Raw genomic sequence first — 72089 nt, forward strand, 5'->3', positions numbered from 1 at the left:
GGTTATCATCTCCAGATTTTCTAGAAGATTCCCGTGCCAGATGGAGCAGTAAGTTTGCGAGGGAGCTCCATAAAGCTCCGAGTAGATGAAGGCTGCAACCATACACAGTGTGAAGAGCGTATCCATGGATGACTGTGTCAATGACTAATTTTACTAGGCGAATAATCATGAAGATTCCGACGAGTCCTGCAGTTGCTGATCCAAAATTTATGAATCCCTTCCAGATTCGCGAGGCTGTGCTTTCGACAATTTTATTTAAAGAATTTTCATCCAGCAAGTTGTACACTGAGATTCCTTCAGTGTTCATGGAATGGCCAGTTAGTCCTCTAGCAACGGCATTGAGTAAAGCTGGCTTTTCGGCTGGGAACATTATGTGATTTCGTAATTTCTCCAGATCTGTATCAGAATATATTCCGCTTACGGCCAAAGGTCCCGGTGTGAGATATCTCCAGGTTAAGGCAGTCATGGGTTTTAGCTGTTGAGGTGGCAGTTGTCTAACTTGAATGTTAGGTGTAAGTTGCACCCATGTATCTTCGATTCGATACAAAGTAGGAAGTTCTAAACTGCATTCTCGTTCGTTGCCAATTTTGGTGATAATTCTTGACTTTGGTGTAAGGAAAAAGGAATGATTTCGTACAGAAATGGGAAGTTCGGTATAACACTCTCCAGTTTTTCTTACCATCACTTCAACAGGGATACATTTAATTATTTGTACTGCTTCTCCTGTTGTAACGGCCATGTATCCTGGCCCTTTCATGAGCTGATAGGCAAATTCGTCTGGTTGGAGTGTAGCAAAAGATAAGGCATTAGTAATTACTTGTCTTTCTAACTCGCATTTTTGCGAAATGACGTTGTTATAGAGAGACGTCATCTGTTGTTTGACATGTTTTTCTATATACACGAACTTGGAGTTCATGTATGTAAAGATGTCAAGATTATTGACAGGAATAGTTTTCCGACTAGCAAATGTATTGCCAGGTTTAGCTTCAAGAATGAATAATTTCGGGTGTTCCGTGCACAGGAGAGTATAACCACATAGAGGTATTTCCTTGGTTTTCATAAGGGCGAAAGTGATTTCCTGAGTCACAAGACTATAGATGATTGGGGTATCTGTCTTGGAGATGTCTTCAGAAATTTTGTTTGCAGGTCCTTCGTAGAGGACATCATATTGTTGAAAATTACAAGTATCCGTAGGCATAGGTTTCCAGTAGGTGTATCCGTCGTCAGCGTCTAAACAGTAGCTGTCAACGAGTTTACATACTGTTCCAGATTTTAATTTAATTCTTCCAGTATTCAATTGTACGGGAACGTAGGAAGATTTTAGTGATATTTTCACAGCAGCTTGGACGACTACGTCGTCCCATGTTCCGTATGGATCGTTGTACTGGGATCCCTTGCAGTATCCGTCAACTTGTACGCGGCCCACCAAGGTGATACTTCGATAGGTCGTCTGATTTGCTTTTATGCCAGCGACAAGGGTGTTGTCTCCCAAAGAAATAGTTCCGTCTTGGAACATCCTTAGGCACTGAGTGTATCCAGTCTCATGCACATAGTCGGCTCTTCCATTGTGAACAGCAGATATATGTGAATGCATGCCACAATGATATATATTTCGGGATATTTCAACCTTGCACTGTATGACTTCTGTATAACTGTAGTCGGATAGTTGTAGTAGCTGAATATGAACATCTGTGGTGTTGGGTTGTCGTATGTTCAAATCGCATTCGCCAACATCAAGGAGAGAGACGGCTGTTACGTTGAGGTGTTGTCCTCCGCAATCAAATCCGATTAAGGCGGCAGTTTTACTTAAGAAGATTACTAGGATTAGGGGCGTCATGATGGTCTGAAATGATTACAATTTTGATGTACGTGTAGATGTCTATATTACATTTTGTGGTTACATGATTGATGGTACAATGTTCGTGAAAGTTTGATTACGAATAATTGTCGCAGAATTGATTCATAATTATATATTGAATCTTAGGTGTATTTAAATTATAATTACTTATGAGAGTATTCGAATACACAAGAGGTATCTTTGTAGCGTCGCTCAATGTGATTATAATATAACATGGGTATATGTATCTATATATATATATATACATATAGAGAGGTAATCTGACTAAATTTGTATGTATATTATTATCTTTATACTATGTGTTTTTTTTTTTATTGTTCTTTATGATTATTATTTCCTATGAAATATTTTTGAAGCATTTTCTTTTCCCCCCTTTTTTTTTTTTTTTTTTATTGTTATTATTATATGTATGTATATATATATTTATATGGTAAATATGAGTGATTATTATTAATGGTTATTAATAGTAAATCGATTAAAGGATAATTATATATGAATATATAAATATATATATATATATATATATATTTTAGAATATACAAGAAAGTTTATATGTTATACGTATACATAAAAATATATATATATTTTTTTTATATATATATTTTTTTTTATATATATATATATATTTTATTTAAAGTTTTTGTTTTTGTTTTTTTTTTTCTTATAAATGCAGTTTGTTAACATATTTATTATGGATATATATATATGTATAGTTCCTAATAGATAAAGTATTTAAGTTTATTGGTGAAACAAGGATTGAGATGATCCATTTTCTTTTATTGTTTAATTTAATAATCTTTCCTCTAAAATTTCTGGATCATTAGGATCAACCGTTATTTCAGCCACTCCATAATCTATCTTCAGTGTGATTGAATTTACAGACAGGCCTATAGTTTGCCTGTAAGTTCTTTCTTCTCCCTTTTTAATGATCATGTCTACAAATTGACTATAGGCTTTAAAACATTTAGTGCATTCAAGAAGGGGTCGTTTTTCATGACAATTACTACCGCAATTAGCACACTGATTCGTTGGCACATTGCCATATTGGAATGTGTGTGAGTATTGCGTCAAGACCCTGTTATAAGTTGCAGGATTATAGCAATCCGTACATATAAGATGAGGACTGTTAGCGGTTAGGACATCATGTGTCATTATAACCACGCATTTTACATTAAGGCTGTTGAAGAGGGAGTAGTCTAGTAGTGGGTGAGCAGGTCGCTTAAATTTGGAAAGCGGGCACATTTTATGCGTATATGCCTTGTCTGTGAGTCCTGCAAAAAGCAAAAGCAGTTAGGTTACTTATGTCCCTTCCCTGATTTTTTTCAAATATTGCTCTTTCAAAATAGGAATATACGCATTCCTGGCATTGAAGGATGGGACGAACAGCTTCCAGGGTGGATTGACAGTAATTACACTTAGCAAGATTTATATCTCCCGAAGTTACCCAGTGGCAAACAATTAAATCAGGCTTGACTCTTAATTGTCGAAGTCTATAACATGCGCAACACATGCGGCTAGGAGTGCGAGTTTTCCCGGTATATCTTTTGTAAAAAATTACTTTTCTGCATTTTGCCTCATGCATGTTGGGGAAGTGGGACAATAATTCATGGATTGGGTGATTGCAACAGGGATTGCTTGCGTTATTCATGTTGCCTTGCTCTAGCAAATTCTCTTTTTCGTTCTTCTTCCAGGTAATTTAGGAAGCACGGCCTGCAATCAATTATGGGAGTTATGAGAGACACTTTACGATTACATAAACAGCATTTAGAAGGACTAATATGAGGAAAATTTTCTGATATGCTGTGATAATTTATGTGGACTAATTCATGATCCGCGTGTATTTTACATATAGGGCAGTAATAAAGGCCATTTTCCAGAGAGTAATATCCATCGAATTCTTCGTGCACAGTACAGTTCAGGGTGTCGGAAGATGTATCCGATAGCATATTAACTCTTCAATTCTTCAAGGTTGGGAGGTTGGGGGATTCTCTTCATTTATTGAGAGAAAGGTGGGGTGAGTCTCTCGGAATATTTGAGCGATATTCCTAGTACAGGTGGAGCAGGTGTGTAGGGGTCGTATTATGGTGATAGGTCGTTGACAGTACGAACAGATCGTTCTATAAGGGTGTGGAGCGATAGAAATAATATGGGAGTCTATTGGAAAGAAAAACCTTTGGTTACAGGGAGTATGTAGCATACAATAACATGCACAGCAATAATGGTTGTGATTATTTAGATTGAGATAACCATGCAGTTTGATGCATACAGCATTAAGAGAAAGCTGAGACATTATGAAGCATTGTTCAGTGTAAGCAAATAGGATATCGACATAAGTTCAACAATACCTCGAGTGCAGATGAGACACTGATCTAAAGGTCTTTGTGTGACAAGTGTTCGGAAGTAATGTGCACAATGAGGATCGATATGGCGTGGTCCCGGAGAGAGAAAGTGTAGAGATATTAGAGGCAATCGTACTCTAATAGACAACACGTAGTGATAGCAAAGTTCACATAGATAGACGTTCAAGGGATCATACCGATATCCTCTGAATTCTACACAGCAGGCTGTGCCGGTAAATGGCATCCCCTTATAACGTAGGAGTCCTGTCGTATACGTTTAAGACTAAGGGGTAACTACAACTATTGATAGAAGTCGAGGTGTTGTGTAGAAGTTCTAAGAATTCGTGCGCTGTTAGTGTACAGGAGATGCACTTGTCAAGAGAATTGGTCTCGATGACCGTTGTGCCACAAGCTGAGCAATGGTCATTACGCACGATGTGACTATTCACAAAGAAGTGTCTCCGCAAGGGCCGGTATTGTTGCTTAATAATATTGGTACGGAGTCTATCGTAACACTCCTTACACAAGTTCGTTTCGTCTAAGAGACAAAGAGCTCCTGTTATATGGACACAATGGCCGAAGAAGAAGGATTCCTCTATTCGATTTGAAATGGTTGCGTCCAATCTCGGCTGTGTGGGCCTTCTGTGCCAAAGCATCTGTAACAAAGGACTCTGATTATTACCTCATCCCGGCTGGGGATGTGCTAGTTTGATCTTGTTGGTGTGTACTATTCGGGTTTGGTTTCCTGTTCTAATTTTAACATTACTTGGGGGTAAAAGTTCGATTATTTCGTGAGGACCGGTATACTGGTCAGCAAGTTTTCCTTTTCGTGGTTCTTTTAATAAAAAGACAAAGTTTCCTTTCTCAAATTGTTGTAAATTCAAATTGCGATCATAGTATCGCTTACTCCGTTCTTTAGCTAGTGTGAGGTTTTGCTTAGCTTGCGTTTGTAAATCGTTTATCTTGTTAAAGAGATTAACAATATAGTCATGGTATGTGGGTTCGATATTTTCTTCGATGATGGGGTGTGCAGAGGGTAGTCGTGCTATCCGGCCAAATACTAGCTCATAGGGTGAGTATCTCGTGCCCTCATGTACACTGGTGTTGTACGAGAACATAGCAAGTTTAATGTATTCATCCCAATTTGTCTCCTTATCAACCTGAGTTTTTAGATATTCTGTTAAGACATGATGTGATCGTTCAAGCGATCCATTAGACTGTGGATGATAGGCAGTGGTCCTAAAATGTTGAATGCGAAATTTCCTTGTTAACTGTCGCATTAAGGCGGATAAAAAATTTGTCCCTTGATCGGTTAATATTGCGCGAGGGGTACCATATATACAGATAAATTCTTTAGTGAAGGCGTCTGTGATTGTTAACGATGTGGCCTCCTTTAATGGCACGGCAGTAGAATATTTTGTTAGTAAATCCTGCATGGTCAGTATATACTGATTGTTACTCACTGTTAGGGGAAGAGGTCCCATAATATCCAAGGATACTTTATCGAAAGCAGCCCCGGGGGTATCCGTTATAACCATGGGTTGCTTGGTTTTTATTCTAGTTAGTTTCTTTATTTGACACTCCCGACAGGTTCTAATGAATTCCTGAATATCCTTTTTCATTGTTTTCCAGCAGTAACGAGATCTAAGGCGGTTATAGGTCTTCGTTACACCTTTATGTCCTCCATGAGCTGAGGCATGATTTTCCAAAATTAGAGATTGACGTTTTTCGATTTCAGGCGTTTGAATTAAATTTAAGCATATCGTTATATTAATGGGTAATTCCTGTAGATATCTTTTGAGTTGGTTAAGGATGTATGACCATGGAAGGTCGTCGAAGCGTTCGGTCTTACTAAGACTCATGGAAGAGAGTCCAAGTTCAGTAATGACATCCACTAAAGAGTGTAGACAGTTTTTAAGATTCTGGGCTTCTATAAGGGTATGATAGTCGTATTTGATGGGGAGGGCAATTAACGTGTTTCCTTTTACAGTACATACCCTGGCCCTTTCGAATGCCAACCCTTCATATTTAGGGAGTAAATTGGCTTCTTGATATGATTTTGCGCCATTGTCGTAAGCTGTCCCGTTCTGGTAAATAAATATTGTGTGATTATCTTTCTGTTGGAGTAAATCCTCTCTAACTTCTCGCACTAAGGCTCGACTCCATGGTGGAAGAGCTGGTGGATTCAGTTGTTGTGGGTTTGACTGATACGGTACAATGTCGGATTCTATTATTTCAGTATAATCCGTATCATCGCTTTCGTCAGAGTCAGTAACTTCCTCGATTGTGACTTCATAATTGTTACTATTTTCATGTTCGACAGAATAATTTTGATAATCTTCTGCTGGTTGACGCTCTACGGGGGCCGAAGTCTCGGCGGTTTTTTGATAGTTTCCCATGTCTTCCTGATTAGGTCCTACATTCTGACCTTCAGGTGTACTAGATTTTCCCTTTGGCCTTTGAGGTCTATACGAAAATATGGATTCGTCGGATGAATATTCTCCTTCATCAATGAGGAATAACGGAATAGCCACGTCGACGGGTGGATTTCTGGATAAGGCATCAGCGTTATAATTTAGAGTTCCTTTTTTATATTGTATTTCATACTGATATTCAGAGAGTTTCATTCTCCACTTCCATAATCTTGAGGAAGGATCCTTGATGGAGTGTAGCCACACTAATGGTTTATGGTCAGTTACTATAGTGAATATTCTTCCGTATAAATAAGGTCTAAAATGATTTACACAATAAATGATAGCTAAACATTCTTTCTCTATTGTAGAATAATTTTGTTCGGCGGAATTTAGAATTCGAGACGTGTAGGCAACGGGTAGATCTTTCCCTATTATTCCTTGACTGAGCACTCCTCCGACCGCATATCCAGATGCATCGGTGGTTAGAATGAATGGATTAGTAAAGTCGGGATATTGTAAAATAGGCTCAGAGCATAGTGAATTCCTTAGAAAATCGAATGCTTCTGCTTGTTTGTCCTGCCAGTCGAATTTCTTATCCTTTTTTAAGAGATCAGTTAATGGTTTTGCGACTTTGGAAAAATTTGGAATAAATCTTCTATAATATCCGGCTAGTCCTAGGAATTGTTTGATGTTTTTCGGATTCTTCGGAGTAGGAAAATTCATTATAGCCTTTATCTTAGCGGGGTCAGGTTTGACTCCGTCAGATCCAATTATATGTCCTAGATACATAACTTCACGTCGTAAGAATTCGCATTTATCTGGTTGTAATTTTAAATTTGCAGCTCTCAATCTCTGCATTAATTTTTCGAACTTGCTTTCGTGTTCTTGCAATGATCGTGCATATACGACAATATCATCCATGTAGACAAATAATTCATTTCCCTGAAGTCCGGATAGAACGTTATCCATCAATCTTTGAAATGTTGCAGGAGCATTTTTTAATCCAAATGGCATTCGTTTGAATTGGTAATGTCCGTAAGGTGTAGAGAAAGCAGTTTTATGGGCATCTTTTGATGCCATAGGTATTTGGTGGAAACCGGAAGCTAAGTCCAGTACTGAAAAATATTTTGCAGATCCAAGTTGATCTAATATATCCGTTATATTTGGAAGAGGATAGGCATCGCCTATTGTTTTTTCATTGAGGTTTCGATAATCGATAACCATTCGCCACCTTTTATTCCCTAGGGAATCTGGCTTTTTCGGAACTATCCATAAAGGAGAGTTATAAGGGGAAGTAGAAGGTCTTATTAAATCAGAAGATAATAATTCATTTACTTGTTTATTAATTTCTTCCTTATGTACAGGAGGAAATCTATATTGTTTCGTGTGGACAGGCATTTCATTAATAGTAGGAATAGAATGCTGAGCGGCGTTTGTCGCTTGGAGATGTTCACCGGGAAGGTGAAATCTGTCGGAGTGTTTGAAAACTAGTAGTCGAACATTTTCTGATTCCTCGGAATTCAGATGTTCGAGGCGTAGAAGGTTTATGACATCAACAGTTCTATCTGTTGGTGTTGATAATGCCTGGTTAAAGTAAATGGGATTATCTATGGCTTTGACGAATTCCACTCGGGGTTCGTCTAGTCCAGCGAGATTGTTGGAGTTAAAAGTTCTGATTAATCCTCTGGGAAGCCCTTGGGTTCCCGTGGGATTCTCTGTTATTTCATGAGTATCATAATCTTGCAATTCTATGAATGGAATATTAAGGGTCAATTCTTCCTCGGAAGTATTGAATATAGGCATATGGACTTTTCCATTATTATTGGTGACGATAGCTTCCCCAAAGTATATGCCCTCGGCAAGGGTATAACGAGGTACATATCCGATTTGTTTTTCTGGATTGGTAATATGAAAAGAACATGGAGTGACAGTTCTTTCTTTAAGACATATTGTACTTGAGTTTGAGAATGGAATTCTCATATCCTCATACTGTATAAAGTTGTCTCTATAGTTGACTATAACAGCTCGTTCCTTCAGGAACTTGTTGCCTAATATTCCATCTTGTAAGAATCCTATCGAATCAGATATGACATAAAATTCAGATAGTTTTCCAAGTACAGATAGGGAAACAGCTCCTAGTGTAACGATAGTTTCAGAAGCTATTCCTTGCAGACATAAAGGATTAGTTTTGTCGAGAGTAACGTTTGGATTTAAACATTTTTGTTTAATAAGGTTTAGTCCAGATCCAGAATCAATCATAAATTTGCAATCTGCTATTAGATCTGGAGAGGATAACGTTACTGTGGGCAATTCGGTAGATTGTTGTCTGTCGTTTATTTGGCAGATTCGGAAATTTGTGCGGGAGTTTCCTGTGGTGTTATTATGTTGACTTTCTTTTGAATGTGGTAAGTCGGACGTCCTGGTTGCGGGTCGTTCCGGCGGACGTCGGTTCTCATCGGAACGCCTTGCGCGTTTCCCGAAGTACCGGGTTGTTGGTTCCCTTCTTGAGCTCTTCTGTAAGCTAACTTCCGACATTCTTCTATAAGATGTCCAGGAGTTTTACAATAGCGACAGATTTTGATCTGATAACTTTGTTGAGGCTGTCCAGCAATTAATTTAATTGGTGATGCGGGGAAAGGTGGTTGCGAGGTTGTATGTCCGTTGCTGGGATGGTAACGGTTGTTAGTGTTGTTGCTCATAGGATTTTGGCGAGCTGCATTGCTGACGTTATTGGGGAGGTCAGCACGGGGTTGAAAATTTGGGCGGAAGAGAGTGCGCTTCCGAATGTTTTCAGCTTCAATAGTTTTGGATAATTGTATGGCTGTGCTAATGCTTTCCTCGAAGGTCCTCGGATGTTCGAGTTTTACGCGTACTAATAGGTCAGATGGAAGTCCGTTGATAAAGCTGTTCATAGTGGTTGCTTCGATGGCGTCCTTTCTTCGTTCTCCTATGTTTCCGGATAAATCAGATTCTCCATCTATTATTGCGGTACGTAGTTCTTGCACTCTGCTTATATAATCAAAAATATTTTCATTTTGTTTCATGTATATGTTAGCTAGTTCTCCACGGTATTGGTCGACGGATTTATTTGGTCCAAAAATTAATTTTAATCGTTTCGTTAGCTCGAAAACGGTGTGACATTCTACCCCTTCTATGGCAGAATATGCATGTCCCTGCAGCTTATTAATAATAAGCTGCACTAAATGATATTCATGATATGCGGGTATTAAATCGAGAGCACGTTCGCAAATTTTACTGAAGTGGAAAACGGACATTTTATGGCCATCAAATTTAGGTATTGTGTCGATAGCATCCTTAAGGCGTATCGGAGATGGTTGGTCCGCGATATCAAAATGTTGGGATGTCGGTTGAGAAAATGTTCGTTCTTCATGTGGAACATATCTTTCTTCTCTTTGCGAGGTCTCTAGATTCATGAGCCTTGAATTAATCCTCTCAATATAATTGGTAATCGTTTGCATAGAAGCCATTAATTGCTCTACAGCTGGTTGTTCTTGGCTTGCGGCCATTTCCTTTCGATTCATTTCTTCTTGCATTTTTATCAGATGTTCGTTTTTGACTTGCAAGGCCTCAGCCTGTTCTTTTAACTGTTTCTCCTTTTCGTTTACCTTTTGCATAAGGATTTCGGTTTCCTCTGCTGTATATTGTTTTCTTGTAGCCCCTGTGGCTACAGAGCTCGTCGAGCTTGATCGAGTCTGCATAATGGATTTAGGTACTTTATAAAAATTTATTCGTCAAACACTTAATTTCCTCTCAGAAGCTTAGATCCTTTTTGGCAAATCCCACCGCTGCCACCAAAAATTTAATGTTTGTGTTACGTCCTATTCGATCGTTTATTCAACGATTCTGCAGGGCGCACCGTGCAGGGACGAACAATATTATATCTCTCTATTTTGTTTTTCAGGGCAACCTGCCACGCCGGCTATACCCTGGGACGCCGAGAGATTAGGATCTATAGGACGCTTCTTTTCGGAGGTATTTTAGGGTTGACAAATAAATATGTAGATTTATTATGTTATAAATTTCTATTTTTTCCTTTTATTTATTTTATCCTTCCTCGTTCTTCTACATTAGTTTGTAAGGTAATTTTAGCGAAATCAAATTATGTATGATATATGTCATCGACTGTATCTAAGAATTCTTCGCTGTTCAGATAATCCAGAAAATGATTAACCGCTTGGTCCGCCAAGTCTTCTTCTGCTGGGGAGATATCCACGGGGTCAAACCCGAATTCTCCGGGTCTAACCGGGGAATAATCTGGGGTCGAATAATCCGAAAATGAGGCCGGGCTATCGGGGCGACGGGGAGACGTTTGGACCTGCCTGTCCCGTCTTATTTCGGCGTTGGCCTCCCAAGCTCGGAGTAATCCCCGTGGTATTCCAGCAGTAAGGTCATCCGGGTCGAGGACAATCGTGGAAGCTGTTGAGCTGACAGAGCAACTATCTGATGATTCCTGTTCTTCTTCCGGTTCTTCTCCAGCCGGTATCGCTTGGGGTTGTCTGCTGTTCTCGGGGTTTAGTTCGGAGGGCAAAGGGGCAAATGAAAGGTCGTGTGGGGTGTTTTCACGATCATTGACCGCTCGAATTATCTCGCTCGGAATTTCATCTCGGTCTACGTATAAATGGTAAGGAACAGTACGTCGGTCTCTCAACAGACGCTGTCGGAAATACTCGCGACGCCTTATACCCGCCCGATGAAAGGGGATCTCGCGACGGAGAACTGGATCGATGCGTAATGCGTTTACCATCTATTATTGAAATAATTTAAATTTTAAAATTTGTTTTATCGAAAGGATAATTTAAAATTATTTCGCGGCATCTAATACTTACGATGGAAATTTCGAGGGGTCACCTGTCAAAAAAGAATGTACCGCGTGAATCTAAAGTTTCGTAACCGGTTTAGAGAAAGAGACAGGACAGATTCTGAAATCGCGACTCCTCATTTATTATGAGAGAAAATTATTAGTTAATTACCTCACATGCAGTGACGTGGTAAGGAAGGGGGTGTAGGAATGTTTGAATATCAGATGGATACCGTACCTACTGGTTTAGTTTTATTATTATTAAATAATTCTTCTAATATATGATACTAAACCAGAGTTATCATACTATGTGTCAGTCGGTCCTTAAAGAGCGCGTCCCATGCTCTACGACGAGTTTCGATGTGCAAGACGTCACGTCACAGCGGCACAGAGTCCGTAAAGAAATTTCCTCTAAAGAAAATTCTTCGCGGAAACGGCAGAGGGGTAGAGTAGACTACCCAATGCACATCGATTGACAAGTCGAAAGCGACGATTCACTCTTGTGGATAAAACCAAAGACAGACTGAGCGTTTAACGTTCAAAGGCAATCAACGTACTCGTGTTATCGGAAGGAGAAGACGTTGGAATTGTATGAAGGTAAGTTGTTGACTATTATGTATAATAAAATTCTTCAATATGTCATGCAAAAATAATAATAATATTCGGTTGATGGTTGCAGATCACGAGAGATGAAAAGGAAAATATTGAATAATTAAAACGAGTACTTACCCAAAAGTACTGCAGTTGGAAGTGCTCGTCGAACCTCCGCTGTGGACTGTCGACCTCAGTGATGCCTTGGCAGGAGAGTCGAAGGAGCCGGTAGTAAATAAATGGCAGAAGACCGCGATGATGTTCAGTTAAAACACTTTTATTGTTCAAGTATACTACTGTCTTACAGCTCTCGCGACTAAGTTTTTAAGTCGAATAATGTTTTGAGACTAAGTCTTTATTTCGATTTTAAATGGTTCGTGACTGCTACTGTTCTTGTTCTTCAGAGAGCTCCTGGTCAAATGCGCGGAAGACTGAGCTGCGCTCCCTGAGGTACCCTCTGGTCCCTACTCCGTGCCGGCTATCCGCAGTGGTAGGAGAATGCGGCGCTCCCGGGCGTAGGCGGCTCGACTGCCGCTTGCCGCTATAGCTGTCCTTCTTCGAGCGCGCTATGACGTAGTGGCCGCGCTCTTGCGTGGGGATAGTGGGGACGACGGAGCTGTCAGTATTGTCCATGCATCGAGCTCGTTAATTCATTTTACAAAAGGTAAGGCTTTTACAATAGGTTTTTAGTCACCAGAATTTTAATAATTTGCATGCATATATTTTTTAATATAGAATCTCAACCTCTTTCAATAGAAGTGTGAATGATTGTTCTAGCATGTTCCGTTTAGAATTGATTTTTAACTTTCTTTATATTAATTATATAGTTCTAGTTAACAATGTTATAAACAAATTCTGGTGTTATAAACCATTATAATTACAATTTGCTATATAATAATTATATGATATATATACATATATGTATGTGCATATAGGTGCATGGTCTAGATAATTGTTAATAATAATTGTGTTACATTATAATATAAAAGTGTATTAATTATTCTTTTTATTATTCAGCTCTTGGAACAAAGGATGTGGCGAGCTTTTTTATCACCGGATGCAGGTGTTCGCCGTGCCAGGCAGTCGCGCCAGGCAGTCGCGCCAGGCCTTATCTTATCGCTGAGTGAGCTCATGTGCAGCTGCACCGGATGAAGCTCGGAGGGTCGCTTATCTTTTGGTGAGTGAATTTATAACGCTTTATAAATCGATTTAATAATTTCATTCGTTATAATTTATATGAATAAATTATATATTCCTTACTTGTTAATTGTATAGAATATATATATATATACTTATATATATTGTTTGTAAAAGTTAATAAATGTAATTATTAAAAATTTTATCTTCATTATTTTATTAATTAAATATGTATTATACATATTGTTATTTCTTTTTTGAAGGCTTGAAAGTTTGCTAAAAAATTGCATTACTGTTGGATCTTTGTTAGTTAATGATATGGATTAATTTAACATATAATATATATATATATTCTTTTATAATTTATAATTTCGTAATAACTTACTACTCTTGCAATAAGAAAGCGCTCCTTATAATATTCATACATTATATATTCGCGAGTCCCTTTCGCATTAAGACTCGGCGCGGACGTCGAAAACATTAGGGGAGATAACAAAGTAATAGGGGAGATAACGCGGTACGCTGGACTTAGCCTTGTGCTCTTATAAGGAGACTTATTATTCGTCTCAATAATAAAATCATGCATAATGAATTTTATAAGACCATACATTCATTATTATTATTAATATGTATATTTATTACCTTGTATTATTATTATTTGAACTTTATATTTCATGTGTGTTATATATGTGTAAAGTTTTGTTATAACAAAATTTATTTAGTAGTTATATAGATTTATAATTCTGCACACAGTAAAGAGTTATAAGCTTTATTTTGCATTATTGGTTTTATTAAATCAGAATCTTTATTATTTATAATTATTAATAATTTAAATAATTTAATATATTTGTCTTATATAGTTATTATATTTTTAAGATATTTTGTAAAACGACATTCTATACAGAAGATATTCGAGGGTGCATATCATTTATAGCTTGGCTGTATTTTAATCGACAATATAGAACGTTTATTAGACTATTGTCGGAGCGGATTAAAATACTCACATATGATCGTCTGGCCATGACTTATTAACTCTATGCACCTCTAATTGCGGATAAGTTTTGGATATTTTGAAATATTTTAATATTATTTTGAATGTGCTTGACTTGACAACTTTCGGTCATTTATTAAATATATACATACATTAATTAATGTTGAGCTTTTCACATAATGAAAATGGTTTATTATTTAGTTATCATTGCTTACTCATTATATTTTAATTGTATATAAAATTTTGCAATTAATAATCAAAATGAAAAATATATGTATTATTTGGCAATAATGGGTGGATAAGAAATTAGATTTTATATAATTTATTATTATGTAGTGAAGTTTTATTTGAATAACTATATAGAATATACGTATATGAAAAGAGATTTTTATAATGTATTAATTATTATGTTCTTATGCTTAGAGTTTAAACGTGTTATTATTTGAATTTTTCTTATTTGTCTAGGTTGCATATATAATATATATATATGTTGGAAGGGATATGGACCAATGGATTATTCACGGACAACAGACAGGCTTAAACCATATAAGAATATGCAGCATTGAAAGGATTTTGAGGAATCTGTGCGAATTATTTCGGAAGTTTATTTGGTAAGTTTATTATTTTGATAAGTTAATTAATGAATTAAAGGTTTTATTTTAATTATATCATATATTTATAAAATATATATTATATATATATATATATATATATATAATATATGTATTCATGTATAATATTATGTACCTTTAGTATTTTAATGCATTATCTTTTAAATTTTTATTAATAACTACATATGTATTTATACTAATAATGAGGGTGACAAGTCTGTCCGAGCTTGTTTCGCGGTTTAATTCTTATTAATTTTTACATATGGTATTACGTATAGCGCTGTCTCTCTCACTCGCGCGAGTCATCCGATAGTGCGGTCTCTCTCACTTTCACGTACTACTACCTATTGAGGTCTCGTGTATAAATTTCGATAGATGTAGTCTGTTGATTATATATTTGAGGAGGCATATTTGTGATTTGTTATTGAAATATATTTCTAAGGAATTTTATTAATAAATATATTTTTATTTTTCCGTATAGCGTTTTCGTTAGGTGATGAAAATATTGGGACACCCGGTGGACAACCAAGTGGAGGCTATGTTTATAGGGTGACTTATTATTCTGTATGCAGCAAAGAGTTACGTATAAAATTTTATTCATAATAATTTCTTGACATTTCTTTATTATTTAGTTATTGTTTAGTAATTATTATTTAATTTAATATATTTATTGTTGAAATTTAATATATTAATATTTGATTTATTATACTTCTTTTACTATTTGATTTCTTTTACTCTTATATAATTATATACATTTATAAAATATTAAACCTTTTTAATATAGTAATTTTGATCAATCAAACTTTTATAATGATAATAGATTTTTGTATAGATTGATTTTTTAGTATATTTTTGTTAAGTTAATTTTTCATACGGCCAAATATTATTTGATTATTATTTTCAGTTGCTGGGACTTGGAATTCTTGCTACTTATTTATAACAAGCTGTCTTACGTTATTAGGAAGAGGATAAATATTATATATATAGGATCATAAAAGGTGTGCAAGTATGTATTATATTTTAAATGGTTTATTTAATAATTTCTATAGTAGATTTTCTTATATATTTATTATATTTTTCAGGTATCAAGACTCTGAGGAAAATTACTTCCTGATAGTGAACATATATATATATTTACGGGAACTCAACGAGGACCAAAAATTAAAATAATCTAGGATTTTTAAAGGAAATTCTTGCTTGATTAATTATATTTTATTCATTAATTATATTTTATATATATATTTTATTAATTATACTTTATTAAGAAATGTTTAGATCATTAATTTCTGAAAGAAGCTCGTTACTTTATAAAAGATTATTATTTGGTGATTATTGGCCATTTACATTTTGTAATTAAATAGTCAAAGTTAAATGTTATTCAATAATAATTAGAGTTTTATACAGACATATTTGGCCAATGGTATTAATGTACAGTAAAGATTTATTATAACATTTAGAAAAATATTTATTCAAGGAAAATTTATTAATTTTGTTTCTCATGAATATAAAAAATATATATATATTGTTAATTATTTTATTACTAATTATTATTACTGATTTTTAGAGCGTATTGTTTTAGTAACAATTATTATTCATGGGCATTAATTTTTTGTTTGACTTGGTACATTTATTTATTGTTTCATATTCTTATATGTACGTAGAATATTAACTTTATAACTTTCCTTTTGTTATTGATGATTCTTTGTAAATTTTGTATTAATATTTTATGTGGCTCACTTTCGGAGCATTTGTTAGCATTCTTACTGTAGGTTATTTATCCCAAAATATTAATTAATTATATGATTTTCAGGTTTCAAAATTGGTAATCGCTGCATTTCTTTTATGACAACTGACCATACTATTTGTCGAAAAGATACGCATGGGCTCACGAAATCATTTATTAATAGGATTTAGGTGCGTATCATTTGATAAAATATTTTGATTTATGCCTTTTCCTTTGTAGTAAGCGCGTATACACGCATAGGGATATCTTTTTTTTGTTATATGTGATAACTGAATAATATGAATATTGAGTGAATATCTATATATATTGGTTACATATAGTATAAAGTGGATTTATAGTGATTATATATAATTACAAGTAAAGATTATATAAGATACGAAATTCTTTATACTATTCTTCGAAACAAATTATATTTTATTCGTTAAGAATTATTTAAATCATTTTCTTTTTAAAAGAAGCTTGTTATTTTACAAAGGATTATTATTTAGTCGTTACTGGTCTTCTGTTTTTATATTTTAATTTTATAATTAAATAATCAAAGTAAATATATTTATTATTTGATAATAATTAAACTTTTATATATATATATATGTGTTTTTCATTGTTTATTGATTTATGTCTTTATTTGTCTAAATACTAATTAGTTATAATATTTTCAGGTTTCGGGATTCATGGCTATGGAAATTTTCCCATGCCAAATTTACCAGAAGAATGTGAAGGAACGCACAAGAGGCTATAAGACCAGTTACCGACGGATTTGTTCGTATACCAATTTATACGAAGTCTTGTTGCAAGTGTTTTTGACGGTTGCATTATTTAGAGTGATTTGCTGAGAGTTTTTCTTGATAATAAAATTTCGAATAAATTTCTTTTCTTAGTAAAGTTAATTATTAAGATAAATATCATTATATACGACCAGTTCCAGTACTGCTAATTCATTGTAATATCTTTCTGGCTATATACCACATCAATCAACGTATTGTATTAATATGAGATTATGGCGAATATATATATAAATATATATATATATATATATATAGTATTTTGCTATTGATTTATGAAATTTCATAAGCGATTTTAAGGTGATTGTATGAGGCTTTTGCAGCTTTATTAAAATTGCATAAATAATAATTATATATGTATTGAAATTCTTTTACGATTATTATAAATGACTGTTTCAAAGAGCCTATTACTTTTTCTTGATTGATAGATGTGTATAAGTCCAGCTTTCGGTTAGTACTGGTGGTTACTAGTATTTTGACTACATGAGAACTGATTATTATTAAATTGATGTATATATATATTGATTATATACAATATTATGGCGCAAATATATAGTGATTATATATAGTATCGCGCAAAGATTATATAGGATGAGGGAATAAGTAGGGATTATACTTTTATAAGTAAGATTTTAAATTTTTTGTTGCGGGACGTAACACAGGGAGTATGTAGCATACAATAACATGCACAGCAATAGTGGTTGTGATTATTTAGATTGAGATAACCATGCAGTTTGATGCATACAGCATTAAGAGAAAGCTGAGACATTATGAAGCATTGTTCAGTGTAAGCAAATAGGATATCGACATAAGTTCAACAATACCTCGAGTGCAGATGAGACACTGATCTAAAGGTCTTTGTGTGACAAGTGTTCGGAAGTAATGTGCACAATGAGGATCGATATGGCGTGGTCCCGGAGAGAGAAAGTGTAGAGATATTAGAGGCAATCGTACTCTAATAGACAACACGTAGTGATAGCAAAGTTCACATAGATAGACGTTCAAGGGATCATACCGATATCCTCTGAATTCTACACAGCAGGCTGTGCCGGTAAATGGCATCCCCTTATAACGTAGGAGTCCTGTCGTATACGTTTAAGACTAAGGGGTAACTACAACTATTGATAGAAGTCGAGGTGTTGTGTAGAAGTTCTAAGAATTCGTGCGCTGTTAGTGTACAGGAGATGCACTTGTCAAGAGAATTGGTCTCGATGACCGTTGTGCCACAAGCTGAGCAATGGTCATTACGCACGATGTGACTATTCACAAAGAAGTGTCTCCGCAAGGGCCGGTATTGTTGCTTAATAATATTGGTACGGAGTCTATCGTAACACTCCTTACACAAGTTCGTTTCGTCTAAGAGACAAAGAGCTCCTGTTATATGGACACAATGGCCGAAGAAGAAGGATTCCTCTATTCGATTTGAAATGGTTGCGTCCAATCTCGTGTTACGTCCCGCAACGAAAAATTTAAAATCTTACTTATAAAAATATAATCCCTACCTATTCTCTCATCCTATATAATCTTTGCGCGATACTATATATAATCACTATATATTTGCGCCATAATATTATATATAATCAATATATATATACATCAATTTAATAATAATCAGTTCTCATGTAGTCAAAATACTAGTAACCACCAGTACTAACCGAAAGCTGGACTTATACACATCTATCAATCAAGAAAAAGTAATAGGCTCTTTGAAACAGTCATTTATAATAATCGTAAAAGAATTTCAATATATATATAATTATTATTTATGCAATTTTAATAAGGCTGCAAAAGCCACACAACTACATTAAAATTGCTCATGAAATTTCATAAATCAATAGCAAAATACTATATATATATATATATATATATATATATTTATATATATATTCGCCATAATCTCATATTAATACAATACATTGATTGATGTGGTATATAGCCAGAAAAATATTACAATGAATTAGCAGTACTGGTACTGGTCGTATATAATGATATTAATCTTAATAACTAACCTTACTAAGAAAAGAAATTTATTCGAAACTTTATTATCAAGAAAAACTCTTAGCAAAACACTTGCAACAAGACTTCGTATGAATCGGTATGTGAACAAATTCGTCGGTGACTGGCTTATAGCCTCTTGTGCGTTCCTTCACATTCTTCTGGTAAATTTGGCATGGGAAAATTTCCATAGCCATGAATCCCGAAACCTGAAAATATTATAACTAATTAGTATTTAGACAAATAAAGACATAAATCAATAAACAATGAAAAACACATATATATATATATATATAAAAGTTTAATTATTATCAAATAATAAATATATTTACTTTGATTATTTAATTATAAAATTAAAACGTAAAAACAGATGACCAGTAACGACTAAATAACAATCCTTTGTAAAATAACAAGCTTCTTTTAAAAAGAAAATGATTTAAATAATTCTTAACGAATAAAATATAATTTGTTTCGAAGAATAGTATAAAGAATTTCGTATCTTATATAATCTTTACTTGTAATTATATATAATCACTATAAATCCACTTTATACTATATGTAACCAATATATATAGATATTCACTCAATATTCATATTATTCAGTTATCACATATAACCAAAAAAGGATATCCCTATGCGTGTATACGCGCTTACTACAAAGGAAAAGGCATAAATCAAAATATTTTATCAAACGATACGCACCTAAATAAATGATTTTGAGCCCATGCGTATCTTTTTAATAAACAGTATGTTCGGTTGTCATAAAAGAGATGCAGCGATTATAAATTTTGAAACCTGAAAATCAAATAATTAATTAATATTTTGTAATAAATATCTACAGTAAAAATGTTAACAAATGCTCCGAAAGTGAGCCACATAAAATATTAATACGAAAATTTACAAAGAATCATCAATAACAAAAGGAAAGTTATAAAGTTAATATTCTACGTACATATAAGAATATAAAACAATAAATAAATGTACCAAGTCAAACAAAAATTAATACCCATGAATAATAATTGTTACTAAAACAATACGCTTTAAAAATCAGTAATTATAATCCGTAATAAAATAATTAACAATATATATATATATTTTTTATATTCATGAGAAACAAAATTAATAAATTTTCCTTGAATAAATATTTTTCTAAACGTTATAATAAATCTTTACTGTACATTAATACCATTGGCCAAATATGTCTGTATAAAACTCTAATTATTATTGAATAACATTTAACTTTGACTATTTAATTACAAAATGTAAATGACCAATAATCACCAAATAATAATCTTTTATAAAGTAACGAGCTTCTTTCAGAAATTAATGATTTAAACATTTCTTAATAAAATATAATTAATAAAATATAATTAATAAAATATAATATAATTAATAAATAAAATATAATTAATCAAGCAAGAATTTCCTTTAAAAATCCTAGATTATTTTAATTTTTGGTCCTAGTTGAGTTCCCGTAAATATATGTAAATGTTCACTATCAGGAAGTGATTTTCCTCAGAGTCTTGATACCTGAAAAATATAATAAATGTATAAGAAAATCTACTATAGAAATTATTAAATAAACCATTTAAAATATAATACATACTTGCACACCTTTTATGATCCTATATATATAATATTTATCCTCTTCCTAATAACGTAAGACAGCTTGTTATAAATAAGTAGCAAGAATTCCAAGTCCCAGCAACTGAAAATAATAATCAAATAATATTTGGCCGTATGAAAAATTAACTTAACAAAAATGTACTAAAAAATCAATCTATACAAAAATCTATTATCATTATAAAAGTTTGATTGATCAAAATTACTATATTAAAAAGGTTTAATATTTTATAAATGTATATAATTATATAGGAATAAAAGAAATCAAATAGTAAAAGAAGTATAATAAATCAAATATTAATATATTAAATTTCAACAATAAATATATTAAATTAAATAATAATTACTAAACAATAACTAAATAATAAAGAAATGTCAAGAAATTATTATGAATAAAATTTTATACGTAACTCTTTGCTGCATGCAGAATAATAAGTCACCCTATAAACATAGCCTCCACTTGGTTGTCCACCGGGTGTCCCAATATTTTCATCACCTAACGAAAACGCTATACGGAAAAATAAAAATATATTTATTAATAAAATTCCTTAGAAATATATTTCAATAACAAACCACAAATATGCCTCCTCAAATATATAATTAACCGACTACATCTATCGAAATTTATACACGAGACCTCAATAGGTAGTAGTACGTGAAAGTGAGAGAGACCGCACTATCGGGTGACTCGCGCGAGTGAGAGAGACCGCGCTATACGTAATACCATATGTAAAAATTAATAAGAATTAAACCGCGAAACAAGCTCGGACAGACTTGTCACCCTCATTATTAGTATAAATACATATGTAGTTATTAATAAAAATTTAAAAGATAATGCATTAAAATACTAAAGGTACATAATATTATACATGAATACATATATTATATATATATATATATATATATAATATATATTTTATAAATATATGATATAATTAAATAAAACCTTTAATTCATTAATTAACTTATCAAAATAATAAACTTACCAAATAAACTTCCGAAATAATTCGCACAGATTCCTCAAAATCCTTTCAATGCTGCATATTCTTATATGGTTTAAGCCTGTCTGTTGTCCGTGAATAATCCATTGGTCCATATCCCTTCCAACATATATATATTATATATGCAACCTAGACAAATAAGAAAATTCAAATAATAACACGTTTAAACTCTAAGCATAAGAACATAATAATTAATACATTATAAAAATCTCTTTTCATATACGTATATTCTATATAGTTATTCAAATAAAACTTCACTACATAATAATAAATTATATAAAATCTAATTTCTTATCCACCCATTATTGCCAAATAATACATATATTTTTCATTTTGACTATTAATTGCAAAATTTTATATACAATTAAAATATAATAAGTAAGCAATGATAACCAAATAATAAACCATTTTCATTATGTGAAAGCTCAACATTATTTAATATAAATATATTTAATAAATGACCGAAAGTTATCAAGTCAAGCACATTCAAAATAATATTAAAATATTTCAAAATATCCAAAACTTATCCGCAATTAGAGGTGCATAGAGTTAATAAGTCATGGCCAGATGATCATATGTGAGTATTTTAATCCGCTCCGACAATAGTCTAATAAACGTTCTATATTGTCGATTAAAATACAGCCAAGCTATAAATGATATGCACCCTCGAATATCTTCTGTATAGAATGTCGTTTTACAAAATATCTGAAAAATATAATAACTATATAAGACAAATATATTAAATTATTTAAATTATTAATAATTATAAATAATAAAGATTCTGATTTAATAAAACCAATAATGCAAAATAAAGCTCATAACTCTTTACTGTGTGCAGAATTATAAATCTATATAACTACTAAATAAATTTTGTTATAACAAAACTTTACACATATATAACACACATGAAATATAAAGTTTAAATAATAATAATACAAGGTAATAAATATACATATTAATAATAATAATGAATGTATGGTCTTATAAAATTCATTATGCATGATTTTATTATTGAGACGAATAATAAGTCTCCTTATAAGAGCACAAGGCTAAGTCCAGCGTACCGCGTTATCTCCCCTATTACTTTGTTATCTCCCCTAATGTTTTCGACGTCCGCGCCGAGTCTTAATGCGAAAGGGACTCGCGAATATATAATGTATGAATATTATAAGGAGCGCTTTCTTATTGCAAGAGTAATAAGTTATTACGAAATTATAAATTATAAAAGAATATATATATATATTATATGTTAAATTAATCCATATCATTAACTAACAAAGATCCAACAGTAATGCAATTTTTTAGCAAACTTTCAAGCCTTCAAAAGAGAAATAACAATATGTATAATACATATTTAATTAATAAAATAATGAAGATAAAATTTTTAACAATTACATTTATTAACTTTTACAAACAATATATATAAGTATATATATATATATTCTATACAATTAACAAGTAAAGAATATATGAATAAATTATAACGAACGAAATTATTAAATCGATTTATAAAGCGTTATAAATTCACTCACCAAAAGATAAGCGACCCTCCGAGCTTCATCCGGTGCAGCTGCACATGAGCTCACTCAGCGATAAGATAAGGCCTGACGCGACTGCCTGGCGCGACTGCCTGGCACGGCGAACACCTGCATCCGGTGATAAAACAGCTCGCCACATCCTTTGTTCTAAGAGCTGAATAATGAAAGAATAATTAATACACTTTTATATTATAATGTAACACAATTATTATTAACAACTATCTAGACCATGCACCTATATGCACATACATATATATATATATCATATAATTATTATATAGCAAATTGTAATTATAATGGTTTATAACACCAGAATTTGTTTATAACATTGTTAACTAGAACTATATAATTAATATAAAGAAAGTTAAAAATCAATTCTAAACGGAACATGCTAGAACGATCATTCACACTTCTATTGAAAGAGGTTGAGATTCTATATTAAAAAATATATGCATGCAAATTATTAAAATTCTGGTGACTAAAAACCTATTGTAAAAGCCTTACCTTTTGTAAAATGAATTAACGAGCTCGATGCATGGACAATACTGACAGCTCCGTCGTCCCCACTACCCCCACGCAAGAGCGCGGCCACTACGTCATAGCGCGCTCGAAGAAGAAGGACAGCTATAGCGGCAAGCGGCGGTCGAGCCGCCTACGCCCGGGAGCGCCGCATTCTCCTACCACTGCGGATAGCCGGCACGGAGTAGGGACCAGAGGGTACCTCAGGGAGCGCAGCTCAGTCTTCCGCGCATTTGACCAGGAGCTCTCTGAAGAACAAGAACAGTAGCAGTCACGAACCATTTAAAATCGAAATAAAGACTTAGTCTCAAAACATTATTCGACTTAAAAACTTAGTCGCGAGAGCTGTAAGACAGTAGTATACTTGAACAATAAAAGTGTTTTATTTGAACATCATCGCGGTCTTCTGCCATTTATTTACTACCGGCTCCTTCGACTCTCCTGCCAAGGCATCACTGAGGTCGACAGTCAACAGCGGAGGTTCGACGAGCACTTCCAACCGCAGTACTTTTGGGTAAGTACTCGTTTTAATTATTCAATATTTTCCTTTTCATCTCTCGTGATCTGCAACCATCAACCGAATATTATTATTATTTTTGCATGACATATTGAAGAATTTTATTATACATAATAGTCAACAACTTACCTTCATACAATTCCAACGTCTTCTCCTTCCGATAACACGAGTACGTTGATTGCCTTTGAACGTTAAACGCTCAGTCTGTCTTTGGTTTTATCCACAAGAGTGAATCGTCGCCTTCGACTTGTCAATCGATGTGCATTGGGTAGTCTACTCTACCCCTCTGCCGTTTCCGCGAAGAATTTTCTTTAGAGGAAATTTCTTTACGGACTCTGTGCCGCTGTGACGTGACGTCTTGCACATCGAAACTCGTCGTAGAGCATGGGACGCGCTCTTTAAGGACCGACTGACACATAGTATGATAACTCTGGTTTAGTATCATATATTAGAAGAATTATTTAATAATAATAAAACTAAACCAGTAGGTACGATATCCATCTGATATTCAAACATTCCTACACCCCCTTCCTTACCACGTCACTGCATGTGAGGTAATTAACTAATAATTTTCTCTCATAATAAATGAGGAGTCGCGATTTCAGAATCTGTCCTGTCTCTTTCTCTAAACCGGTTACGAAACTTTAGATTCACGCGGTACATTCTTTTTTGACAGGTGACCCCTCGAAATTTCCATCGTAAGTATTAGATGCCGCGAAATAATTTTAAATTATCCTTTCGATAAAACAAATTTTAAAATTTAAATTATTTCAATAATAGATGGTTAGCGCCCGACGACCAGATCCAATAACTCGCCGCGAATTTCCCTTACAAAATCCAGGTGTAACCCGGCGGGAAATATTTAGACAGCGGTTATTACGAGATCGCCCCTCCGTCGCTCTTCAATTATTTATAGATAGGGACGAGATTCCTACCGGAATAGCAAGGGCCGCAACCGACCGCGAAGACACACTCTTCGACCTCTCCTTCGCACCCTTGCCCCCGGAGCTTAACCCAGAAACCACCGACGGCAATCTCCCTGCGATACCAGCTAGCGCAGAGTCCGAGGAAGAGGAAATTGAATCTGCGGAATCGGACACATCAAGCGACGCGTCCACAATAATTATTGATTTGGAAGACCGAACGGACGGAATTCCCTTGGGACTGCTCCGCGCTTGGGAGCGAAACGGGGAAATAAGGAGGAGCCCAGCGACGTTGGATCGACGGGTCCAAACTTCACCGCCGCCTAGCCTCCCACGAACCCCAGACTCTTTTCCGGGGTATTCGCCGCCAAATTATTCTCCTGTCTTGCCTGGAGAAGTGGATTTAGATTCCACAAATATCACTCCAAGTGAAGAGGACTTTATAGATTACGAAATTAACCAGCTTCTTGATTATTTAGATAGCGAAGAGTTCCTCGATTCTATTGTCGAACCATAAAATCCTAAATAACTTTTAACTATACATATATATAAATATATCCAATACATATATATAATTTAATTTCACTAAAATTACCTTACAAACTAATGTAGAAGAACGAGGAAGGATAAAATAAATAAAAAGGAAAAAATAGAATTTATAATATAATAAATTTGCATATTTATTTGTCAACCTTAAATACCTCCGAAAAGAAGCGTCCTATAGATCCTAATCTCTCGGCGTCCCAGGGTATAGCCGGCTTAGCAGGTTGCCCTGAAAAAGAAATAGAGAGATATAATATTGTTCGTCCCTGCACGGTGCGCCCTGCAGAATCGTTGAATAAACGATCGAATAGGACGTAACACAAACATTAAATTTTTGGTGGCAGCGGTGGGATTTGCCAAAAAGGATCTAAGCTTCTGAGAGGAAATTAAGTGTTTGACGAATAAATTTTTATAAAGTATCTAAATCCATTATGCAGACTCGATCAAGCTCGACGAGCTCTGTAGCCACAGGGGCTACAAGGAAACAATATACAGCAGAGGAAACCGAAATCCTCATGCAAAAGGTAAACGAAAAGGAGAAACAGTTAAAAGAACAGGCTGAGGCCTTGCAAGTCAAAAACGAACATCTGATAAAAATGCAAGAAGAAATGAATCGAAAGGAAATGGCCGCAAACCAAGAACAACCAGCTGTAGAGCAATTAATGGCTTCTATGCAAACGATTACCAATTATATTGAGAGGATTAATTCAAGGCTCATGAATCTAGAGACCTCGCAAAGAGAAGAAAGATATGTTCCACATGAAGAACGAACATTTTCTCAACCGACATCCCAACATTTTGATATCGCGGACCAACCATCTCCGATACGCCTTAAAGATGCTATCGACACAATACCTAAATTTGATGGCCATAAAATGTCCGTTTTCCATTTCAGTAAAATTTGCGAACGCGCTCTCGATTTAATACCCGCATATCACGAATATCATTTAGTGCAGCTTATTATTAATAAACTGCAGGGACATGCATATTCTGCCATAGAAGGGGTAGAATGTCACACCGTTTTCGAGCTAACGAAACGACTAAAATTAATTTTTGGACCAAATAAATCCGTCGACCAATACCGAGGAGAACTAGCTAACATATACATGAAACAAAATGAAAATATTTTTGATTATATAAGCAGAGTGCAAGAACTACGTACCGCAATAATAGATGGAGAATCTGATTTATCCGGAAACATAGGAGAACGAAGAAAGGACGCCATCGAAGCAACCACTATGAACAGCTTTATCAACGGACTTCCATCTGACCTATTAGTACGCGTAAAACTCGAACATCCGAGGACCTTCGAGGAAAGCATTAGCACAGCCATACAACTATCCAAAACTATTGAAGCTGAAAACATTCGGAAGCGAACTCTCTTCCGCCCAAATTTTCAACCCCGTGCTGACCTCCCCAATAACGTCAGCAATGCAGCTCGCCAAAATCCTATGAGCAACAACACTAACAACCGTTATCAACCCAGCAACGGACATGCAACCTCGCAACCACCTTTCCCCGCATCACCAGTTAAATTAATTGCTGGACAGCCTCAACAAAGTTATCAGACCAAAATCTGTCGCTATTGTAAAACTCCTGGACATCTTATAGAAGAATGTCGGAAGTTAGCTTACAGAAGAGCTCAAGAAGGGAACCAACAACCCGGTACTTCGGGAAACGCGCAAGGCGTTCCGATGAGAACCGACGTCCGCCGGAACGACCCGCAACCAGGACGTCCGACTTACCACATTCAAAAGAAAGTCAACATAATAACACCACAGGAAACTCCCGCACAAACTTCCGCATCTGCCAAATAAATGACAGACAACAATCTACGGAATTGCCCACAGTAACGTTATCCTCTCCAGATCTAATAGCAGATTGCAAATTTATGATTGATTCTGGATCTGGACTAAACCTTATTAAACAAAAATGTTTAAATCCAAACGTTACTCTCGACAAAACTAATCCTTTATGTCTGCAAGGAATAGCTTCTGAAACTATCGTTACGCTAGGAGCTGTTTCCCTATCTGTACTTGGAAAACTATCTGAATTCTATGTCATATCTGATTCAATAGGATTCTTACAAGATGGAATATTAGGCAACAAGTTCCTGAAGGAACGAGCTGTTATAGTCAACTATAGAGACAACTTTATACAGTATGAAGATATGAGAATTCCATTCTCAAACTCAAGTACAATATGTCTTAAGGAAAGAACTGTCACTCCCTGTTCTTTTCATATTACCAATCCAGAAAAACAAATCGGATATGTACCTCGTCATACCCTTGCCGAGGGCATATATTTCGGGGAAGCTATCGTCACCAATAATAATGGAAAAGTCCATATGCCTATATTCAATACTTCCGAGGAAGAATTGACCCTTAATATTCCATTCATAGAATTGCAAGATTATGATACTCATGAAATAACAAAGAATCCCACTGGAACCCAAGGGCTTCCCAGAGGATTAATCAGAACTTCTAACTCCAACAATCTCGCTGGACTAGACGAACCCCGAGTGGAATTCGTCAAAGCCATAGATAATCCCATTTACTTTAACCAGGCATTATCAACACCAACAGATAGAACTGTTGATGTCATAAACCTTCTACGCCTCGAACATCTGAATTCCGAGGAATCAGAAAATGTTCGACTACTAGTTTTCAAACACTCCGACAGATTTCACCTTCCCGGTGAACATCTCCAAGCGACAAACGCCGCTCAGCATTCTATTCCTACTATTAATGAAATGCCTGTCCACACGAAACAATATAGATTTCCTCCTGTACATAAGGAAGAAATTAATAAACAAGTAAATGAATTATTATCTTCTGATTTAATAAGACCTTCTACTTCCCCTTATAACTCTCCTTTATGGATAGTTCCGAAAAAGCCAGATTCCCTAGGGAATAAAAGGTGGCGAATGGTTATCGATTATCGAAACCTCAATGAAAAAACAATAGGCGATGCCTATCCTCTTCCAAATATAACGGATATATTAGATCAACTTGGATCTGCAAAATATTTTTCAGTACTGGACTTAGCCACCGGTTTCCACCAAATACCCATGGCATCAAAAGATGCTCATAAAACTGCTTTCTCTACACCTTACGGACATTACCAATTCAAACGAATGCCATTTGGATTAAAAAATGCTCCTGCAACGTTTCAAAGATTGATGGATAACGTTCTATCCGGACTTCAGGGAAATGAATTATTTGTCTACATGGATGATATTGTCGTATATGCACGATCATTGCAAGAACACGAAAGCAAGTTCGAAAAATTAATGCAGAGATTAAGAGCTGCAAATTTAAAATTACAACCAGATAAATGCGAATTCTTACGACGTGAAGTTATGTATCTAGGACATATAATTGGATCTGACGGAGTCAAGCCTGACCCCGCTAAGATAAAGGCAATAATGAATTTTCCTACTCCGAAGAATCCGAAAAACATCAAACAATTCCTAGGACTAGCCGGATATTATAGAAGATTTATTCCAAATTTTTCCAAAGTCGCAAAACCATTAACTGATCTCTTAAAAAAGGATAAGAAATTCGATTGGCAGGACAAACAAGCAGAAGCATTCGATATTCTAAGGAATTCACTATGCTCTGAACCTATTTTACAATATCCCGACTTTACTAATCCATTCATTCTAACCACCGATGCATCTGGATATGCGGTCGGAGGAGTGCTCAGTCAAGGAATAATAGGGAAAGATCTACCCGTTGCCTACACGTCTCGAATTCTAAATTCCGCCGAACAAAATTATTCTACAATAGAGAAAGAATGTTTAGCTATCATTTATTGTGTAAATCATTTTAGACCTTATTTATACGGAAGAATATTCACTATAGTAACTGACCATAAACCATTAGTGTGGCTACACTCCATCAAAGATCCTTCCTCAAGATTATGGAAGTGGAGAATGAAACTCTCTGAATATCAGTATGAAATACAATATAAAAAAGGAACTCTAAATTATAACGCTGATGCCTTATCCAGAAATCCACCCGTCGACGTGGCTATTCCGTTATTCCTCATTGATGAAGGAGAATATTCATCCGACGAATCCATATTTTCGTATAGACCTCAAAGGCCAAAGGGAAAATCTAGTACACCTGAAGGTCAGAATGTAGGACCTAATCAGGAAGACATGGGAAACTATCAAAAAACCGCCGAGACTTCGGCCCCCGTAGAGCGTCAACCAGCAGAAGATTATCAAAATTATTCTGTCGAACATGAAAATAGTAACAATTATGAAGTCACAATCGAGGAAGTTACTGACTCTGACGAAAGCGATGATACGGATTATACTGAAATAATAGAATCCGACATTGTACCGTATCAGTCAAACCCACAACAACTGAATCCACCAGCTCTTCCACCATGGAGTCGAGCCTTAGTGCGAGAAGTTAGAGAGGATTTACTCCAACAGAAAGATAATCACACAATATTTATTTACCAGAACGGGACAGCTTACGACAATGGCGCAAAATCATATCAAGAAGCCAATTTACTCCCTAAATATGAAGGGTTGGCATTCGAAAGGGCCAGGGTATGTACTGTAAAAGGAAACACGTTAATTGCCCTCCCCATCAAATACGACTATCATACCCTTATAGAAGCCCAGAATCTTAAAAACTGTCTACACTCTTTAGTGGATGTCATTACTGAACTTGGACTCTCTTCCATGAGTCTTAGTAAGACCGAACGCTTCGACGACCTTCCATGGTCATACATCCTTAACCAACTCAAAAGATATCTACAGGAATTACCCATTAATATAACGATATGCTTAAATTTAATTCAAACGCCTGAAATCGAAAAACGTCAATCTCTAATTTTGGAAAATCATGCCTCAGCTCATGGAGGACATAAAGGTGTAACGAAGACCTATAACCGCCTTAGATCTCGTTACTGCTGGAAAACAATGAAAAAGGATATTCAGGAATTCATTAGAACCTGTCGGGAGTGTCAAATAAAGAAACTAACTAGAATAAAAACCAAGCAACCCATGGTTATAACGGATACCCCCGGGGCTGCTTTCGATAAAGTATCCTTGGATATTATGGGACCTCTTCCCCTAACAGTGAGTAACAATCAGTATATACTGACCATGCAGGATTTACTAACAAAATATTCTACTGCCGTGCCATTAAAGGAGGCCACATCGTTAACAATCGCAGACGCCTTCACTAAAGAATTTATCTGTATATACGGTACCCCTCGCGCAATATTAACCGATCAAGGAACAAATTTTTTATCCGCCTTAATGCGACAGTTAACAAGGAAATTTCGCATTCAACATTTTAGGACCACTGCCTATCATCCACAGTCTAATGGATCACTTGAACGATCACATCATGTCCTAACAGAATATCTAAAAACTCAGGTTGATAAGGAGACAAATTGGGATGAATACATTAAACTTGCGATGTTCTCGTACAACACCAGTGTACATGAGGGCACGAGATACTCACCCTATGAGCTAGTATTTGGCCGAATAGCACGACTACCCTCTGCACACCCCATCATCGAAGAAAATATCGAACCCACATACCGTGATTATATTGTTAATCTCTTTAACAAGATAAACGATTTACAAACGCAAGCTAAGCAAAACCTCACACTAGCTAAAGAACGGAGTAAGCGATACTATGATCGCAATTTGAATTTACAACAATTTGAGAAAGGAAACCATGTCTTTTTATTAAAAGAGCCACGAAAAGGAAAACTTGCTGACCAGTATACCGGTCCTCACGAAATAATCGAACTTTTACCACCAAGTAATGTTAAAATTAGAACAGGAAACCAAACCCGAATAGTACACACCAACAAGATCAAACTAGCACATCCCCAGCCGGGATGAGGTAATAATCAGAGTCCTTTGTTACAGATGCTTTGGCACAGAAGGCCCACACAGCCGAGATTGGACGCAACCATTTCAAATCGAATAGAGGAATCCTTCTTCTTCGGCCATTGTGTCCATATAACAGGAGCTCTTTGTCTCTTAGACGAAACGAACTTGTGTAAGGAGTGTTACGATAGACTCCGTACCAATATTATTAAGCAACAATACCGGCCCTTGCGGAGACACTTCTTTGTGAATAGTCACATCGTGCGTAATGACCACTGTTCAGCTTGTGGCACAACAGTCATCGAGACCAATTCTCTTGACAAGTGCATCTCCTGTACACTAACAGCGCACGAATTCTTAGAACTTCTACACAACACCTCGACTTCTATCAATAGTTGTAGTTACCCCTTAGTCTTAAACGTATACGACAGGACTCCTACGTTATAAGGGGATGCCATTTACCGGCACAGCCTGCTGTGTAGAATTCAGAGGATATCGGTATGATCCCTTGAACGTCTATCTATGTGAACTTTGCTATCACTACGTGTTGTCTATTAGAGTACGATTGCCTCTAATATCTCTACACTTTCTCTCTCCGGGACCACGCCATATCGATCCTCATTGTGCACATTGCTTCCGAACACTTGTCACACAAAGACCTTTAGATCAGTGTCTCATCTGCACTCGAGGTATTGTTGAACTTATGTCGATATCCTATTTGCTTACACTGAACAATGCTTCATAATGTCTCAGCTTTCTCTTAATGCTGTATGCATCAAACTGCATGGTTATCTCAATCTAAATAATCACAACCATTATTGCTGTGCATGTTATTGTATGCTACATACTCCCTGTAACCAAAGGTTTTTCTTTCCAATAGACTCCCATATTATTTCTATTGCTCCACACCCTTATAGAACGATCTGTTCGTACTGTCAACGACCCATCACCATAATACGACCCCTACACACCTGCTCCACCTGTACTAGGAATATCGCTCAAATATTCCGAGAGACTCACCCCACCTTTCTCTCAATAAATGAAGAGAATCCCCCAACCTCCCAACCTTGAAGAATTGAAGAGTTAATATGCTATCGGATACATCTTCCGACACCCTGAACTGTACAGTGCACGAAGAATTCGATGGATATTACTCTCTGGAAAATGGCCTTTATTACTGCTCTATATGTAAAATACACGCGGATCATGAATTAGTTCACATAAATTATCACAGCATATCAGAAAATTTTCCTCATGTTAGTCCTTCTAAATGCTGTTTATGTAATCGTAAAGTGTCTCTCGTAACTCCCATAATTGATTGCAGGCCGTGCTTCCTAAATTATCTGGAAGAAGAACGAAAAAGAGAATTTGCTAGAGCAAGGCAACATGAATAACGCAAGCAATCCCTGTTGCAATCACCCAATCCATGAATTATTGTCCCACTTCCCCAACATGCATGAGGCAAAATGCAGAAAAGTAATTTTTTACAAAAGATATACCGGAAAAACTCGCACTCCTAGCCGCATGTGTTGCGCATGTTATAGACTTCGACAATTAAGAGTCAAGCCTGATTTAATTGTTTGCCACTGGGTAACTTCGGGAGATATAAATCTTGCTAAGTGTAATTACTGTCAATCCACCCTGGAAGCTGTTCGTCCCATCCTTCAATGCCAGGAATGCGTATATTCCTATTTTGAAAGAGCAATATTTGAAAGAAATCAGGGAAGGGATATAAGTAATCTAACTGCTTTTGCTTTTTGCAGGACTCACAGACAAGGCATATACACATAAAATGTGTCCGCTTTCCAAATTTAAGCGACCTGCTCACCCACTACTAGACTACTCCCTCTTCAACAGCCTTAACGTAAAATGCGTGGTTATAATGACACATGATGTCCTAACCGCTAACAGTCCTCATCTTATATGTACGGATTGCTATAATCCTGCAACTTATAACAGGGTCTTGACGCAATACTCACACACATTCCAATATGGCAGTGTGCCAACGAATCAGTGTGCTAATTGCGGGAGTAATTGTCATGAAAAACGACCCCTTCTCGAATGCACTAAATGTTTTAAAGCCTATAGTCAATTTGTAGACATTATCGTTAAAAAGGGAGAAGAAAGAACTTACAGGCAAACTATAGGCCTGTCTGTAAATTCAATCACACTGAAGATAGATTATGGAGTGGCTGAAATAACGGTTGATCCTAATGATCCAGAAATTCTAGAGGAAAGATTATTAAATTAAACAATAAAAGAAAATGGATCTTCTCAATCCTTGTTTCACCAATAAACTTAAATATTTTATCTATTACGAACTATACGTATATATATATATATATATCCATAATAAATATGTTAACAAACTGCATTTATAAGGAAAAAAAAAAAACAAAACAAAAACAAAAACAAAAATAAAAACTTTAAATAAAATATATATATATATAAAAAAATATATATATAAAAAAAAAATATATATTTTTATGTATACGTATAACATAAAATTTCTTATATATATATATATTCTAAAATATATATATATATATATATATAATTATATATTCATATATAATTATCCTTTAATCGATTTACTATTAACAACCAGTAATAATAATCACTCATATTTACCATATAAATATATATATACATACATATAATAATAACAATAAAAAAAAAACAAACAAAAAAAAGGGGGAAAAGAAAATGCTTCAAAAATATTTCATAGGAAATAATAATCATATGGAACAATAAAAAAAAAAAAAAAAAAAAACACATAGTATAATGATAATAATATACATACAAATTTAGTCAGATTACCTTTCTATATGTATATATATATATATATAGATACATATACCCATGTTATATTATAATCACATTGAGCGACGCTATAAAGATACCTCTTGTGTATTCGAATACTTTCATAAGTAATTATAATTTAAATACACCTAAGATTCAATATATAATTATGAATCAATTCTGCGACAATTTTTCGTAATCAAACTTTCACGAACATTGTACCATCAATCATGTAACCACAAAATGTAATATAAACATCTACACGTACATCAAAATTGTAATCATTTCAGACCATCATGACGCCCCTAATCCTAGTAATCTTCTTAAGTAAAACTGCCGCTTTAATCGGATTTGATTGCGGAGGACAACACCTCAACGTAACAGCCGTCTCTCTCCTTGATGTTGGCGAATGCGATTTGAACATACGACAACCCAACACCACAGATGTTCATATTCAGCTACTACAACTATCCGACTACAGTTATACAGAAGTCATACAGTGCAAGGTTGAAATATCCCGAAATATATATCATTGTGGCATGCATTCACATATATCTGCTGTTCACAATGGAAGAGCCGACTATGTGCATGAGACTGGATACACTCAGTGCCTAAGGATGTTCCAAGACGGAACTATTTCTTTGGGAGACAACACCCTTGTCGCTGGCATAAAAGCAAATCAGACGACCTATCGAAGTATCACCCTGGTGGGCCGCGTACAAGTTGACGGATACTGCAAGGGATCCCAGTACAACGATCCATATGGAACATGGGACGACGTAGTCGTCCAAGCTGCTGTGAAAATATCACTAAAATCTTCCTACGTTCCCGTACAATTGAATACGGGAAGAATTAAATTAAAATCAGGAACAGTATGTAAACTCGTTGACAGCTACTGTTTAGACGCTGACGACGGATACACCTACTGGAAACCTATGCCTACGGATACTTGTAATTTTCAACAATATGATGTCCTCTACGAAGGACCTGCAAACAAAATTTCTGAAGACATCTCCAAGACAGATACCCCAATCATCTATAGTCTTGTGACTCAGGAAATCACTTTCGCCCTTATGAAAACCAAGGAAATACCTCTATGTGGTTATACTCTCCTGTGCACGGAACACCCAAAATTATTCATTCTTGAAGCTAAACCTGGCAATACATTCGCTAGTCGGAAAACTATTCCTGTCAATAATCTTGACATCTTTACATACATGAACTCCAAGTTCGTGTATATAGAAAAACATGTCAAACAACAGATGACGTCTCTCTATAACAATGTAATTTCGCAAAAATGCGAGTTAGAAAGACAGGTAATTACTAATGCCTTATCTTTTGCTACACTCCAACCAGACGAATTTGCCTATCAGCTCATGAAAGGGCCAGGATACATGGCCGTTACAACAGGAGAAGCAGTACAAATAATCAAATGTATCCCTGTTGAAGTGATGGTAAGAAAAACTGGAGAGTGTTATACCGAACTTCCCATTTCTGTACGAAATCATTCCTTTTTCCTTACACCAAAGTCAAGAATTATCACCAAAATTGGCAACGAACGAGAATGCAGTTTAGAACTTCCTACTTTGTATCGAATCGAAGATACATGGGTGCAACTTACACCTAACATTCAAGTTAGACAACTGCCACCTCAACAGCTAAAACCCATGACTGCCTTAACCTGGAGATATCTCACACCGGGACCTTTGGCCGTAAGCGGAATATATTCTGATACAGATCTGGAGAAATTACGAAATCACATAATGTTCCCAGCCGAAAAGCCAGCTTTACTCAATGCCGTTGCTAGAGGACTAACTGGCCATTCCATGAACACTGAAGGAATCTCAGTGTACAACTTGCTGGATGAAAATTCTTTAAATAAAATTGTCGAAAGCACAGCCTCGCGAATCTGGAAGGGATTCATAAATTTTGGATCAGCAACTGCAGGACTCGTCGGAATCTTCATGATTATTCGCCTAGTAAAATTAGTCATTGACACAGTCATTCATGGATACGCTCTTCACACTGTGTATGGTTGCAGCCTTCATCTACTCGGAGCTTTATGGAGCTCCCTCGCGAATTTACTGCTCCATCTGGCACGGGAATCTTCTAGAAAATCTGGAGATGATAACCGAGACAATCAATCACCTGGCGGAGGAACAACCATGCAAACCTCCAACATCGATCCCACTGCACCTGCGGAAGTAATTACTCAACAACCTCCACCAGCCAAACCTCCAAGGACAATGAACCCTTGCCACGAAGAAATCACCAAAAACGTAAATATACCTATATCATATACAAACCTAAGAGACCGCTTAAACACCTTAGATGAAAATATTTAATCTCCCTAGTACAAAATCCTCCGAAAACAATCGGATTTTGTTCTTATTAGGGGGGAGGTGTTACGTCCCGCAACGAAAAATTTAAAATCTTACTTATAAAAATATAATCCCTACCTATTCTCTCATCCTATATAATCTTTGCGCGATACTATATATAATCACTATATATTTGCGCCATAATATTATATATAATCAATATATATATACATCAATTTAATAATAATCAGTTCTCATGTAGTCAAAATACTAGTAACCACCAGTACTAACCGAAAGCTGGACTTATACACATCTATCAATCAAGAAAAAGTAATAGGCTCTTTGAAACAGTCATTTATAATAATCGTAAAAGAATTTCAATATATATATAATTATTATTTATGCAATTTTAATAAGGCTGCAAAAGCCACACAACTACATTAAAATTGCTCATGAAATTTCATAAATCAATAGCAAAATACTATATATATATATATATATATATATATATATTTATATATATATTCGCCATAATCTCATATTAATACAATACATTGATTGATGTGGTATATAGCCAGAAAAATATTACAATGAATTAGCAGTACTGGTACTGGTCGTATATAATGATATTAATCTTAATAACTAACCTTACTAAGAAAAGAAATTTATTCGAAACTTTATTATCAAGAAAAACTCTTAGCAAAACACTTGCAACAAGACTTCGTATGAATCGGTATGTGAACAAATTCGTCGGTGACTGGCTTATAGCCTCTTGTGCGTTCCTTCACATTCTTCTGGTAAATTTGGCATGGGAAAATTTCCATAGCCATGAATCCCGAAACCTGAAAATATTATAACTAATTAGTATTTAGACAAATAAAGACATAAATCAATAAACAATGAAAAACACATATATATATATATATATAAAAGTTTAATTATTATCAAATAATAAATATATCTACTTTGATTATTTAATTATAAAATTAAAACGTAAAAACAGATGACCAGTAACGACTAAATAACAATCCTTTGTAAAATAACAAGCTTCTTTTAAAAAGAAAATGATTTAAATAATTCTTAACGAATAAAATATAATTTGTTTCGAAGAATAGTATAAAGAATTTCGTATCTTATATAATCTTTACTTGTAATTATATATAATCACTATAAATCCACTTTATACTATATGTAACCAATATATATAGATATTCACTCAATATTCATATTATTCAGTTATCACATATAACCAAAAAAGGATATCCCTATGCGTGTATACGCGCTTACTACAAAGGAAAAGGCATAAATCAAAATATTTTATCAAACGATACGCACCTAAATAAATGATTTTGAGCCCATGCGTATCTTTTTAATAAACAGTATGTTCGGTTGTCATAAAAGAGATGCAGCGATTATAAATTTTGAAACCTGAAAATCAAATAATTAATTAATATTTTGTAATAAATATCTACAGTAAAAATGTTAACAAATGCTCCGAAAGTGAGCCACATAAAATATTAATACGAAAATTTACAAAGAATCATCAATAACAAAAGGAAAGTTATAAAGTTAATATTCTACGTACATATAAGAATATAAAACAATAAATAAATGTACCAAGTCAAACAAAAATTAATACCCATGAATAATAATTGTTACTAAAACAATACGCTTTAAAAATCAGTAATTATAATCCGTAATAAAATAATTAACAATATATATATATATTTTTTATATTCATGAGAAACAAAATTAATAAATTTTCCTTGAATAAATATTTTTCTAAACGTTATAATAAATCTTTACTGTACATTAATACCATTGGCCAAATATGTCTGTATAAAACTCTAATTATTATTGAATAACATTTAACTTTGACTATTTAATTACAAAATGTAAATGACCAATAATCACCAAATAATAATCTTTTATAAAGTAACGAGCTTCTTTCAGAAATTAATGATTTAAACATTTCTTAATAAAATATAATTAATAAAATATAATTAATAAAATATAATATAATTAATAAATAAAATATAATTAATCAAGCAAGAATTTCCTTTAAAAATCCTAGATTATTTTAATTTTTGGTCCTAGTTGAGTTCCCGTAAATATATGTAAATGTTCACTATCAGGAAGTGATTTTCCTCAGAGTCTTGATACCTGAAAAATATAATAAATGTATAAGAAAATCTACTATAGAAATTATTAAATAAACCATTTAAAATATAATACATACTTGCACACCTTTTATGATCCTATATATATAATATTTATCCTCTTCCTAATAACGTAAGACAGCTTGTTATAAATAAGTAGCAAGAATTCCAAGTCCCAGCAACTGAAAATAATAATCAAATAATATTTGGCCGTATGAAAAATTAACTTAACAAAAATGTACTAAAAAATCAATCTATACAAAAATCTATTATCATTATAAAAGTTTGATTGATCAAAATTACTATATTAAAAAGGTTTAATATTTTATAAATGTATATAATTATATAGGAATAAAAGAAATCAAATAGTAAAAGAAGTATAATAAATCAAATATTAATATATTAAATTTCAACAATAAATATATTAAATTAAATAATAATTACTAAACAATAACTAAATAATAAAGAAATGTCAAGAAATTATTATGAATAAAATTTTATACGTAACTCTTTGCTGCATGCAGAATAATAAGTCACCCTATAAACATAGCCTCCACTTGGTTGTCCACCGGGTGTCCCAATATTTTCATCACCTAACGAAAACGCTATACGGAAAAATAAAAATATATTTATTAATAAAATTCCTTAGAAATATATTTCAATAACAAACCACAAATATGCCTCCTCAAATATATAATTAACCGACTACATCTATCGAAATTTATACACGAGACCTCAATAGGTAGTAGTACGTGAAAGTGAGAGAGACCGCACTATCGGGTGACTCGCGCGAGTGAGAGAGACCGCGCTATACGTAATACCATATGTAAAAATTAATAAGAATTAAACCGCGAAACAAGCTCGGACAGACTTGTCACCCTCATTATTAGTATAAATACATATGTAGTTATTAATAAAAATTTAAAAGATAATGCATTAAAATACTAAAGGTACATAATATTATACATGAATACATATATTATATATATATATATATATATATAATATATATTTTATAAATATATGATATAATTAAATAAAACCTTTAATTCATTAATTAACTTATCAAAATAATAAACTTACCAAATAAACTTCCGAAATAATTCGCACAGATTCCTCAAAATCCTTTCAATGCTGCATATTCTTATATGGTTTAAGCCTGTCTGTTGTCCGTGAATAATCCATTGGTCCATATCCCTTCCAACATATATATATTATATATGCAACCTAGACAAATAAGAAAATTCAAATAATAACACGTTTAAACTCTAAGCATAAGAACATAATAATTAATACATTATAAAAATCTCTTTTCATATACGTATATTCTATATAGTTATTCAAATAAAACTTCACTACATAATAATAAATTATATAAAATCTAATTTCTTATCCACCCATTATTGCCAAATAATACATATATTTTTCATTTTGACTATTAATTGCAAAATTTTATATACAATTAAAATATAATAAGTAAGCAATGATAACCAAATAATAAACCATTTTCATTATGTGAAAGCTCAACATTATTTAATATAAATATATTTAATAAATGACCGAAAGTTATCAAGTCAAGCACATTCAAAATAATATTAAAATATTTCAAAATATCCAAAACTTATCCGCAATTAGAGGTGCATAGAGTTAATAAGTCATGGCCAGATGATCATATGTGAGTATTTTAATCCGCTCCGACAATAGTCTAATAAACGTTCTATATTGTCGATTAAAATACAGCCAAGCTATAAATGATATGCACCCTCGAATATCTTCTGTATAGAATGTCGTTTTACAAAATATCTGAAAAATATAATAACTATATAAGACAAATATATTAAATTATTTAAATTATTAATAATTATAAATAATAAAGATTCTGATTTAATAAAACCAATAATGCAAAATAAAGCTCATAACTCTTTACTGTGTGCAGAATTATAAATCTATATAACTACTAAATAAATTTTGTTATAACAAAACTTTACACATATATAACACACATGAAATATAAAGTTTAAATAATAATAATACAAGGTAATAAATATACATATTAATAATAATAATGAATGTATGGTCTTATAAAATTCATTATGCATGATTTTATTATTGAGACGAATAATAAGTCTCCTTATAAGAGCACAAGGCTAAGTCCAGCGTACCGCGTTATCTCCCCTATTACTTTGTTATCTCCCCTAATGTTTTCGACGTCCGCGCCGAGTCTTAATGCGAAAGGGACTCGCGAATATATAATGTATGAATATTATAAGGAGCGCTTTCTTATTGCAAGAGTAATAAGTTATTACGAAATTATAAATTATAAAAGAATATATATATATATTATATGTTAAATTAATCCATATCATTAACTAACAAAGATCCAACAGTAATGCAATTTTTTAGCAAACTTTCAAGCCTTCAAAAGAGAAATAACAATATGTATAATACATATTTAATTAATAAAATAATGAAGATAAAATTTTTAACAATTACATTTATTAACTTTTACAAACAATATATATAAGTATATATATATATATTCTATACAATTAACAAGTAAAGAATATATGAATAAATTATAACGAACGAAATTATTAAATCGATTTATAAAGCGTTATAAATTCACTCACCAAAAGATAAGCGACCCTCCGAGCTTCATCCGGTGCAGCTGCACATGAGCTCACTCAGCGATAAGATAAGGCCTGACGCGACTGCCTGGCGCGACTGCCTGGCACGGCGAACACCTGCATCCGGTGATAAAACAGCTCGCCACATCCTTTGTTCTAAGAGCTGAATAATGAAAGAATAATTAATACACTTTTATATTATAATGTAACACAATTATTATTAACAACTATCTAGACCATGCACCTATATGCACATACATATATATATATATCATATAATTATTATATAGCAAATTGTAATTATAATGGTTTATAACACCAGAATTTGTTTATAACATTGTTAACTAGAACTATATAATTAATATAAAGAAAGTTAAAAATCAATTCTAAACGGAACATGCTAGAACGATCATTCACACTTCTATTGAAAGAGGTTGAGATTCTATATTAAAAAATATATGCATGCAAATTATTAAAATTCTGGTGACTAAAAACCTATTGTAAAAGCCTTACCTTTTGTAAAATGAATTAACGAGCTCGATGCATGGACAATACTGACAGCTCCGTCGTCCCCACTACCCCCACGCAAGAGCGCGGCCACTACGTCATAGCGCGCTCGAAGAAGAAGGACAGCTATAGCGGCAAGCGGCGGTCGAGCCGCCTACGCCCGGGAGCGCCGCATTCTCCTACCACTGCGGATAGCCGGCACGGAGTAGGGACCAGAGGGTACCTCAGGGAGCGCAGCTCAGTCTTCCGCGCATTTGACCAGGAGCTCTCTGAAGAACAAGAACAGTAGCAGTCACGAACCATTTAAAATCGAAATAAAGACTTAGTCTCAAAACATTATTCGACTTAAAAACTTAGTCGCGAGAGCTGTAAGACAGTAGTATACTTGAACAATAAAAGTGTTTTATTTGAACATCATCGCGGTCTTCTGCCATTTATTTACTACCGGCTCCTTCGACTCTCCTGCCAAGGCATCACTGAGGTCGACAGTCAACAGCGGAGGTTCGACGAGCACTTCCAACCGCAGTACTTTTGGGTAAGTACTCGTTTTAATTATTCAATATTTTCCTTTTCATCTCTCGTGATCTGCAACCATCAACCGAATATTATTATTATTTTTGCATGACATATTGAAGAATTTTATTATACATAATAGTCAACAACTTACCTTCATACAATTCCAACGTCTTCTCCTTCCGATAACACGAGTACGTTGATTGCCTTTGAACGTTAAACGCTCAGTCTGTCTTTGGTTTTATCCACAAGAGTGAATCGTCGCCTTCGACTTGTCAATCGATGTGCATTGGGTAGTCTACTCTACCCCTCTGCCGTTTCCGCGAAGAATTTTCTTTAGAGGAAATTTCTTTACGGACTCTGTGCCGCTGTGACGTGACGTCTTGCACATCGAAACTCGTCGTAGAGCATGGGACGCGCTCTTTAAGGACCGACTGACACATAGTATGATAACTCTGGTTTAGTATCATATATTAGAAGAATTATTTAATAATAATAAAACTAAACCAGTAGGTACGATATCCATCTGATATTCAAACATTCCTACACCCCCTTCCTTACCACGTCACTGCATGTGAGGTAATTAACTAATAATTTTCTCTCATAATAAATGAGGAGTCGCGATTTCAGAATCTGTCCTGTCTCTTTCTCTAAACCGGTTACGAAACTTTAGATTCACGCGGTACATTCTTTTTTGACAGGTGACCCCTCGAAATTTCCATCGTAAGTATTAGATGCCGCGAAATAATTTTAAATTATCCTTTCGATAAAACAAATTTTAAAATTTAAATTATTTCAATAATAGATGGTTAGCGCCCGACGACCAGATCCAATAACTCGCCGCGAATTTCCCTTACAAAATCCAGGTGTAACCCGGCGGGAAATATTTAGACAGCGGTTATTACGAGATCGCCCCTCCGTCGCTCTTCAATTATTTATAGATAGGGACGAGATTCCTACCGGAATAGCAAGGGCCGCAACCGACCGCGAAGACACACTCTTCGACCTCTCCTTCGCACCCTTGCCCCCGGAGCTTAACCCAGAAACCACCGACGGCAATCTCCCTGCGATACCAGCTAGCGCAGAGTCCGAGGAAGAGGAAATTGAATCTGCGGAATCGGACACATCAAGCGACGCGTCCACAATAATTATTGATTTGGAAGACCGAACGGACGGAATTCCCTTGGGACTGCTCCGCGCTTGGGAGCGAAACGGGGAAATAAGGAGGAGCCCAGCGACGTTGGATCGACGGGTCCAAACTTCACCGCCGCCTAGCCTCCCACGAACCCCAGACTCTTTTCCGGGGTATTCGCCGCCAAATTATTCTCCTGTCTTGCCTGGAGAAGTGGATTTAGATTCCACAAATATCACTCCAAGTGAAGAGGACTTTATAGATTACGAAATTAACCAGCTTCTTGATTATTTAGATAGCGAAGAGTTCCTCGATTCTATTGTCGAACCATAAAATCCTAAATAACTTTTAACTATACATATATATAAATATATCCAATACATATATATAATTTAATTTCACTAAAATTACCTTACAAACTAATGTAGAAGAACGAGGAAGGATAAAATAAATAAAAAGGAAAAAATAGAATTTATAATATAATAAATTTGCATATTTATTTGTCAACCTTAAATACCTCCGAAAAGAAGCGTCCTATAGATCCTAATCTCTCGGCGTCCCAGGGTATAGCCGGCTTAGCAGGTTGCCCTGAAAAAGAAATAGAGAGATATAATATTGTTCGTCCCTGCACGGTGCGCCCTGCAGAATCGTTGAATAAACGATCGAATAGGACGTAACACTCGGCTGTGTGGGCCTTCTGTGCCAAAGCATCTGTAACAAAGGACTCTGATTATTACCTCATCCCGGCTGGGGATGTGCTAGTTTGATCTTGTTGGTGTGTACTATTCGGGTTTGGTTTCCTGTTCTAATTTTAACATTACTTGGGGGTAAAAGTTCGATTATTTCGTGAGGACCGGTATACTGGTCAGCAAGTTTTCCTTTTCGTGGTTCTTTTAATAAAAAGACAAAGTTTCCTTTCTCAAATTGTTGTAAATTCAAATTGCGATCATAGTATCGCTTACTCCGTTCTTTAGCTAGTGTGAGGTTTTGCTTAGCTTGCGTTTGTAAATCGTTTATCTTGTTAAAGAGATTAACAATATAGTCATGGTATGTGGGTTCGATATTTTCTTCGATGATGGGGTGTGCAGAGGGTAGTCGTGCTATCCGGCCAAATACTAGCTCATAGGGTGAGTATCTCGTGCCCTCATGTACACTGGTGTTGTACGAGAACATAGCAAGTGTTACGTCCCGCAACGAAAAATTTAAAATCTTATTTATAAAAATATAATCCCTACCTATTCTCTCATCCTATATAATCTTTGCGCGATACTATATATAATCACTATATATTTGCGCCATAATATTATATATAATCAATATATATATACATCAATTTAATAATAATCAGGTCTCATGTAGTCAAAATACTAGTAACCACCAGTACTAACCGAAAGCTGGACTTATACACATCTATCAATCAAGAAAAAGTAATAGGCTCTTTGAAACAGTCATTTATAATAATCGTAAAAGAATTTCAATATATATATAATTATTATTTATGCAATTTTAATAAAGCTGCAAAAGCCTCATACAATCACCTTAAAATCGCTTATGAAATTTCATAAATCAATAGCAAAATACTATATATATATATATATATATATATTTATATATATATTCGCCATAATCTCACATTAATACAATACATTGATTGATGTGGTATATAGCCAGAAAAATATTACAATGAATTAGCAGTACTGGTACTGGTCGTATATAATGATATTAATCTTAATAACTAACCTTACTAAGAAAAGAAATTTATTCGAAACTTTATTATCAAGAAAAACTCTTAGCAAAACACTTGCAACAAGACTTCGTATGAATCGGTATGTGAACAAATTCGTCGGTGACTGGCTTATAGCCTCTTGTGCGTTCCTTCACATTCTTCTGGTAAATTTGGCATGGGAAAATTTCCATAGCCATGAATCCCGAAACCTGAAAATATTATAACTAATTAGTATTTAGACAAATAAAGACATAAATCAATAAACAATGAAAAACACATATATATATATATATATATAAAAGTTTAATTATTATCAAATAATAAATATATTTACTTTGATTATTTAATTATAAAATTAAAACGTAAAAACAGATGACCAGTAACGACTAAATAACAATCCTTTGTAAAATAACAAGCTTCTTTTAAAAAGAAAATGATTTAAATAATTCTTAACGAATAAAATATAATTTGTTTCGAAGAATAGTATAAAGAATTTCGTATCTTATATAATCTTTACTTGTAATTATATATAATCACTATAAATCCACTTTATACTATATGTAACCAATATATATAGATATTCACTCAATATTCATATTATTCAGTTATCACATATAACCAAAAAAGGATATCCCTATGCGTGTATACGCGCTTACTACAAAGGAAAAGGCATAAATCAAAATATTTTATCAAACGATACGCACCTAAATAAATGATTTTGAGCCCATGCGTATCTTTTTAATAAACAGTATGTTCGGTTGTCATAAAAGAGATGCAGCGATTATAAATTTTGAAACCTGAAAATCAAATAATTAATTAATATTTTGTAATAAATATCTACAGTAAAAATGTTAACAAATGCTCCGAAAGTGAGCCACATAAAATATTAATACGAAAATTTACAAAGAATCATCAATAACAAAAGGAAAGTTATAAAGTTAATATTCTACGTACATATAAGAATATAAAACAATAAATAAATGTACCAAGTCAAACAAAAATTAATACCCATGAATAATAATTGTTACTAAAACAATACGCTTTAAAAATCAGTAATTATAATCCGTAATAAAATAATTAACAATATATATATATATTTTTTATATTCATGAGAAACAAAATTAATAAATTTTCCTTGAATAAATATTTTTCTAAACGTTATAATAAATCTTTACTGTACATTAATACCATTGGCCAAATATGTCTGTATAAAACTCTAATTATTATTGAATAACATTTAACTTTGACTATTTAATTACAAAATGTAAATGACCAATAATCACCAAATAATAATCTTTTATAAAGTAACGAGCTTCTTTCAGAAATTAATGATTTAAACATTTCTTAATAAAATATAATTAATAAAATATAATTAATAAAATATAATATAATTAATAAATAAAATATAATTAATCAAGCAAGAATTTCCTTTAAAAATCCTAGATTATTTTAATTTTTGGTCCTAGTTGAGTTCCCGTAAATATATGTAAATGTTCACTATCAGGAAGTGATTTTCCTCAGAGTCTTGATACCTGAAAAATATAATAAATGTATAAGAAAATCTACTATAGAAATTATTAAATAAACCATTTAAAATATAATACATACTTGCACACCTTTTATGATCCTATATATATAATATTTATCCTCTTCCTAATAACGTAAGACAGCTTGTTATAAATAAGTAGCAAGAATTCCAAGTCCCAGCAACTGAAAATAATAATCAAATAATATTTGGCCGTATGAAAAATTAACTTAACAAAAATGTACTAAAAAATCAATCTATACAAAAATCTATTATCATTATAAAAGTTTGATTGATCAAAATTACTATATTAAAAAGGTTTAATATTTTATAAATGTATATAATTATATAGGAATAAAAGAAATCAAATAGTAAAAGAAGTATAATAAATCAAATATTAATATATTAAATTTCAACAATAAATATATTAAATTAAATAATAATTACTAAACAATAACTAAATAATAAAGAAATGTCAAGAAATTATTATGAATAAAATTTTATACGTAACTCTTTGCTGCATGCAGAATAATAAGTCACCCTATAAACATAGCCTCCACTTGGTTGTCCACCGGGTGTCCCAATATTTTCATCACCTAACGAAAACGCTATACGGAAAAATAAAAATATATTTATTAATAAAATTCCTTAGAAATATATTTCAATAACAAACCACAAATATGCCTCCTCAAATATATAATTAACCGACTACATCTATCGAAATTTATACACGAGACCTCAATAGGTAGTAGTACGTGAAAGTGAGAGAGACCGCACTATCGGGTGACTCGCGCGAGTGAGAGAGACCGCGCTATACGTAATACCATATGTAAAAATTAATAAGAATTAAACCGCGAAACAAGCTCGGACAGACTTGTCACCCTCATTATTAGTATAAATACATATGTAGTTATTAATAAAAATTTAAAAGATAATGCATTAAAATACTAAAGGTACATAATATTATACATGAATACATATATTATATATATATATATATATATATAATATATATTTTATAAATATATGATATAATTAAATAAAACCTTTAATTCATTAATTAACTTATCAAAATAATAAACTTACCAAATAAACTTCCGAAATAATTCGCACAGATTCCTCAAAATCCTTTCAATGCTGCATATTCTTATATGGTTTAAGCCTGTCTGTTGTCCGTGAATAATCCATTGGTCCATATCCCTTCCAACATATATATATACTATATATGCAACCTAGACAAATAAGAAAAATTCAAATAATAACACGTTTAAACTCTAAGCATAAGAACATAATAATTAATACATTATAAAAATCTCTTTTCATATACGTATATTCTATATAGTTATTCAAATAAAACTTCACTACATAATAATAAATTATATAAAATCTAATTTCTTATCCACCCATTATTGCCAAATAATACATATATTTTTCATTTTGACTATTAATTGCAAAATTTTATATACAATTAAAATATAATAAGTAAGCAATGATAACCAAATAATAAACCATTTTCATTATGTGAAAGCTCAACATTATTTAATATAAATATATTTAATAAATGACCGAAAGTTATCAAGTCAAGCACATTCAAAATAATATTAAAATATTTCAAAATATCCAAAACTTATCCGCAATTAGAGGTGCATAGAGTTAATAAGTCATGGCCAGATGATCATATGTGAGTATTTTAATCCGCTCCGACAATAGTCTAATAAACGTTCTATATTGTCGATTAAAATACAGCCAAGCTATAAATGATATGCACCCTCGAATATCTTCTGTATAGAATGTCGTTTTACAAAATATCTGAAAAATATAATAACTATATAAGACAAATATATTAAATTATTTAAATTATTAATAATTATAAATAATAAAGATTCTGATTTAATAAAACCAATAATGCAAAATAAAGCTCATAACTCTTTACTGTGTGCAGAATTATAAATCTATATAACTACTAAATAAATTTTGTTATAACAAAACTTTACACATATATAACACACATGAAATATAAAGTTTAAATAATAATAATACAAGGTAATAAATATACATATTAATAATAATAATGAATGTATGGTCTTATAAAATTCATTATGCATGATTTTATTATTGAGACGAATAATAAGTCTCCTTATAAGAGCACAAGGCTAAGTCCAGCGTACCGCGTTATCTCCCCTATTACTTTGTTATCTCCCCTAATGTTTTCGACGTCCGTGCCGAGTCTTAATGCGAAAGGGACTCGCGAATATATAATGTATGAATATTATAAGGAGCGCTTTCTTATTGCAAGAGTAATAAGTTATTACGAAATTATAAATTATAAAAGAATATATATATATATATTATATAATAAATTAATCCATATCATTAACTAACAAGATCCAACAGTAATACATTTTTTAGCAAACTTTCAAGCCTTCAAAAGGGAAATAACAATATGTATAATACATATTTAATTAATAAAATAATGAAGACAAAATTTTTAACAATTACATTTATTAACTTTTACAAACAATATATATAAGTATATATATATATATATATTCTATACAATTAACAAGTAAGGAATATATGAATAAATTATAACGAACGAAATTATTAAATCGATTTATAAAGCGTTATAAATTCACTCACCAAAAGATAAGCGACCCTCCGAGCTTCATCCGGTGCAGCTGCACATGAGCTCACTCAGCGATAAGATAAGGCCTGGCGCGACTGCCTGGCGCGACTGCCTGGCACGGCGAACACCTGCATCCGGTGATAAAAAAGCTCGCCACATCCTTTGTTCCAAGAGCTGAATAATAAAAAGAATAATTAATACACTTTTATATTATAATGTAACACAATTATTATTAACAACTATCTAGACCATGCACCTATATGCACATACATATATATATATATCATATAATTATTATATAGCAAATTGTAATTATAATGGTTTATAACACCAGAATTTGTTTATAACATTGTTAACTAGAACTATATAATTAATATAAAGAAAGTTAAAAATCAATTCTAAACGGAACATGCTAGAACGATCATTCACACTTCTATTGAAAGAGGTTGAGATTCTATATTAAAAAATATATGCATGCAAATTATTAAAATTCTGGTGACTAAAAACCTATTGTAAAAGCCTTACCTTTTGTAAAATGAATTAACGAGCTCGATGCATGGACAATACTGACAGCTCCGTCGTCCCCACTATCCCCACGCAAGAGCGCGGCCACTACGTCATAGCACGCTCGAAGAAGAAGGACAGCCATAGCGGCAAGCGGCGGTCGAGCCGCCTACGCCCGGGAGCGCCGCATTCTCCTACCACTGCGGATAGCCGGCACGGAGTAGGGACCAGAGGGTACCTCAGGGAGCGCAGCTCAGTCTTCCGCGCATTTGACCAGGAGCTCTCTGAAGAACAAGAACAGTAGCAGTCACGAACCATTTAAAATCGAAATAAAGACTTAGTCTCAAAACATTATTCGACTTAAAAACTTAGTCGCGAGAGCTGTAAGACAGTAGTATACTTGAACAATAAAAGTGTTTTAACTGAACATCATCGCGGTCTTCTGCCATTTATTTACTACCGGCTCCTTCGACTCTCCTGCCAAGGCATCACTGAGGTCGACAGTCCACAGCGGAGGTTCGACGAGCACTTCCAACTGCAGTACTTTTGGGTAAGTACTCGTTTTAATTATTCAATATTTTCCTTTTCATCTCTCGTGATCTGCAACCATCAACCGAATATTATTATTATTTTTGCATGACATATTGAAGAATTTTATTATACATAATAGTCAACAACTTACCTTCATACAATTCCAACGTCTTCTCCTTCCGATAACACGAGTACGTTGATTGCCTTTGAACGTTAAACGCTCAGTCTGTCTTTGGTTTTATCCACAAGAGTGAATCGTCGCTTTCGACTTGTCAATCGATGTGCATTGGGTAGTCTACTCTACCCCTCTGCCGTTTCCGCGAAGAATTTTCTTTAGAGGAAATTTCTTTACGGACTCTGTGCCGCTGTGACGTGACGTCTTGCACATCGAAACTCGTCGTAGAGCATGGGACGCGCTCTTTAAGGACCGACTGACACATAGTATGATAACTCTGGTTTAGTATCATATATTAGAAGAATTATTTAATAATAATAAAACTAAACCAGTAGGTACGGTATCCATCTGATATTCAAACATTCCTACACCCCCTTCCTTACCACGTCACTGCATGTGAGGTAATTAACTAATAATTTTCTCTCATAATAAATGAGGAGTCGCGATTTCAGAATCTGTCCTGTCTCTTTCTCTAAACCGGTTACGAAACTTTAGATTCACGCGGTACATTCTTTTTTGACAGGTGACCCCTCGAAATTTCCATCGTAAGTATTAGATGCCGCGAAATAATTTTAAATTATCCTTTCGATAAAACAAATTTTAAAATTTAAATTATTTCAATAATAGATGGTAAACGCATTACGCATCGATCCAGTTCTCCGTCGCGAGATCCCCTTTCATCGGGCGGGTATAAGGCGTCGCGAGTATTTCCGACAGCGTCTGTTGAGAGACCGACGTACTGTTCCTTACCATTTATACGTAGACCGAGATGAAATTCCGAGCGAGATAATTCGAGCGGTCAATGATCGTGAAAACACCCCACACGACCTTTCATTTGCCCCTTTGCCCTCCGAACTAAACCCCGAGAACAGCAGACAACCCCAAGCGATACCGGCTGGAGAAGAACCGGAAGAAGAACAGGAATCATCAGATAGTTGCTCTGTCAGCTCAACAGCTTCCACGATTGTCCTCGACCCGGATGACCTTACTGCTGGAATACCACGGGGATTACTCCGAGCTTGGGAGGCCAACGCCGAAATAAGACGGGACAGGCAGGTCCAAACGTCTCCCCGTCGCCCCGATAGCCCGGCCTCATTTTCGGATTATTCGACCCCAGATTATTCCCCGGTTAGACCCGGAGAATTCGGGTTTGACCCCGTGGATATCTCCCCAGCAGAAGAAGACTTGGCGGACCAAGCGGTTAATCATTTTCTGGATTATCTGAACAGCGAAGAATTCTTAGATACAGTCGATGACATATATCATACATAATTTGATTTCGCTAAAATTACCTTACAAACTAATGTAGAAGAACGAGGAAGGATAAAATAAATAAAAGGAAAAAATAGAAATTTATAACATAATAAATCTACATATTTATTTGTCAACCCTAAAATACCTCCGAAAAGAAGCGTCCTATAGATCCTAATCTCTCGGCGTCCCAGGGTATAGCCGGCGTGGCAGGTTGCCCTGAAAAACAAAATAGAGAGATATAATATTGTTCGTCCCTGCACGGTGCGCCCTGCAGAATCGTTGAATAAACGATCGAATAGGACGTAACACAAGTTTAATGTATTCATCCCAATTTGTCTCCTTATCAACCTGAGTTTTTAGATATTCTGTTAAGACATGATGTGATCGTTCAAGCGATCCATTAGACTGTGGATGATAGGCAGTGGTCCTAAAATGTTGAATGCGAAATTTCCTTGTTAACTGTCGCATTAAGGCGGATAAAAAATTTGTCCCTTGATCGGTTAATATTGCGCGAGGGGTACCATATATACAGATAAATTCTTTAGTGAAGGCGTCTGCGATTGTTAACGATGTGGCCTCCTTTAATGGCACGGCAGTAGAATATTTTGTTAGTAAATCCTGCATGGTCAGTATATACTGATTGTTACTCACTGTTAGGGGAAGAGGTCCCATAATATCCAAGGATACTTTATCGAAAGCAGCCCCGGGGGTATCCGTTATAACCATGGGTTGCTTGGTTTTTATTCTAGTTAGTTTCTTTATTTGACACTCCCGACAGGTTCTAATGAATTCCTGAATATCCTTTTTCATTGTTTTCCAGCAGTAACGAGATCTAAGGCGGTTATAGGTCTTCGTTACACCTTTATGTCCTCCATGAGCTGAGGCATGATTTTCCAAAATTAGAGATTGACGTTTTTCGATTTCAGGCGTTTGAATTAAATTTAAGCATATCGTTATATTAATGGGTAATTCCTGTAGATATCTTTTGAGTTGGTTAAGGATGTATGACCATGGAAGGTCGTCGAAGCGTTCGGTCTTACTAAGACTCATGGAAGAGAGTCCAAGTTCAGTAATGACATCCACTAAAGAGTGTAGACAGTTTTTAAGATTCTGGGCTTCTATAAGGGTATGATAGTCGTATTTGATGGGGAGGGCAATTAACGTGTTTCCTTTTACAGTACATACCCTGGCCCTTTCGAATGCCAACCCTTCATATTTAGGGAGTAAATTGGCTTCTTGATATGATTTTGCGCCATTGTCGTAAGCTGTCCCGTTCTGGTAAATAAATATTGTGTGATTATCTTTCTGTTGGAGTAAATCCTCTCTAACTTCTCGCACTAAGGCTCGACTCCATGGTGGAAGAGCTGGTGGATTCAGTTGTTGTGGGTTTGACTGATACGGTACAATGTCGGATTCTATTATTTCAGTATAATCCGTATCATCGCTTTCGTCAGAGTCAGTAACTTCCTCGATTGTGACTTCATAATTGTTACTATTTTCATGTTCGACAGAATAATTTTGATAATCTTCTGCTGGTTGACGCTCTACGGGGGCCGAAGTCTCGGCGGTTTTTTGATAGTTTCCCATGTCTTCCTGATTAGGTCCTACATTCTGACCTTCAGGTGTACTAGATTTTCCCTTTGGCCTTTGAGGTCTATACGAAAATATGGATTCGTCGGATGAATATTCTCCTTCATCAATGAGGAATAACGGAATAGCCACGTCGACGGGTGGATTTCTGGATAAGGCATCAGCGTTATAATTTAGAGTTCCTTTTTTATATTGTATTTCATACTGATATTCAGAGAGTTTCATTCTCCACTTCCATAATCTTGAGGAAGGATCTTTGATGGAGTGTAGCCACACTAATGGTTTATGGTCAGTTACTATAGTGAATATTCTTCCGTATAAATAAGGTCTAAAATGATTTACACAATAAATGATAGCTAAACATTCTTTCTCTATTGTAGAATAATTTTGTTCGGCGGAATTTAGAATTCGAGACGTGTAGGCAACGGGTAGATCTTTCCCTATTATTCCTTGACTGAGCACTCCTCCGACCGCATATCCAGATGCATCAGTGGTTAGAATGAATGGATTAGTAAAGTCGGGATATTGTAAAATAGGTTCAGAGCATAGTGAATTCCTTAGAATATCGAATGCTTCTGCTTGTTTGTCCTGCCAATCGAATTTCTTATCCTTTTTTAAGAGATCAGTTAATGGTTTTGCAACTTTGGAAAAATTGGGAATAAATCTTCTATAATATCCGGCTAGTCCTAGGAATTGTTTGATGTTTTTCGGATTCTTCGGAGTAGGAAAATTCATTATTGCCTTTATCTTAGCGGGGTCAGGCTTGACTCCGTCAGATCCAATTATATGTCCTAGATACATAACTTCACGTCGTAAGAATTCGCATTTATCTGGTTGTAATTTTAAATTTGCAGCTCTTAATCTCTGCATTAATTTTTCGAACTTGCTTTCGTGTTCTTGCAATGATCGTGCATATACGACAATATCATCCATGTAGACGAATAATTCATTTCCCTGAAGTCCGGATAGAACGTTATCCATCAATCTTTGAAACGTTGCAGGAGCATTTTTTAATCCAAATGGCATTCGTTTGAATTGGTAATGTCCGTAAGGTGTAGAGAAAGCAGTTTTATGAGCATCTTTTGATGCCATGGGTATTTGGTGGAAACCGGAGGCTAAGTCCAGTACTGAAAAATATTTTGCAGATCCAAGTTGATCTAATATATCCGTTATATTTGGAAGAGGATAGGCATCGCCTATTGTTTTTTCATTGAGGTTTCGATAATCGATAACCATTCGCCACCTTTTATTCCCTAGGGAATCTGGCTTTTTCGGAACTATCCATAAAGGAGAGTTATAAGGGGAAGTAGAAGGTCTTATTAAATCAGAAGATAATAATTCATTTACTTGTTTATTAATTTCTTCCTTATGTACAGGAGGAAATCTATATTGTTTCGTGTGGACAGGCATTTCATTAATAGTAGGAATAGAATGCTGAGCGGCGTTTGTCGCTTGGAGATGTTCACCGGGAAGGTGAAATCTGTCGGAGTGTTTGAAAACTAGTAGTCGAACATTTTCTGATTCCTCGGAATTCAGATGTTCGAGACGTAGAAGGTTTATGACATCAACAGTTCTATCTGTTGGTGTTGATAATGCCTGGTTAAAGTAAATGGGATTATCTATGGCTTTGACGAATTCCATTCGGGGTTCGTCTAGTCCAGCGAGATTGTTGGAGTTAAAAGTTCTGATTAATCCTCTGGGAAGCCCTTGGGTTCCAGTGGAATTCTCTGTTATTTCATGAGTATCATAATCTTGCAATTCTATGAATGGAATATTAAGGGTCAATTCTTCCTCGGAAGTATTGAATATAGGCATATGGACCTTTCCATTATTATTGGTGACGATAGCTTCCCCGAAGTATATGCCCTCGGCAAGGGTATGACGAGGTACATATCCGATTTGTTTTTCTGGATTGGTAATATGAAAAGAACAGGGAGTGACAGTTCTTTCTTTAAGACATATTGTACTTGAGTTTGAGAATGGAATTCTCATATCTTCATACTGTATAAAGTTGTCTCTATAGTTGACTATAACAGCTCGTTCTTTCAGGAACTTGTTGCCTAATATTCCATCTTGTAAGAATCCTATTGAATCAGATATGACATAAAATTCAGATAGTTTTCCAAGTACGGATAGGGAAACAGCTCCTAGTGTAACGATAGTTTCAGAAGCTATTCCTTGCAGACATAAAGGATTAGTTTTGTCGAGAGTAACGTTTGGATTTAAACATTTTTGTTTAATAAGGTTTAGTCCAGATCCAGAATCAATCATAAATTTGCAATCTGCTATTAGATCTGGAGAGGATAACGTTACTGTGGGCAATTCGGTAGATTGTTGTCTGTCGTTTATTTGGCAGATTCGGAAATTTGTGCGGGAGTTTCCTGTGGTGTTATTATGTTGACTTTCTTTTGAATGTGGTAAGTCGGACGTCCTGGTTGCGGGTCGTTCCGGCGGACGTCGGTTCTCATCGGAACGCCTTGCGCGTTTCCCGAAGTACCGGGTTGTTGGTTCCCTTCTTGAGCTCTTCTGTAAGCTAACTTCCGACATTCTTCTATAAGATGTCCAGGAGTTTTACAATAGCGACAGATTTTGGTCTGATAACTTTGTTGAGGCTGTCCAGCAATTAATTTAATTGGTGATGCGGGGAAAGGTGGTTGCGAGGTTGTATGTCCGTTGCTGGGATGGTAACGGTTGTTAGTTGTTACGTCCTATTCGATCGTTTATTCAACGATTCTGCAGGGCGCACCGTGCAGGGACGAACAATATTATATCTCTCTATTTCTTTTTCAGGGCAACCTGCTAAGCCGGCTATACCCTGGGACGCCGAGAGATTAGGATCTATAGGACGCTTCTTTTCGGAGGTATTTAAGGTTGACAAATAAATATGCAAATTTATTATATTATAAATTCTATTTTTTCCTTTTTATTTATTTTATCCTTCCTCGTTCTTCTACATTAGTTTGTAAGGTAATTTTAGTGAAATTAAATTATATATATGTATTGGATATATTTATATATATGTATAGTTAAAAGTTATTTAGGATTTTATGGTTCGACAATAGAATCGAGGAACTCTTCGCTATCTAAATAATCAAGAAGCTGGTTAATTTCGTAATCTATAAAGTCCTCTTCACTTGGAGTGATATTTGTGGAATCTAAATCCACTTCTCCAGGCAAGACAGGAGAATAATTTGGCGGCGAATACCCCGGAAAAGAGTCTGGGGTTCGTGGGAGGCTAGGCGGCGGTGAAGTTTGGACCCGTCGATCCAACGTCGCTGGGCTCCTCCTTATTTCCCCGTTTCGCTCCCAAGCGCGGAGCAGTCCCAAGGGAATTCCGTCCGTTCGGTCTTCCAAATCAATAATTATTGTGGACGCGTCGCTTGATGTGTCCGATTCCGCAGATTCAATTTCCTCTTCCTCGGACTCTGCGCTAGCTGGTATCGCAGGGAGATTGCCGTCGGTGGTTTCTGGGTTAAGCTCCGGGGGCAAGGGTGCGAAGGAGAGGTCGAAGAGTGTGTCTTCGCGGTCGGTTGCGGCCCTTGCTATTCCGGTAGGAATCTCGTCCCTATCCAAAAGTACTGCGGTTGGAAGTGCTCGTCGAACCTCCGCTGTTGACTGTCGACCTCAGTGATGCCTTGGCAGGAGAGTCGAAGGAGCCGGTAGTAAATAAATGGCAGAAGACCGCGATGATGTTCAAATAAAACACTTTTATTGTTCAAGTATACTACTGTCTTACAGCTCTCGCGACTAAGTTTTTAAGTCGAATAATGTTTTGAGACTAAGTCTTTATTTCGATTTTAAATGGTTCGTGACTGCTACTGTTCTTGTTCTTCAGAGAGCTCCTGGTCAAATGCTAGGTGATGTTGTCTCAAGAGCGTCGGGTCAAATGCGCGGAAGACTGAGCTGCGCTCCCTGAGGTACCCTCTGGTCCCTACTCCGTGCCGGCTATCCGCAGTGGTAGGAGAATGCGGCGCTCCCGGGCGTAGGCGGCTTGACCGCCGCTTGCCGCTATAGCTGTCCTTCTTCTTCGAGCGCGCTATGACGTGGTGGCCGCGCTCTTGCGTGGGGATAGTGGGGACGACGGAGCTGTCAGTATTGTCCATGCATCGAGCTCGTTAATTCATTTTACAAAGGTAAGGCTTTTACAATAGGTTTTTAGTCACCAGAATTTTAATAATTTGCATGCATATATTTTTTAATATAGAATCTCAACCTCTTTCAATAGAAATATGAATGATCGTTCTAGCATGTTCCGTTTAGAATTGATTTTTAACTTTCTTTATATTAATTATATAGTTTTAGTTAACAATGTTATAAACAAATTCTGGTGTTATAAACCATTATAATTACAATTTGCTATATAATAATTATACGATATATGTATATATGTATGTGCATATAGGTGCATGGTCTAGATAGTTGTTAACAATAATTATGTTACATTATAATATAAAAGTGTATTAATTATTCTTTTTATTATTCAGCTCTTGGAACAAAGGATGTGGCGAGCTTTTTTATCACCGGATGCAGGTGTTCGCCGTGCCAGGCAGTCGCGCCAGGCAGTCGCGCCGGGCCTTATCTTATCGCTGAGTGAGCTCATGTGCAGCTGCACCGGATGAAGCTCGGAGGGTCGCTTATCTTTTGGTGAGTGAATTTATAACGCTTTATAAATTGATTTAATAATTTCATTCGTTATAATTTATTCATATATTCTTTACTTGTTAATTGTATAGAATATATATATATATACTTATATATATTGTTTGTAAAAGTTAATAAATGTAATTGTTAAAAATTTTATCTTCATTATTTTATTAATTAAATATGTATTATACATATTGTTATTTCTCTTTTGAAGGCTTGAAAGTTTGCAAAAAAAATTGCATTACTGTTGGATCTTTGTTAGTTAATGATATGGATTAATTTAACATATAATATATATATATATTCTTTTATAATTTATAATTTCGTAATAACTTATTACTCTTGCAATAAGAAAGCGCTCCTTATAATATTCATACATTATATATTTGCGAGTCCCTTTCGCATTAAGACTCGGCACGGACGTCGAAAACATTAGGGGAGATAACAAAGTAATAGGGGAGATAACGCGGTACGCTGGACTTAGCCTTGTGCTCTTATAAGGAGACTTATTATTCGTCTCAATAATAAAATCATGCATAATGAATTTTATAAGACCATACATTCATTATTATTATTAATATGTATATTTATTACCTTGTATTATTATTATTTAAACTTTATATTTCATGTGTGTTATATATGTGTAAAGTTTTGTTATAACAAAATTTATTTAGTAGTTATATAGATTTATAATTCTGCACACAGTAAAGAGTTATGAGCTTTATTTTGCATTATTGGTTTTATTAAATCAGAATCTTTATTATTTATAATTATTAATAATTTAAATAATTTAATATATTTGTCTTATATAGTTATTATATTTTTCAGATATTTTGTAAAACGTCATTCTATACAGAAGATATTCGAGGGTGCATATCATTTATAGCTTGGCTGTATTTTAATCGACAATATAGAACGTTTATTAGACTATTGTCGGAGCGGATTAAAATACTCACATATGATCATCTGGCCATGACTTATTAACTCTATGCACCTCTAATTGCGGATAAGTTTTGGATATTTTGAAATATTTTAATATTATTTTGAATGTGCTTGACTTGACAACTTTCGGTCATTTATTAAATATATACATACATTAATTAATGTTGAGCTTTCACATAATGAAAATGGTTTATTATTTGGTTATCATTGCTTACTTATTATATTTTAATTGTATATAAAATTTTGCAATTAAATAATCAAAATGAAAAATATATGTATTATTTGGCAATAAGAAATTAGATTTTATATAATTTATTATTATGTAGTGAAGTTTTATTTGAATAACTATATAGAATATACGTATATGAAAAGAGATTTTTATAATGTATTAATTATTATGTTCTTATGCTTAGAGTTTAAACGTGTTATTATTTGAATTTTTCTTATTTGTCTAGGTTGCATATATAATATATATATATGTTGGAAGGAATATGGACCAATGGATTATTCACGGACAACAGACAGGCTTAAACCATATAAGAATATGCAGCATTGAAAGGATTTTGAGGAATCTGTGCGAATTATTTCGGAAGTTTATTTGGTAAGTTTATTATTTTGATAAGTTAATTAATGAATTAAAGGTTTTATTTAATTATATCATATATTTATAAAATATATATTATATATACATATATATAATATATGTATTCATGTATAATGTTATGTATTTTATATGTATTTAATATTTAGTATTTTAATGCATTATCTTTTAAATTTTTATTAATAACTACATATGTATTTATACTAATAATGAGGGTGACAAGTCTGTCCGAGCTTGTTTCGCGGTTTAATTCTTATTAATTTTTACATATGGTATTACGTATAGCGCTATCTCTCTCACTCGCGCGAGTCACCCGATAGTGCGGTCTCTCTCACTTTCACGTACTACTACCTATTGAGGTCTCGTGTATAAATTTCGATAGATGTAGTCGGTTAATTATATATTTGAGGAGGCATATTTGTGGTTTGTTATTGAAATATATTTCTAAGGAATTTTATTAATAAATATATTTTTATTTTTCCGTATAGCGTTTTCGTTAGGTGATGAAAATATTGGGACACCCGGTGGACAACCAAGTGGAGGCTATGTTTATAGGGTGACTTATTATTCTGCATGCAGCAAAGAGTTACGTATAAAATTTTATTCATAATAATTTCTTGACATTTCTTTATTATTTAGTTATTGTTTAGTAATTATTATTTAATTTAATATATTTATTGTTGAAATTTAATATATTAATATTTGATTTATTATACTTCTTTTACTATTTGATTTCTTTTATTCCTATATAATTATATACATTTATAAAATATTAAACCTTTTTAATATAGTAATTTTGATCAATCAAACTTTTATAATGATAATAGATTTTTGTATAGATTGATTTTTTAGTACATTTTTGTTAAGTTAATTTTTCATACGGCCAAATATTATTTGATTATTATTTTCAGTTGCTGGGACTTGGAATTCTTGCTACTTATTTATAACAAGCTGTCTTACGTTATTAGGAAGAGGCTAAATAATATATATATATAGGATCATAAAAAGTGTGTAAGTATGTATTATATTTTGAATGGTTTATTTAATAATTTCTATAGTAGATTTTCTTATACATTTATTATATTTTTCAGGTATCAAGACTCTGAGGAAAATCACTTCCTGATAGTGAACATATACATATATTTACGGGAACTCAACTAGGACCAAAAATTAAAATAATCTAGGATTTTTAAAGGAAATTCTTGCTTGATTAATTATATTTTATTTATTAATTATATTATATTTTATTAATTATATTTTATTAAGAAATGTTTAAATCATTAATTTCTGAAAGAAGCTCGTTACTTTATAAAAGATTATTATTTGGTGATTATTGGCCATTTACATTTTGTAATTAAATAGTCAAAGTTAAATGTTACTCAATAATAATTAGAGTTTTATACAGACATATTTGGCCAATGGTATTAATGTACAGTAAAGATTTATTATAACGTTTAGAAAAATATTTATTCAAGGAAAATTTATTAATTTTGTTTCTCATGAATATAAAAAATATATATATATTGTTAATTATTTTATTACTAATTATTATTACTGATTTTTAGAGCGTATTGTTTTAGTAACAATTATTATTCATGGGCATTAATTTTTTGTTTGACTTGGTACATTTATTTATTGTTTCATATTCTTATATGTACGTAGAATGTTAACTTTATAACTTTCCTTTTGTTATTGATGATTCTTTATAAATTTTCGTATTAATATTTTATGTGGCTCACTTTCGGAGCATTTGTTAGCATTTTTACTGTAGATATTTATTACAAAATATTAATTAATTATTTGATTTTCAGGTTTCAAAATTTATAATCGCTGCATCTCTTTTATGACAACCGAACATACTGTTTATTAAAAAGATACGCATGGGCTCAAAATCATTTATTAATAGAATTTAGGTGAGTATCGTTTGATAAAATATTTTGATTTATGCCTTTTCCTTTGTAGTAAGCGCATATACACGCATAGGGATATCTTTTTTTGGTTATATGTGATAACGGAATAATATGAATATTGAGTGAATATCTATATATATTGGTTACATATAATATAAAGTGGATTTATAGTGATTATATATAATTACAAGTAAAGATTATATAAGATACGAAATTCTTTATACTATTCTTTGAAACAAATTATATTTTATTCGTTAAGAATTATTTAAATCATTTTCCTTTTTAAAAGAAGCTTGTTATTTTACAAAGGATTATTATTTAGTCGTTACTGGTCATCTGTTTTTACATTTTAATATTATAATTAAATAATCAAAGTAAATATATTTATTATTTGATAATAATTAAACTTTTATATATATATATATGTGTTTTTCATTGTTTATTGATTTATGTCTTTATTTGTCTAAGTACTAATTAATTATATTATTTTCAGGTTTCGGGATTTATGGCTATGGAAATTTTCCCATGCCAATTTTACCAGAAGAATGTGAAGGAACGCACAAGAGGCTATAAGACCAGTTACCGACGGATTTGTTCGTATACCAATTTATACGAAGTCTTGTTGCAAATGATTTGCTAAGAGTTTTTCTTGATAATAAAATTTCGAATAAATTTCTTTTCTTAGTAAGGTTAGTTATTAAGATTAATATCATTATATACGACCAGTTCCAGTACTGCTAATTCATTGTAATATCTTTCTGGCTATATACCACATCAATCAATGTATTGTATTAATATGAGATTATGGCGAATATATATATAAATATATATATATATATATATATATAGTATTTTGCTATTGATTTATGAAATTTCATAAGCGATTTTAAGGTGATTGTATGAGGCTTTTGCAGCTTTATTAAAATTGCATAAATAATAATTATATATATATTGAAATTCTTTTACGATTATTATAAATGACTGTTTCAAAGAGCCTATTACTTTTTCTTGATTGATAGATGTGTATAAGTCCAGCTTTCGGTTAGTACTGGTGGTTACTAGTATTTTGACTACATGAGAACTGATTATTATTAAATTGATGTATATATATATTGATTATATATAATATTATGACGCAAATATATAGTAATTATATATAGTATCGCGCAAAGATTATATAGGATGAGAGAATAAGTAGGGATTATACTTTTATAAGTAAGATTTTAAATTTTTTGTTGCGGGACGTAACAATCCCCTTATAACGTAGGAGTCCTGTCGTATACGTTTAAGACTAAGGGGTAACTATAACTATTGATAGAAGTTGAGGTGTTGTGTAGAAGTTCTAAGAATTCGTGCGCTGTTAGTGTACAGGAGATGCACTTGTCAAGAGAATTGGTCTCGATGACCGTTGTGCCACAAGCTGAGCAATGGTCATTACGCACGATGTGACTATTCACAAAGAAGTGTCTCCGCAAGGGCCGGTATTGTTGCTTAATAATATTGGTACGGAGTCTATCGTAACACTCCTTACACAAGTTCGTTTCGTCTAAGAGACAAAGAGCTCCTGTTATATGGACACAATGGCCGAAGAAGAAGGATTCCTCTATTCGATTTGAAATGGTTGCGTCCAATCTCGGCTGTGTGGGCCTTCTGTGCCAAAGCATCTGTAACAAAGGACTCTGATTATTACCTCATCCCGGCTGGGGATGTGCTAATTTGATCTTGTTGGTGTGTACTATTCGGGTTTGGTTTCCTGTTCTAATTTTAACATTACTTGGGGGTAAAAGTTCGATTATTTCGTGAGGACCGGTATACTGGTCAGCAAGTTTTCCTTTTCGTGGTTCTTTTAATAAAAAGACAAAGTTTCCTTTCTCAAATTGTTGTAAATTCAAATTGCGATCATAGTATCGCTTACTCCGTTCTTTAGCTAGTGTGAGGTTTTGCTTAGCTTGCGTTTGTAAATCGTTTATCTTGTTAAAGAGATTAACAATATAATCACGGTATGTGGGTTCGATATTTTCTTCGATGATGGGGTGTGCAGAGGGTAGTCGTGCTATTCTACCAAATACTAGCTCATAGGGTGAGTATCTCGTGCCTTCATGTACACTGGTGTTGTACGAGAACATCGCAAGTTTAATGTATTCATCCCAATTTGTCTCCTTATCAACCTGAGTTTTTAGATATTCTGTTAGGACATGATGTGATCGTTCAAGTGATCCATTAGACTGTGGATGATAGGCAGTGGTCCTAAAATGTTGAATGCGAAATTTCCTTGTTAACTGTCGCATTAAGGCGGATAAAAAATTTGTCCCTTGATCGGTTAATATTGCGCGAGGGGTACCGTATATACAGATAAATTCTTTAGTGAAGGCGTCTGCGATTGTTAACGATGTGGCCTCCTTTAATGGCACGGCGGTAGAATATTTTGTTAGTAAATCCTGCATGGTCAGTATGTACTGATTGTTGCTCACTGTTAGGGGAAGAGGTCCCATAATATCCAGGGATACTTTATCGAAAGCAGCGCCGGGGGTATCCGTTATAACCATGGGTTGCTTGGTTTTTACTCTAGTTAGTTTCTTTAATTGACACTCCCGACAGGTTCTAATGAATTCCTGAATATCCTTTTTCATTGTTTTCCAGCAGTAACGAGATCTAAGGCGGTTATAGGTCTTCGTTACACCTTTATGTCCTCCATGAGCTGAGGCATGATTTTCCAAAATTAGAGATTGACGTTTTTCGATTTCAGGCGTTTGAATTAAATTTAAGCATATCGTTATATTAATGGGTAATTCCTGTAGATATCTTTTGAGTTGATTAAGGATGTATGACCATGGAAGATCGTCGAAGCGTTCGGTCTTACTAAGACTTATGGAAGAGAGTCCAAGTTCAGTAATGACATCCACTAAAGAGTGTAGACAGTTTTTAAGATTCTGGGCTTCTATAAGGGTATGATAGTCGTATTTGATGGGGAGGGCAATTAACGTGTTTCCTTTTACAGTACATACCCTGGCCCTTTCGAATGCCAATCCTTCATATTTGGGGAGTAAATTGGCTTCTTGATATGATTTTGCGCCATTGTCATAAGCTGTCCCGTTCTGGTAAATAAATATTGTGTGATTATCTTTCTGTTGGAGTAAATCCTCTCTAACTTCTCGCACTAAGGCTCGACTCCATGGTGGAAGAGCTGGTGGATTCAGTTGTTGTGGGTTTGACTGATACGGTACAATGTCGGATTCTATTATTTCAGTATAATCCGTATCATCGCTGTCTTCAGAGTCAGTAACTTCTTCGATTGTGACTCCATAATTGTTATTTTCTTGTTCGACAGAATAATTTTGATAATCTTCTGCTGGTTGACGCTCTACGGGGGCCGAAGTCTCGGCGGTTTTTTGATAGTTTCCCATGTCTTCCTGATTAGGTCCTACATTCTGACCTTCAGGTGTACTAGATTTTCCCTTTGGCCTTTGAGGTCTATACGAAAATATGGATTCGTCGGATGAATATTGTTACGTCCTATTCGATCGTTTATTCAACGATTCTGCAGGGCGCACCGTGCAGGGACGAACAATATTATATCTCTCTATTTCTTTTTCAGGGCAACCTGCTAAGCCGGCTATACCCTGGGACGCCGAGAGATTAGGATCTATAGGACGCTTCTTTTCGGAGGTATTTAAGGTTGACAAATAAATATGCAAATTTATTATATTATAAATTCTATTTTTTTTCTTTTTATTTATTTTATCCTTCCTCGTTCTTCTACATTAGTTTGTAAGGTAATTTTAGTGAAATTAAATTATATATATGTATTGGATATATTTATATATATGTATAGTTAAAAGTTATTTAGGATTTTATGGTTCGACAATAGAATCGAGGAACTCTTCGCTATCTAAATAATCAAGAAGCTGGTTAATTTCGTAATCTATAAAGTCCTCTTCACTTGGAGTGATATTTGTGGAATCTAAATCCACTTCTCCAGGCAAGACAGGAGAATAATTTGGCGGCGAATACCCCGGAAAAGAGTCTGGGGTTCGTGGGAGGCTAGGCGGCGGTGAAGTTTGGACCCGTCGATCCAACGTCGCTGGGCTCCTCCTTATTTCCCCGTTTCGCTCCCAAGCGCGGAGCAGTCCCAAGGGAATTCCGTCCGTTCGGTCTTCCAAATCAATAATTATTGTGGATGCGTCGCTTGATGTGTCCGATTCCGCAGATTCAATTTCCTCTTCCTCGGACTCTGCACTAGCTGGTATCGCAGGGAGATTGCCGTCGGTGGTTTCGGGGTTAAGCTCCGGGGGCAAGGGTGCGAAGGAGAGGTCGAAGAGTGTGTCTTCGCGGTCGGTTGCGGCCCTTGCTATTCCGGTAGGAATCTCGTCCCTATCTATAAATAATTGACGAGCGACGGAGGGGCGATCTCGTAATAATCGCTGTCTAAATATTTCCCGCCGGGTTACACCTGGATTTTGTAAGGGAAATTCGCGGCGAGTTATTGGATCTGGTCGTCGGGCGCTAACCATCTATTATTGAAATAATTTAAATTTTAAATTTGTTCTATTGAAAGGATAATTTGAAATTATTTCGCGGCATCTAATACTTACGATGGAAATTTCGAGGGGTCACCTGTCAACAAAGGATGTACCGCGTAAATCTAAAGTTTCGTGACCGGTTTAAAGAAAGAGACAGGACAGATTCTGAAATCGCGACTCCTCATTTATTATAAGAGAAAATTATTAGATAGTTACCTTACGTGCAGTGACGTGGTAAGGAAGGGTGTGTAGGGATATTTAAATATAAGATGGATACCGTGCCTGCTGGTTTAGTTTTATTATTATAAAATAATTCCTCTAATATATTATACTAAACCAGAGTTATCATACTATGTGTCAGTCGGTCCTTAAAGAGCGCGTCCCGTGCTCTACGACAAGTTTCGATGTGCAAGACGTCACGTCACAGCGGCACAGAGTCCGTAAAGAAATTTCCCTGGAGAAAATTCTTCGCGGAAACGGCAGAGGGGTAGAGTAGACTACCCAATGCACATCGATTGACAAGTCGAAGGCGACGATTCACTCTTGTGGATAAAACCAAAGACAGACTGAGCGTTGAACATTCAAAGGCAATCAACGTACTCGTGTTATCAGAAGGAGAAGACGTTGGAATTGTATGAAGGTAAGTTGTTGACTATTATGTGTAATAAAATTCTTCAATATGTCATGCAAAAATAATAATTAATAATATTCGGTTGATGGTTGCAGATCACGAGAGATGAAAAGGAAATTATTGAATAATTAAAACGAGTACTTACCCAAAAGTACTGCTGTCAGGATATGCGATGAATCTCCGTGGAGGACGGTCTGCCTCGGCGATGTCCCTGTAGGAGAGTCGGAGGAACCGGTGACAAATGATTGGCAGAAGACCCAAGTGATGGTTCAAAGACACTTTATTTTCTTTAAGTATACTATAATATTCGACTGCTCTCTAGACTAAGTTCTTAGTCCGGAAAAATATCCTGCGACTAAGTTCTTTTTTGGCTCGAAAAATGTTCTATAATACGCTCGTGATCGCTTTAGTTGGTTTCTTCTCGAGAGCTCCTGGTCAAATGCTAGGTGATGTTGTCTCAAGAGCGTCGGGTCAAATGCGCGGAAGACTGAGCTGCGCTCCCTGAGGTACCCTCTGGTCCCTACTCCGTGCCGGCTATCCGCAGTGGTAGGAGAATGCGGCGCTCCCGGGCGTAGGCGGCTTGACCGCCGCTTGCCGCTATAGCTGTCCTTCTTCTTCGAGCGCGCTATGACGTGGTGGCCGCGCTCTTGCGTGGGGATAGTGGGGACGACGGAGCTGTCAGTATTGTCCATGCATCGAGCTCGTTAATTCATTTTACAAAGGTAAGGCTTTTACAATAGGTTTTTAGTCACCAGAATTTTAATAATTTGCATGCATATATTTTTTAATATAGAATCTCAACCTCTTTCAATAGAAATATGAATGATCGTTCTAGCATGTTCCGTTTAGAATTGATTTTTAACTTTCTTTATATTAATTATATAGTTTTAGTTAACAATGTTATAAACAAATTCTGGTGTTATAAACCATTATAATTACAATTTGCTATATAATAATTATACGATATATGTATATATGTATGTGCATATAGGTGCATGGTCTAGATAGTTGTTAACAATAATTATGTTACATTATAATATAAAAGTGTATTAATTATTCTTTTTATTATTCAGCTCTTGGAACAAAGGATGTGGCGAGCTTTTTTATCACCGGATGCAGGTGTTCGCCGTGCCAGGCAGTCGCGCCAGGCAGTCGCGCCGGGCCTTATCTTATCGCTGAGTGAGCTCATGTGCAGCTGCACCGGATGAAGCTCGGAGGGTCGCTTATCTTTTGGTGAGTGAATTTATAACGCTTTATAAATTGATTTAATAATTTCATTCGTTATAATTTATTCATATATTCTTTACTTGTTAATTGTATAGAATATATATATATATACTTATATATATTGTTTGTAAAAGTTAATAAATGTAATTGTTAAAAATTTTATCTTCATTATTTTATTAATTAAATATGTATTATACATATTGTTATTTCTCTTTTGAAGGCTTGAAAGTTTGCAAAAAAAATTGCATTACTGTTGGATCTTTGTTAGTTAATGATATGGATTAATTTAACATATAATATATATATATATTCTTTTATAATTTATAATTTCGTAATAACTTATTACTCTTGCAATAAGAAAGCGCTCCTTATAATATTCATACATTATATATTTGCGAGTCCCTTTCGCATTAAGACTCGGCACGGACGTCGAAAACATTAGGGGAGATAACAAAGTAATAGGGGAGATAACGCGGTACGCTGGACTTAGCCTTGTGCTCTTATAAGGAGACTTATTATTCGTCTCAATAATAAAATCATGCATAATGAATTTTATAAGACCATACATTCATTATTATTATTAATATGTATATTTATTACCTTGTATTATTATTATTTAAACTTTATATTTCATGTGTGTTATATATGTGTAAAGTTTTGTTATAACAAAATTTATTTAGTAGTTATATAGATTTATAATTCTGCACACAGTAAAGAGTTATGAGCTTTATTTTGCATTATTGGTTTTATTAAATCAGAATCTTTATTATTTATAATTATTAATAATTTAAATAATTTAATATATTTGTCTTATATAGTTATTATATTTTTCAGATATTTTGTAAAACGTCATTCTATACAGAAGATATTCGAGGGTGCATATCATTTATAGCTTGGCTGTATTTTAATCGACAATATAGAACGTTTATTAGACTATTGTCGGAGCGGATTAAAATACTCACATATGATCATCTGGCCATGACTTATTAACTCTATGCACCTCTAATTGCGGATAAGTTTTGGATATTTTGAAATATTTTAATATTATTTTGAATGTGCTTGACTTGACAACTTTCGGTCATTTATTAAATATATACATACATTAATTAATGTTGAGCTTTCACATAATGAAAATGGTTTATTATTTGGTTATCATTGCTTACTTATTATATTTTAATTGTATATAAAATTTTGCAATTAAATAATCAAAATGAAAAATATATGTATTATTTGGCAATAAGAAATTAGATTTTATATAATTTATTATTATGTAGTGAAGTTTTATTTGAATAACTATATAGAATATACGTATATGAAAAGAGATTTTTATAATGTATTAATTATTATGTTCTTATGCTTAGAGTTTAAACGTGTTATTATTTGAATTTTTCTTATTTGTCTAGGTTGCATATATAATATATTGTTACGTCCCGCAACGAAAAATTTAAAATCTTACTTATAAAAGTATAATCCCTACTTATTCTCTCATCCTATATAATCTTTGCGCGATACTATATATAATCACTATATATTTGCGTCATAATATTATAATATTATATAATCAATATATATATACATCAATTCAATAATAATCAGTTCTCATGTAGTCAAAATACTAGTAACCACCAGTACTAACCGAAAGCTGGACTTATACACATCGATCAATCAAGAAAAAGTAATAGGCTCTTTGAAACAGTCATTTATAATAATCGTAAAAGAATTTCGATATATATATAATTATTATTTATGCAATTTTAATAAAGCTGCAAAAGCCCCACACAATCACCTTAAAATCGCTTATGAAATTTCATAAATCAATAGCAAAATCTATATATATATATATATATATTTATATATATATTCGCCATAATCTCATATTAATACAATACATTGATTGATGTGGTATATAGCCAGAAAAATATTACAATGAATTAGCAGTACTGGTACTGGTCGTATATAATGATATTTATCTTAATAATTAACTTTACTAAGAAAAGAAATTTATTCGAAATTTTATTATCAAGAAAAACTCTCAGCAAATCACTCTAAATAATGTAACCGTCAAAAACACTTGCAACAAGACTTCGTATGAATCGGTATGCGAACAAATTCGTCGGTGACTGGCTTATAGCCTCTTGTGCGTTCCTTCACATTCTTCTGGTAAATTTGGCATGGGAAAATTTCCATAGCCATGAATCCCGAAACCTGAAAATATTATAACTAATTAGTATTTAGACAAATAAAGACATAAATCAATAAACAATGAAAAACACATATATATATATATAAAAGTTTAATTATTATCAAATAATAAATATATTTACTTTGATTATTTAATTATAAAATTAAAACGTAAAAACAGATGACCAGTAACGACTAAATAATAATCCTTTGTAAAATAACAAGCTTCTTTTAAAAGGAAAATGATTTAAATAATTCTTAACGAATAAAATATAATTTGTTTCGAAGAATAGTATAAAGAATTTCGTATCTTATATAATCTTTACTTGTAATTATATATAATCACTATAAATCCACTTTATATTATATGTAACCAATATATATAGATATTCACTCAATATCCATATTATTCAGTTATCACATATAACCAAAAAAGGATATCCCTATGCGTGTATATGCGCTTACTACAAAGGAAAAGGCATAAATCAAAATATTTTATCAAACGATACTCACCTAAATTCTATTAATAAATAATTTTGAGCCCATGCGTATCTTTTTAATAAACAGTATGTTCGGTTGTCATAAAAGAGATGCAGCGATTATAAATTTTGAAACCTGAAAATCAAATAATTAATTAATATTTTGTAATAAATATCTACAGTAAAAATGTTAACAAATGCTCCGAAAGTGAGCCACATAAAATATTAATACGAAAATTTACAAAGAATCATCAATAACAAAAGGAAAGTTATAAAGTTAATATTCTACGTACATATAAGAATATAAAACAATAAATAAATGTACCAAGTCAAACAAAAATTAATATCCATGAATAATAATTGTTACTAAAACAATACGCTTTAAAAATCAGTAATTATAATCCGTAATAAAATAATTAACAATATATATATATATTTTTTATATTCATGAGAAACAAAATTAATAAATTTTCCTTGAATAAATATTTTGCTAAACGTTATAATAAATCTTTACTGTACATTAATACCATTGGCCTAATATGTCTGTATAAAACTCTAATTATCATTGAATAACATTTAACTTTGACTATTTAATTACAAAATGTAAATGGCCAATAATCACCAAATAATAATCTTTTATAAAGTAACGAGCTTCTTTCAGAAATTAATGATTTAAACATTTCTTAATAAAATATAATTAATAAAATATAATTAATAAAATATAATATAATTAATAAATAAAATATAATTAATCAAGCAAGAATTTCCTTTAAAAATCCTAGATTATTTTAATTCTTGGTCCTCGTTGAGTTCCCGTAAATATATATATATGTTCACTATCAGGAAGTAATTTTCCTCAGAGTCTTGATACCTGAAAAATATAATAAATGTATAAGAAAATCTACTATGTAAAAATTAATAAGAATTAAACCGCGAAACAAGCTCGGACAGACTTGTCACCCTCATTATTAGTATAAATACATATGTAGTTATTAATAAAAATTTAAAAGATAATGCATTAAAATACTAAATATTAAATACATATAAAATACATAATATTATACATGAATACATATATTATATATACGTATATATAATATATATTTTATAAATATATGATATAATTAAATAAAACCTTTAATTCATTA

This window comes from Camponotus vicinus, unplaced genomic scaffold (genome assembly GCF_025532165.1).
Source record: "Camponotus vicinus isolate PSW18456_S1 unplaced genomic scaffold, iyCamVici1.0 SCAF_13, whole genome shotgun sequence".
Taxonomy (NCBI): domain Eukaryota; kingdom Metazoa; phylum Arthropoda; class Insecta; order Hymenoptera; family Formicidae; genus Camponotus; species Camponotus vicinus.